The sequence below is a fragment of the Anser cygnoides genome, chromosome 6, assembly GCF_040182565.1.
Source record: "Anser cygnoides isolate HZ-2024a breed goose chromosome 6, Taihu_goose_T2T_genome, whole genome shotgun sequence".
Classification (NCBI taxonomy): Eukaryota; Metazoa; Chordata; class Aves; order Anseriformes; family Anatidae; genus Anser; species Anser cygnoides.
The window spans coordinates 19022139-19083189 of record NC_089878.1 but is presented as its reverse complement, the minus strand read 5'-3'; the positions used below and the strand labels follow the sequence as shown (position 1 = coordinate 19083189).

Genomic DNA, 61051 nt, shown 5'->3' with positions numbered 1-61051 from the left:
GCTGGCTTTGTGCGAGGCCTTCGGGCTCGCTCGGGGAGCTCTGGGGGTCATTTAGGAAAGATTTCCGCACCGCTCCTCCTAATAAGCCAAACGGCGCTTATTCGCCCAAACCGTTCTTGTTTTGTTTTCCTTTTCTTTTTTCTTTTTTTTTTTTTTTTTTTTTTTGCCGTTTCTGTTCCCCCGCGCTCTTTAATCTGGAGGTTGGGAAGCTCTGGAGGGACCAGGCTACTTCCAAACCTGCAGCGATATTGGCGAAAGCTCATTTCGCAGCACGTCTCATGCCTTCAACATTTATAAACACACATGGCTTTATCAAGATAATTGAGATGAAGTTCATTGTAAAAAATGCTTTGTTTAAAGAGCAACCATTAAAATGAAGGACCCGTAAATATTTACGAGCAGTTCGGTTAATTCAAGATTAAGGGGAGAGCCGAGAGACCTCGCGTTTAATGTTTTCTACCTCTCTCTCTCTCTCTCTAAAAAAAAAAAAAAAGGCAAAAAACATGTAGTGCCAGGAAAAGGTGTTGCATTACTTCCCATCTATTGTCGAGAAGATACCTATAATTCTTTTAAAACAGGAAGAACCGTGGTATAATAAAACCATTGAGATGGCTAGACGTCTGGACCTAATGAGTTTACGATATGCTATGGCGCTTTTCTTTGAAACCACCTTATTTTGATGTTTGTGTTTGTTAGAGGAAGAAAAAAGCCAAAAATGCAGACAAACTAGGTCTTAAAATCTTGGACTATAAATTTCAACACGTCAGCGTTGGGCCAAGGCAACAGTCTCAAAAAAGACACGAAGGTCACGAAACAGATTTTGCCAAGTCCACTGATTAGTGGAAATGTATTTTGTTGGATATTCTACCGTGCTGAATCCTACCGTCTTAGCACTTATATTTTCGACAATAACCGGTCTGTGTGTGTGTGATCTACAGTTAACAACACGTAAACTACATTATTGCCACTGAGCACTGTTAGGTTGGTTCTAGCAGAGGCTCTGCTAAGAACTTGTCACCAAGCCCACACCATTTCCTTTTAATATTTTATCTCAGGCACAATGACGTATTTTACCTAGTATATTTTCTTTTTTTTTTTTCATTTTCTTTTACTTACTTCTGATACTGTGTGTGCTTATTTCAAAATGGCAGAAAGAAAATGAAACGTCTCGAACGTCAACGCGCAGTTCCTCCATGTAAATCGCTTTTAGTGTCAAACTAAACAATAATTTAATCCCTACCCGTTGGTTGTGTTAATGTATGTTTGTACATATGCACAGTCGCGTGCACAGGCACACACATTTTCCCGAATAATTCACAGGCATGTGTGATGGAGCGGGGGTAAACAAAGATTCATCTTTACTTTCGTTTACATAAATCAATCTATAGATACATAAACGCACGGGCAAACAAAATAACATGTTCAAGACAAAAACGGAGAGCTCTGAAACTACCACACATGGAGTATTCATGGTGTAATATGTGGGGAAACATGATCGAAAACGCGATAGCAGCGGTCTTCAAAGCTCAGGCGTCTTTGCTGGCTGCCATGTGTAAACGAGGCGCATTCTTTGTATGTAGTTAATTATAGCACTGGCAAAAAATTAAAAGAGGGTCACCGAAATGTGCTGAGAAAACGACACTGGAAACTCCGACAGACACCACAACCACCACCACCCCCTCCCAAAAGAAGGGAAAAAAAATAAAGAGGAAGAAAAGCAAAACCAAAAAAGAAAGGAAAGGAAAAGCTGCTCGTGACCGAGATCGTCGAGAGGCGAACATAACACCGCGCCGATCTCTGGCGGCAGCGGCGCCCTCCTGGTTCTGGCGGACCCCCCTTGGCGGCGGGGCCGGGGGCCGCAGTGGGGCTGCCTGTCCCCGTCCCTGTCCCCGTCCCTGTCCCCCCTGTCCCCGTGTCCCTGTCCCTGTCCCTGTCCCTGTCCCTGTCCCTGTCCCTGTCCCTGTCCCTCCCTGTCCCCCTGTCCCTGTCCCCCTGTCCCCGTCCCTGTCCCCCTGTCCCCTGTCCCTGCCGCCGCACGCCGCCAGAGGGCGCCCGCGCTCCACCCTAGGCGCGGGGCCGCGCCCCGCCGCCCCGCACCGCTCCGCGCCCCGCGCAGCTCTGCGCGCCCCCCCAGCCGGGACCCCGCTTTCGCTGCCGGCTCCGCAGAGCCCCGCGGGGACGGTGCCGGGCATCCCGGCGGGACCCGCATGCGGGGGACGGCCGCGGAGCCTTGGCCGCAGCTCCGCGGGAGGCCGCGGAAGCAGCCGCTGCCCCCTGAGCCACGCAGGGCTCGGGCGGTGCTTTTGTGCCTCCCCCCTGCCCGGCCGCCCCCGCTCCGACCTCGGGGGGTAGCGCTGCGCTGCTCTCTCACTGCTCTTTCCCTCTAGCACCAAAAATCCGTGTGCCCCCCAACACCCGGGGCCTCTCAGGTCCCCCCCCAGCTGGTCTGTGGGGTTAAGGGGGGGTTGTGTCAGCGCAGAGCAGCCTCGGTGAGGAGAGCGTGTGGGCACCGCGCCGCTCTGGGCTCCAAAACCTAGGGCACGGGGGTCCCCGCGCCTCGGGCCTCGCTAGGCCGGGCGGAGGGCGTCACTGTGCCGTCGCTGGGCCCGGCACAGCCTCACCACGGCCGGTGGGCCTTTACCGGCCTCCGTAAGGCCCTGCTTATGTGCGGGGACCCGGGCCGGCCGCCGAGACAAAGAGAGCGGCACGGCGAGGGCCTCGGACACGGGGCGGGGGTGGGGGCGGCGGGGTGTGATGGGGAAGGAGCCTGCGATGTCTTTTATGTAACCACAAATACTTTTTGTCAATTCACACCAGACGGTCACACGTGGCTCTGGCGGGGCCCGTATTAGATTTCACCTCCATTTTTTCTTCTCTGTTCAAAGCAGGGCGGACTCGAGCTCCTGGGGGTGTCTGCCCTAAAAAAAGCTGGTTCCCGCTGCAGGAAGAGCAGTCAGCCAGAAGCGTTGGGAAGAGAGGACGGGGAAGACGGCGCTCCTCGGACCGGGGCAGCGGGGCCTGCGCAGCCTCCCGGGCCTCCTTCCCCGAGCCTCCAGCGCGGCGGAGGCCGAGGGCAGCGCTCAGCGCCCGGCCCCGCTCCCCCCGCGGGAGCCCGGAGCGAGCCCGGCGGGCAGCGCCTTCGCTCCTTCCTTCCCTCCTTCCTTCCTTCCTTCCTCCATCCCCGGGAGCAGGGCTCGCCTGTTTCGCTCGGACGGCGTCCCCGAGCGGAGCTGACCGCTCGCCCGCACGCCTTTCTTCCTCCCTCTCTCTGCCTCGGTAATGACGTCCTCCAAGGGTGAAATGATGGAAAGTATATTCATAGGCATGATTTCCATTAAGTATCAATTAACCTGCAGCCTCAGCCATGCGTGCACGGCGTCAAGGGTAAATGTGCATCTCATTTCCCAGCACTCCGCTCGCCTGCGAGGAAATGACCCGGAGGGCCCCTGCCCCTGCGAGCTGCCGCCCTCCCGCACCGGGACCCCCGGGCCGCCCTCGCAGCCTCCCGGCCTCCTGGCCGCGGCTCCCCCGGCGGCTCGGCCTCGGCGGGACGGGCGGCGGCGCCCCGGGCAGCGCGCCCGCGGTTATCGCGAGGCATCTGCGCGGAGCCTCGCCCCGCGCGGCGGGGGACCGGCGGCTCCTGGCGAGCGCGCACCGGCGGGGGGAGCGGGGGCGCCGCGGCTGGGGTGGATCCGGGCAGGGCCGGGCCGGGTTTTTTTCTTGCCTGAGGAGCGGCACATGTAAACTGAAGCCAAAAGTCCCCCCTGAGCTCATGAGCGTGTGCGTGCGTGTGTGTGTGTGTGTGTGTGCGTGCGCGGGCTGCTGTGTGCCTAATAGGAAATAGTAAAAGCAGTGAGGCAGGTCATTTTGGGAGCGATTATATTCCAGTCCTGGTCACCGCATACACGGAGAGCAGGAGAGGGGAGCGCACGGGCGAGCGGCGGCGGCGGCACCATGAGCGCGGCGTAGAGGCACCGGCGGCGGCGGCGGCGGCTGCGGCGCGGGGGAGCAGCGCCCCGTGCCCGCGCCCGCGCCCCCGCCGGCCGCTGCCCCCTCCCCGATGAGCTCCTACTTTGTCAACCCGCTCTACTCCAAGTACAAGGCGGCGGCGGCGGCGGCGGCGGCAGCGGCGGCGGCGGCGGCGGCGGGGGAGCCGCTCAGCCCCCCGTACTACGACTGCCACTTCTCGCCCGAGGTGAGCGGCCGCCACGCCGCCGCCGCCGCCGCCGCCGCCGCCGCCCTGCTCTACGGGAACGGCGGGGCCGCCGCCGGCTTCCCGCAGCCCGCGGCCGGCGGGGCGGGGGGCGGCGGCGGAGCGGCCGCGGACTTTTACCAGCCGGCCGGGGGGAGCCCCACGGCCGCCTACCAGCCACCTCCTCCTCCCCCTGCCGCGCCTCCGCCTCCTGCCCCCTGCAGCGGGGTTACCTGTCACGGGGAGCCCGCTAAATTTTACGGATACGATAACTTACAGAGACAGCAGATTTTTACGACACAGCAAGAGGCCGAGCTGGTACAATATCCTGACTGTAAATCGTCCAGTGCTAATATTGGCGAGGAACCAGACCACTTAAATCAGAGCTCGTCTCCTGCTCAAATGTTTCCCTGGATGAGACCACAAGGTTGGACGCAGTCAAAATTTGCTTCCATCTCACGTCTGAGTTCGAAACTTTTCTTTTCCTCCTCCCGCTTCTTTCCCCCTGCCTCCCGCTCGCTGCCTCTGCCTCCCTCTCTCCCTGCCTCTCTCTCCGCGACTCCTGTAACCGCGACGGCTCGTGATAATAAAATAAGACAGGGAGCAAACAGGAGCCTCCGGGAAGGCGGCTGCCACCCGAGAGCAGCCCGCAAAAGTCGCTTCCCTGGCACCCGGGCGCAGCTGACACGCACGGCAAGGCAGGGGGCTTAAGGGCGGGGGGCAGCTGCCAGATAGAAAAAAGATGCCCCCCCAAACTCGGCCCCGCCACCTCCGAAGGCGCCTGATGCATCTGCGTGGCTGGGCTTTGGGGGTCTATTTTTGTATATATATTTTTTCCTGCGCCCGTATGTATGGCTCTGGGCTCCTCCGGGTCCTCCGCGGTCTGCTTTTGCCCCGCGTCTCCGTGCCGCTTCTCTCGAGGGATTTGTGGAGGGGCCCGAGCTCTGGCTGCCCGGCCCGCTGCTGAACGCCGTGCTTTGAACGACAGCACCAACCCCCAAAATCCTGTGTTTTTGTTTTAAACAGCAGCGCCGGGTAGGAGGAGAGGAAGACAAACATACAGCCGATTCCAGACTCTAGAGCTGGAAAAGGAGTTCCTTTTTAACCCCTATCTGACCAGGAAGAGAAGGATCGAGGTGTCCCACGCACTAGGACTCACCGAGAGGCAGGTAAAGATCTGGTTTCAGAACAGAAGGATGAAATGGAAAAAGGAGAACAACAAGGACAAATTCCCCGCTTCCAGACAGGAGGGAAAGGAAGGGGAGGCCAAAAAGGAAGCACATGATCTGGAAGAAGACAGAGCAGAAGGCCAGACGAATTAAATTTTGCCCTAAAAGCCTTGGAGAAAGGCTATCGAAATAACGAGCGCCACAGCCCGAGACATCTCGGCCCCGTGTCCCCCTGGACGTGGTCCTGCGGGGGACGAGTGACCCCGTGTCCTCCGCCTGACGTCCCCCTGCTTCGGGTGCTTCGGTGCTTGCCGTTTTGTTGCGTTTTGGTCTTAACCGTTCCCGGAACAATCTCTAGATTTAACAGTTCATCTAGTCCTTTTTTTTTTTTTTTGAAATTTGATACAGAGTTTGTAGCAATACATTTCTAATGATATATATATATAAATATATATTATTTTTTGCAATATTAAAAGACGGTGATTGCGGGAATCGACATAAACTTCCAATGATAAATACCAATAAACGAGACATTTAACAATGCTTTATTAATCAAGACAAGTGCACTCGTACTATTTTAATTCTTATTCTTATCTAAAGTTGAATAAATTAAATAAATTTAATAAATTTGAATAAAAGATCTTAGAAATATATAAATCTTCTACTATCGATATTTGATTAAAATAAACCAAATTTATTCAAATATAAAATCGACCGGCTTGCTGACATCCTTTCTGTAATACACTCCTCCAACAAGCGCCGGAGACTCTGGGATAATCCCATCCGCCTTTCCCCTGCCTTTCTTCTCACACTGGAAATTTGGGAGGTGACGGAAATAGCCCCGTCCAGTTCAAGCTCTGCCTTGGCCCCCAGCCCCGGGCGGGGTCCCTGTGCACCCCCCTTCGCCACCAGCGTGTCGGGGATGCGGAGGTGCTGGGTCTGACGGACACGAGGACCACGACCCGCTCTCCTCCCGTGGGTGACCCCACGCTCCCTGTCGGCCCCGGGACCCCCCCGACGTGTGCTCCTGGGCCTTGCTTTCGTGCCGAGCAGCGCAGCCCTCGACCCCGCGGCGCCGTGCACGCGGCCAGCCCCGGGGGGGGGGGGGCGGCAGCGGGACCCCCCCGGGGCCCGGCCGGCTTCGAGGGGCTCCGCCGCGGCCCCCACCCGTGGGGGGCTCCCGGCCTGGCGAGGCCCGGTGAGGCCAAGCCGGGCCCAGCCTCCCCGACGGGGGGCGGGCGAGCAGGGAAGAGCAAAGTGTTTGTGGCCTTGCGTGGGGGTTTCTCGGGAGCTGGAACGGTTTGTGGACCCAAAGCAGGCGTAAATACAGAAAAAAAAAAGGGCATTCCCCCGACGTTGCGGCCCCGGGTGGGTGCATTTTGCTGCTGCCTCACGCGAGTGCGGGGAAGCCGAGCCCAGGCGCAGACCCTGCCGCCGCGCCCGGAGCGGTTTCCGCAGCCACGGGAGGAGAAATCCGCTCTGAGCAGCAAAGCGCTTTCATTTATCCCCCCCTTTCTTCCCTCCCCTCCCTCTTGCTCGCGGCGGGGTCGGGCAGATCGCGCTGTCTGACGGGGCGGCTGGGGGCAGCCTTTGGGGAACAGCGGGCGGCGGGGACAAACCCCACCAAGATTTCGGCGTCGCTTTTTCCCCGGCGCCTCGTGCCTCCAGAGAGCGATGGCTGCCTGGAGGGAAGCGCAGGAACGCGGTGCGACATGCGACAAACTCGGGCTATCTGCCCGAGAAGCAAGAGCGCTGCCCCCCGTCGGAGCAGGCACGAAGCCGGGGCCTCGCTCGGAGCCCGTCCTCCCCGGCCCTTCGCCCACCGCCCGCTCCCCCCGGGACACCGGCGGCCTCCCCGCCCCTGCAGGGTCCCCACACCACCGAAATGGCCGGGGCTATCTGGCCCGGGTTTGGGATTTATACAGCGGGGTTGGTTCATTTCGTTCCCCTTCGCCTCCCCGCTCTCCGCTGCCCAGCAAGGCACGCTTCAATTCCTGCGAAGCGCCAGCTCTAGAGAGAGGCAGAAGCAAGCGGAGTTATTGTTCTGGTTTTATTTTAATCGCGTAATTGGTTAAAGCTTGTAAACGCGTGGAAACTGCGGCAAAGCCGTGAAGTAAACATTTTGCTGCATGAATTTGCATAAGTGCGCCGGTACCCCTAGTGTCCGGGAAGGATGTGGGTCTGGCTGTAAGGAAGCCCAGCCGCCTGGCACTGCAGCAGGCTGCCCTTTCGCAATAATTCCCGCACCGGCGGCACCGGCACGTCGCCTCCCAGCCTCCGTCCTCCGCCGCCGTGGTGGTGGAGGCTCGGGGAGAGGCGGAACGGGGCCCTCCGCGTCCCCCCCTCCATTTCTCAGGCTAGCGTTTGCTCGGGAAAGAGCTGCTGCCGTGGTTGGTTTTAATTTCCAGACAAAGAGAACGAAATTAAAATATTCCTGACGAAGTTTCCGTTAGCGTTGCTTTCCCAGGGCCGACTGGGAACGCAGCCACGCAGCCACAAACTAACCCTGTTTTGTAAGGGCCTAGTGGTAACGGGGACTGTCCCTATCTTTTTTTTGCCAAAAAAAAAAAAAAAAGAGGGACTTTTTTATGTACTTATAAAGGTATTTCCCGCCCGTAGCCTGGCAGCCGAATCTCTCCCTCGTTTTTACTCGGAGTCCTGCTGAGAAGAAGAGAAGCGAGGCAGGAGCTGGCCTTGGCGGCCGGCAAACCCTCCGTGAAACAGGGGCCGTCGAGCTGCGGAGCCAGCAGCGGGCTTTGGGGAGGGATGAGCCGCAGACGTGCGGGTCGCGGCAGAGAAGGGCCGCCCGTGAGAGCCGCAGCGCGGTGGCCCGGCGCCCTGGGTGTGGGCAGGATTTGTCCCTTCCCACGCGGGGCAGCTCTCCGCGGCCGTGGGTGCTGCAGAGGCCCCGGGGAAAACGCCCGGTGCCTCGGCCAAGCGATGCGCGGTACGGGTGTGATTTTCACGGGCGTCTAATTCACTGAAGCAGCGTGTTAAAAAGACCACAAGTCGTTAGGAAGGTTTATTTTGGCTAGCTTTATTTTCCAGGCAGGTACGACCAACACGGAGGGCACCGACGGAGGGCTCTTGCTGTTCTCTGAAACAAAAACAAGCGAGAAACAAACACAATTTTCGTTCCCTGAGCCGAGCACTCCCGGTGGGCACGGGGCAATGTTTTAGCCTTTTCGGAGTGTTTTCTGAGAATTACATTTTCCCCTCTCGGTGTCTCCCCCTGGTCCGAGCGGCCCTGCGGAGGTTTTGCGGCGGAGGCAGCCCCGCACGAGGAGGCTGCGGGGAGTCCCCGCTCCATGACAGCGCCCGGCGCAACCTGGGGGACCCCCAAACTTCGCCGTGGGGACACGGCATCAGCTCGGCTCAGCCTAGCTCTAGGTCGGCGGCGACTTCGGCTTCAGTAGTGGGCGCTAAAGGAAACACGTTTTCTTTTGGGGCCCGGCTCCGCGGGGGGGCGGAAGGCGGGCTACGGCCCCCTTTCGTTGGGGCAAGAAGCGGGTCCACCGGGGGGGCAGTTAAGAGCCCCCCTCTTATCCCCCACCCCCGTGGGGCTCCGCGGACTGGCGGCTGCTGCGCGGAGGGCGAGCCTTGTCCCCGCTGCTCCGCGGAGCCCCGCGCCCCTGCCCGCGCCCGCGGGGCCCCGCCACCCCTCCGGGGGCGCGCAGGCCGCGGGCAGGCGGGACCGAGGAGGGGGAAAAAAAAAAGAAGTGCAGCGCGCAGGCGAAAGAAACATGGCGCTGGGAAGCAGTATGTGCAAAATCCGCAAGGAATTGCAGTAAATTCCTTTTTGTTTGAAGAAAATTTACAACTTGGTAATAGACCTTTTTATGACCTATTTGGGCTCGTCATTGGCTGCGGCTGGTCATGTGCAGGCAGCGAGCGCTTTCATGGCCTTTTCCTGATTTCCCTGGCGAATTTCCCCCTGCATTCTGCCTTCAGAGAGCCTCAGCCCCTCTTTTCCTAACCTTTGTCTACGCTGAGGTGTACGGCAGTCGCCGTGATGTTTGTGCACCGCTCCCCGCATCCCGCGGCCGGCCCCGCCGCCGCTGCCCCGACACCTCCCCGGCCCCGCGACGCCTCCTCGGCGGAGCCCCGCTTCGCCCGCCGCTCCGCGCCCCCGCCGCTGCCTCCGCCACTCGGATTGCTACGCGGGCGCAAAATGGATTACAGCGACCCTCCCGGGCTCCTCTGCAGGCGGGCAGAGCCGCGAACCGGTAAGCACTCGGCTCCCCGCGGGCTGGCCGCCGCCGCCGCTCCGCGCCCGCGCACGGCCCCGCACGGCGGGGGAAGCGGGGCACGGCGCCGAGCCCTGCCCCCGGCCCTGCGCCGTCACCTGTTCCTCGGAGCCCTTATTACTGCCGCTATTCTCATCAGCGGGGTGGCAGCTAGCGCCGTTACTGCTGCTGCTATCCCAAGCAGTCCCGGCCGGGCGGTGCGCGGTGGGGCGCGGAGCGAGCCGCGGCCCCGCGCAGGGCAGCGCAGGGCTGGCAGCAGGACGAGTCCTCCAGCGAGAGGCCCCGTGGCTCTGGCTGTGCTTCCCCTGCCGGGCTGGAGCCCTGCGCCCTGTTTGCGCGCCGGGGCTGCCCTTTGAGGAAGGGCGCTGGCGTAAGCTGGCAGCGGAACAGGTGCTTCCTGCCGCCCCGCCGGGAGCACGGCGCTGCTGCCCCGGCCGCCGCTTCCCCACCGCCAGCCCCGGGCGGCTGCAGCGGGGCGAGTGCGAGAAACCGCGGGGCTTGTGCCGCGGTGCGCACAGGAGATGGGATTTGTCCGCCTTGCCTGCAGACGCGTGCGGGTCCCGCACCGCCTTGCCTATCCGTGTGTGTGCACCCGCTGCCTGTGTGTGTGTCTGTACTTGGCTACACCTCTGTGGAACACACTCTGAATTATATTATTTTGAACGTGCCTTTATAAATTCTTTATTTTTTTTTAATTATTATTATATTGCATATCTCCGCTTTTAAAATGTTAATCCGCCGTAGAAAATCCGCTGCCCTGTATTTAGCGCTCACAGCGTTGGTCGATGACGGAAACGCACCATGCCATTGCACAGGAGGAATTTACCAAATCGCCATTTACCTCAAAGGCAGCCACTTATTTAACGGTAAAGCAAAATGCCTTGATTAAACCATACCCAAGGAGGGTGGAAAGGCGTGGAGCCTGTCCCTCATACATATTTTGAAGCCACGGGGGAAATTCTTCTTTAATCCACCCTCGAACACCTATTCGGCTTGCAAAAGCAGAGCCAGAGCCAGGCTAAGAGATGGGGTGCATTTCCCTCCTGCTCTCGCTGTCCGCGCTAGCTGACCGCCCCGCGCTGCTGCAGGATTTGGGGATTATTTGGGAGGAATCGTTTGCAACACAGCACCAGTCTTCGAGAGTAACTTGGAAAGTATGCATTGCGTTAGGTATCAGCCTCTGAATACCTCCTAGGTGACACAGTAATTATAGTTGCTTGATAATAAATCTCTCCAAAAATTTCGAAAAATCCTGTCCTTCAGCGCTTTTCAAATTATTCGTAGCCTGCGGGAAAACAAGAAAACAAAAGCAGGGTGTTCTAACGAATTCTGATGTGTGTGTGTGTCCACATGTTGACACATACGGATACACACATGCATTTATGATCCCACTAGTTTATGTGGGTGTTCGGCTTCTTTTTTCCCCTCCTAAACGGCTTCCTTCCTTCTGTCCTTTTCTCTCTTTTTTTTCCTTTTTTTTTTCCCTTTCATTCCTTTCATTAACATTAAAACACACATATGTATGTGTAAGCTCTTAAATACGCCTACGTATGTCTATTCCTAACAACGCCTTTATGCACATATCTATATATATACGGCATATATGAGGATCGCATTGTTATTTATATTTATATACATACCTATAGAGAGCCTGTATGTCTGTATATGTGCACTTGCGCTGAAAATTGTGGAATACAGTTTTCGCATTCAGATTTCTCACACCTGCTTCATTTTTCCACAGTGGTTAACAGAATTTATTACTCATCTCTCTCCTTTTTTTTTTTTTTTTTGAAAGGAAACAGACGATTCCTAACCTATACTTTACTGACGTAGGGGCTGTAAAAGAACAACAACAAAAAATAACAACCAGGAAATTGCAGCTCGCGCTCCCTGGCAATACCCAGGTATTGCTGGCGCCGACTGCCATTTCGGAAGTCAGGCTGGGGTCCCGCTTAGCCGCGGAAAGTTGCCTGGAGGAGAAGGGCAGCCTCGGCTCCCCGAGTCTGGCAGGGGGGTGCTGCAAGGGGGAAAGCGATGCGACATGTGGACCCGAGAAACCCAGTAAGACTGAGAAAAGAAATACACGTTGGTTTTGTGCTCTTAAGAACCGCTAATCCCACCGATTCGTTTATGTCCCAATAATGTTTCTCTTTTCCCAAACAAATATATTTCTCACGGGGTGTTTTATGAGCGCTGGGGGCAGAAAAAAAATCGGAACAAAGACAGTATTTCACCCCTTGGTTGGCAGGCAGCTGTTAAAGGTATTTACGGCTCTACTGCAGTGCGGCACTCAATGCTGCTGTAGCGCGAGGGGAAAAAACAGGAAGTGAAAGGGAAAGATGAGGCACAATAAACCTTGCAGCGAGGCTTTGGGGCCGGGCCGGGCGCGGAGGAAAGGTCCCTGCCAGAGACAAGAGGCAATAAAAGCGCATTCAGTGCCCGCGGGGGCTGCTCACACCCCGGAACCTCCGCGGATGCGCCTGGGGGAGGGGGCGGCAGGGGAGGGGGGCACGGTGGGATCTCCCCCACCCGTGCCCCTCCGGCCTCCCCTCGAGGAGCACACTGCGAGGCCGTGGGGGCCGTGGGGACGGCCGTCCCGTCCCAGCCGCCCCGCCGAGCGCCTCCAGGTGCGCCCCGAGGGGGCGGCCCCGACGCGCGGCGCCTCCGCGGTCCCTCGCGGAGCCCGGCGTGGCCACAGCGGGACGGGGGCGGCCGGAGGCTCTCGGGCCGCTCGGGGCTGCGCCAAGCTCCGCGGAAGGCCCCGCTGTGGAGGCCCGGCCGTGGGGTGGGCTCGCGTGGGACGCGTTAGGGACGCCCCGGCCCCGACGGCGCGGTCCAGGGTCACCTGCCCGCGGTGCCCGCCCTCGGGGCCGCCGGGCCTCGGCGCGGTGCTGCCGCCGGGGGCGCGGCAGGGCCCGGCGCCGCCACCAGCCATTTTGTCTCCCACGGCCTCTTCCAGGAGAAGGCGCTGTAGGACAAGCCTGGCCGCCTTCCCTGCCCGGGAGAGGGGCCCTCCGCCCCGCCGCCCCCCGCTGCCCGCCCCAGCCCCCGGCCCGCAGCCCCGGCCCACGCCCACGGGAGAGGCCCACCGGAGGGCCGGGGGCACCGCCGCTCTTTGGGGGCCCTCCCCCTTGAAGTCGCCCCTCTACCTCCGGCGACGCGGCCTCCGGCCCGTTCCGGGTCCTGCGCGCATCCTTGCGGCCCCTCCGCGCCCCCCGCGACGGGCAGCGACCCGGGGCTCACGGCGAGCGCCCCGCCGCCCTCCCGGCCCCCAGAGAGGGCTCCGATGTCAGGCAGCCACCGCATCCCCGCTCGCCCCTTCGGCCTTTTCGGTGCCCGCTGTGCCCCCCGAGCCTGGACGGCGGGTCCCCCTTCCTGCCCCTCACCTGCAGCCCCCGGGGCTCGCCTTCCCCCGCCGTGCCCGGACGTGACCCCGGCGGCCCCCCGGCTGCGCCTGCCCGAGCCCGCCGCTCCCACGGCCCCCGGGCTCCCCTCCCTGCCCCTCGCTCCTCGCCCTCTTCCCCCGCGGCCCCCGGGGAGCCGCCGCCGCTGCCCCCGTTTGATGTCGGGGCGCGGCCGCCGCCGCCCTGCCCGCTCCCGGGGCTCCGCTGCCGCCGGCTCTGCCCGCGGGGTGCTGAGGGCAAGCGGCCTTTGCATCCCCACATCCTGCTCGGCGAGGGTAGGGGCTTTGGGGTGACTGCAGGACGGTCGGGGGTGCGGTAAAAGCAGGCAGCGCTAATGGCGTCGGACGCTCTCAGGGTGCTCGGTCGGGCTTCAAAGGGAGAGCTGGAGCCTGTCATTTGGTCCTGGGGGTAGGATGCTGGTCGTGGCGGCTATCAGGTAGCATCAGGAGCGACGGCGCTTTACCCATGCGATTCAATTTCCCCAACCCTTTTATCGCAACAATTACCAGAGGTAAACCAATTATTATTGGGTTACTTCAGTCCACAGCTTATCCACCTCCAGATCATCAGCCCCGAAAATGAGAGCTGTCATAAAAGCCTAGAGAATGAACTGGCCAGAGCTTCAAAGCCAACTTTCACATCTGCATGTTAGAATAGGAAATGTGAAAATGCCCATAATTCCCCCTTCGAGATACCAGGGCTGGCATAATTCAGTTGCAGAAGCATTCATGTCGCCCCTAAGATCACAGGGAGCTCCATATCTCTCCCATCAGCCCCTCTCCATCCCACAGCCCTTTCCCAGCCCCAGCCCCGCATCTCCAGGACACTTTGGCCCCCAGCCATGTTCGGCCCGGGCCGCCGCTGCCTCCCCGTTTCCCAGGCCCCGATGTCTCGGAGCCGGTGGCCAAACCCCGGCCTTTTCCTCCATCCCCTGCGTGCCCGGGGTGCAGTCCCCACATTAGCGACTCAGAATGCAGCCCCCCGGGGGGCAGGACAGCTCCCACCCCAACCCCTTGCCGCCACTCAGAGCTCCTGGGCGAAGCTCCCCGGCGTCCCCCGGCCCCATAGGCCCTGGCCCGGCAGCAGCGGGCAGAGCAGGGCCGAGCCGTGCAGCCGTGGGGGGCGGGGGGGGGGGTGCCGGGTGGTGAAGCACGGACACAGAGCAAGGGGGGCAGCGGTAGGCAGAGCATCCCCGAGCCGTAACGAGGCAGCAGGGAGCCTCGGGACGCCTCCTGGTCTCTGGCAACAGGAGAATTGATCGGCTGTGACCCCAACAACATAAGGAGTAGGACGGGAGCTAAAGCTGCCCCTTTTCGGGAAATTCACGGGGATATGACCGGGGCTCGTCCCCGGCCCCGGCGGTGGGAAACGGCCGAGAGAGCGCAGACCAGGAGGGACGAGACTCCCGAGTCTGACAGGCAGCACCCAGCCGGGGACAACCGGGGCCATCAGGGGCCAAGTGGGGCCAGCAGGGGCCACCCGGGGCCACCGCCCCGCAGGGAGCTGGGGCTGACGCGCTCTGGGGCGCTGAGCCCCGCGGCAGGGGAGCGGGCGCCGCTGGCCGCAGCAGTCCGCGGGCGGCCACCGACGGGGCGGACAGGGCTCCCCGCCCTCTGGGGAGGGACAAGCCCCTCCTCGGAGGCACCAGCAGCTCCTAGCCACTGCGACTTCCTCGTCGCAGCCGTGATAGATGGGGAGCTGATGCCCGGGGTTCTTTATGCAAGGGCGACTGTGTGAGTGCCAGGGACATTTGACTTCCTGTGCTCAGGGTCCTTGAAATTCTCATTTGCTAACTCACACCCTGCTCCCTTCACACCAGAGCTGTTTTATTGTTTTATAACCCTCCTTAAACTTCCAGTCCTCAAAGATCTCATTGTGGCAGGCTTCACACTTTCTCTCTTCCCAAAGCCCAGTGCCCTCGCTGCTTGCGGCAGTTTGGTCGCTTGCAAACGCCCGTCGGGTGCCTGGCGAGCCCGCAGCCCTTGGCACCGCTCCCTCGAGCAAAGCGCAGGAGGTGAAAGAGTCAAAACCGTTTTCCAGGGGCTCCTGACCAAAATGTCGTAAAGGTCCGGGGAAGGCAGAGGGACCCCCCGGCACCCCGACCTAACTCCGCGCTTTGTCCCGTCGGTGTGCCTCCCTGTCCCCTAAGAGATGCGAAGGGATGCAGGGAAGGTCTTGAAGTGGTACCCACAGCGAAATGCGGCCGCTCCTCTCTCAAGAGCAATTTGGGAGCGCTCAGTCCCCTCTTGGCAGCTTTCCCTGCAAGATGCTCGTTAAAACGGCCGGCATAACGCCACGGAGCTGACCTTCCGCCCATCCCCGCTACCCTGAGCCAGTCCCGCTTTCCAGAGCAGATTCAGCGGACCTTTATTTAGCGAATAAAAGTTTAAAGCTGAAGGTTATTTATGGTTCCGCGGAGATAGGTCCTGAGTGGCTATTTAGAAGCACGTGATTCCAATAAACTTTGTTTTATGGCTTGAGAGTTGACAAGCCAAAATATAATTCCCACCATAAATTAGTTTAAGAGCATACAAGTGCAGATGCTTTCGTTCCTGGAAGCAGTAATCGGGGAAGTGTTAGCAGGGAGCCGTCTGCGGGAATGCGGCCGTGCAGGCACCCCCGCTCCCCGGTCCCCCCGGCCCCGGGGAGAGCGCGCAGTAAGTCCGCTACATACAGCCTTCCTTCGGCCCGGCGCGCTCCAGTCGCTCCGGTGTCTTTGTGCCTCTGGGAACTGGGCGAGCGAGCGAGGTCCAAACGCTGCTTCGCCCGGAAAGCCTTGCCCGAGCCTTGCGCTGGGCAAACGGACAGGTAGAGCTCGAGGGGCCGGGGCAGTGCTGGCATTAGCTGGCTGCGCCCTGGCTGAGGTTTCCGAGTGTGGTGAAACATCTCATTCGAAACTAACCTGGGGAAAAAAAAAAAAAAAAGATTAAAATAACAAACCAAAACAAAACCAAAAAAAAAAAAAAGAGAAAAGAAGGGGACAGAACAGTAAGGTAATGCTCAGAGCCGAACGGCCGATATTGTTCCACTGCCCTCGCCGTGCTATCCAGAGTGCACAAAACTAAAAATATATTAAAAACCAAAAACTGTCTTGGGAATCTCTGTCTAGTGAGCTGTTGATACCTAAGCTATTGCTCTGTGCGTAATACAACTCTCCCAGGCATGGTAGGAAAGCAATAGAAGAGGTGAAAAATCGCTTAGAGGAGAAAAAAAATCACAAAACAATATTGGCGTTTTACTTTTTAATATGCAATGCTTTTCAGGAGCATTAGACTGAATATGTGTTGTTTTCCTTAATGTGAGCTTTGAATGTATTTCTTAAAAGATGTGAAGGAAAGTTCAAGTCAAATTTGTCCTCCTACAATGCAAACAAAGACGCACGTCTCGAGTTTACCGTTTGGATAATTGTGTGATCTTAAAGGGCTACTCTTATCTCAGAGTAGTCCGAGATTTATTCCTATAAAACTGTCGTTCTTTTTGTTCTTAGCTTGCATACAATGCTGTATTGCATATTGTGACATTTTCTGGGTGATGTTTTGGCGAAGGTGATCTGAATATTTCATTTGTAAGTGACTGAATTGCCACAGAACAAAAAAAAGGCCTTTGTTATTCTTTTTTTTCCTTCAGTGAAAGAGGGAGGTCTGACTTTTCATCCCTTTAGAAATTATGTGGTACAAAATCTAGACTATGAATATTAAAAGTGAAAGATCACACCCCAGGCACAGGGAAAGCATGTATTCATAAAAACTGTCTGAATGCAATGTGGTCCTCATTCGGAAGGGGCTTCCACCCCATCACTCCGCTGCTCGCAGGATTTACCACCAGCTCCTCTCTGCCTTCATCTATCAAATGTGTTCTGTAACTGTTCTCAAGCAATATCACCCGTATGTGGAATACAACAGTAACAAACGTTTTTATTGCAACAGGTTCGGCAACATGGAAGGACAGCCACGGTAAGTAGCCTCTTATTTCTTGCAGAATTGGAGTTGGTTGGAAATGCTGTTTCTTCCCCCCGGACCGGAACAATTAAACGCGAGGTATCCCCGCTGAACGTTGCCGCAAGCAATCGAACAGAGAGGGCTGCGTCAGCGTGGGAAGGCTTTGGGGAAGGCTTTGGGGAAGGCTTTGGGGAAGGCTTTGGGAAGGCTTTGGGAAGGCTTTGGGAAGGCTTTTGGGGAGTCATCGTGCGCCACGGCGTCCCAGGCAGCCCCGGCTGGGGACAGGGCGTGGGGACAGGGGCTGGTGGCGCTGCCTCGGGGCCGCACAGGTGTCACCCCTTGGCCACCAGCAGTGCCGCCGTCCCCGCGGTGGCACCGCATAGCGCCTCCCCGGCGGGTCCCCAAGGCAGAGCCGGGCCCCGGAGCCCAGCGCCCGCTCCCCCTTCGTTTCTCCTCGGCTCCTTCGGCCTCGGTCGCAGCGCGGCCGGGGGGCACCGGCCGGCGGTGGCCATTCGTGCGCGGGGTGGCGATGCCGGAGGGCAGGGCAGGAGGGGAGAGGAGCGGAGCGGAGCGGGGCGAGCGCTCGCCTCCGCGCCTGCGGCGGCTCCGCGGGCGGGCAGCGTGCTGCAGGGTGGGCGGGGGGGTCTGGCTGCGTGAGGGGCTCGGGCTTCGGGCTGAGGCTGCCCTCAGAGAGGAAAAGCAAGGCTGCGGTGTCTGGGGATTCAGTACGTGCACGTCGCCCTCCCCGCTCCTGCAGATCGCGCTCTGACTGGGAGCGTGCACAGGAGCGGAGCCGCGTTTGGTCGCGTTTTTCCCCGTTTCCTCTCCCTGCTAGCGATAAATAATCTCTTTCACTACTTCGGGCCGGGCGTCTCGTTCTCGTTTTGCCTTGCGTTGCGATATTGGGTTTGGAGCCATTTAAATACGAAATAAACAATTGCCTCGAGCACTGCATTTTTAATTTTGTTCCGTAGGTAACTTTCCTCCTCCATAGCTAGCCCTGCGCTACGTAGATGCCCTTGGCGTTTTATTCCCGGGCCGGCCCTAAATGTATGGATTACTTGTTTTCTGCCAACCTACATTTAGCATACTGATTATGAACAGGCATACAAAAAGCCTGATAGATCAAAAGCATTTTGTATGGGCAGTTGAACAGGAGGTGAATATATAACGCTTTTGTTCATCAATAACTCTTTGGCTTTGACCTGTCTGAGCAAGTCGTGCAATAAGGTGAAACGCAGGTCACAGCGTCTAACAAATATGAAAATGTGTGGTATTAGGCAGAGCAGGGACTTGCTGCCTCCCCACCCCAGCGCTGCCCCCCGGGCAGCCCTCGGAGGGCTTGTCCGCTCCGGGGGGGCTGCCCCGAGAGCGAGCTGGCTTTGGGGGGCGGGTGCTGCCCGGCCCGCTCGGCAGGGCGGGGGATGCCCCCCCGGAGGGGGCACCCCCTCCCTTCAGGGAAAGGAGGGGAAACCGGGAAGAGCCGCTAAAATTGCTGGGAGGAGATTGAAACGATCGGGGGGGCGAGGGGGGAGGAATTAGGGACACGAAGTCGTTTCGAGTTGCACTTGCTGTGGAGATGATCCCACGGCAGTCGTAAGAAAGCAGAAGTTTAAAAATAGCATCCCCCAGATCGGGCAGCTGGGAGCTGCAGCCAGGCAAACAAACCGGTGCAGATCGCTCGGACAAACGTAACACCCCCAAATGTGCCCTCTGCAGCGGCTGGATGTATCACACCCGCACCATTATTTGTCCTTATGTTGCCCGTTTGAAATAGTCCAAGGAGAAGAGGTTGACCGCAGGACAGCAGAGAGGAGCTGGGTCAGACACAATTCATGAACTTTTGTACTCCTGTGTGCTGCTGTCGACAAAGTAAAAATAATGAAACTTGGTGATATGTTTGTAAATGATTTCGGCTGACCTCTCGCCCTGCCCTTCACCATAAACGCTACGGCGGGGAGAACCTGGGAGGGTGCGAGGCTGCGGCTCACACGCAGCCGCGGGATAATAGCTAGACCGGCATAATGGGACGAAGGTAAATTTGGAAATTCTCTGCTTCCCGAGAACAGCTCCCTCCAGCCTCTAATCTCGTCTTTTTCACAAATCGCTGTTTCTGTTGTCGTCTGTTTTACTTCTGTTTCGATTTTTTTTTTTTAATTCTATTTTTTTTTGGGGGGGGGGAGTTCTAATTAGGGAGAATCTGTTCAGATTCGTATTAGACTAAATAGATAAACACCTATTTTCTGTGTGATTTTAACTGTTATTATTCTAAATAGCGCAATTTGACTGGTAGCGTCCGTTTTCTGTAGCAAGGACGTAAACCGCAAGCATTTAAAGTGCTCAGCAGGTCCTTCTGAGAATTTGTTAGTCGAAATTCGTCGCTATAAATTGGTGCAGAGTCGTAAAGCTCTATTTCATCAATAATAACAACCGTGAATCTTTCCTGAAATCCCACCTTCCTGCAAACCCGTATTTCAGATCTCAATCCCAACAGAATAGTTTGCATTCCTCAGAAGACAGTAAGGAATAAGAGAATGGCAATGACCTGCTATATGGTAGATGAAAACAGAATGTTATTACGTTGTCTATATATACCCTGTAGAACCGAATTTGTGTGATATTCATATAGTCACAGATTCGATTCTAGGGGAATATATGGTCGATGCAAAAACTTCACCTTTCTGCAAATGGTTAGAAGTTTAGATACTGACGGAATCAAAAGACGTGTGCGTGTTGAACACGGAGAAATTCTAAAAGTTTTGCTGCCTCTCTCCTATTTACCAGATTTCAGAACGTCTCTTAAAATTTCACTTGTCGTTCAATCGTAACTCTCCCTGGCAGACTGTGAAGTTAAACAGTTAATCTCACAAGATGTAAAAAATGACTGAAAAAAAAAAGCCTACCAATCAGTGAATGAATCTTTAAAAAGATACTGATACATTAGCTAGACGTGCTAGACGTTAGAGAGTTAGCAAAATTTTCCTGTCAAGTGTCCAGATCTCACCAAAATATTTACGACACCAGCAAAAGCAGCACTCGACTCACTGGAATGTATTTCCTTGTGCTCCAGGAATGATACTGATGAATGAAGACTGAATTTATCTCGTTAAACCTGTGATATTTTTAACCTAATTAAATGCCATCTCCAGTCCATTTGACTGGACTTTGGTGTCTAAAAATGGACAGTTTCTTGTTATCTGTACGATTTCATATGCACATATGCCCAGACTTTTGTATAAGCATGTGCGAGCCTGTGTGCATGCACACGTATGCACACGTATATATCGAGGCTTGCACAGTGAATGAGAAGTTACTGATTGCCTAATTTTATTCAGCAGAACTAAATTCTGGTAACTTTTGGATGACCTCTGCAAGACAAAGACAGGACAGATCTATTGTACATCATATTACCCTCTTCTTTGATGCCTTTTCTTTTTCTTGCCTTCTTATCAGTTTCCTCCCTTTTAATCGCCCTGCAGCTCCTCGCTCTGCATTTCTTTCGATATTTTATTTTAAGGCACGTAACAAACCCTGGTGGAAATTCTGGCTGGTAAATCAGACGAGAGGGCAGCGGAGGTTAGGAAAGTCAGCCCAGACAAAAGGCTGCCTGTACCTGGGGGTCAGGGAGGCGGCGGCCGCTTGATGAATATTCCTAAAACTCCGGTATCTGATTTGGAGGGTGAAACCTGCCGGAGAGGGGTCACTTGCTTACACGTATATTATTTAGTTAAATTCGTGGAAATTATGAGCTGCACACAAATCCGGTGATCAGCTCCCTGCCTCCCCATTGGCCGGGCCAGTCACATGCACGCCTAACTTTATTCAGTTGACAGCAAGTAGGAGGGCTCTATGGAAGGAGAAAAAAAGACAACACGAGAAAAATTAGTATTTTCTACCTTCAGAAATTAATGGCCATGAGTTCGTATATGGTGAACTCTAAGTATGTGGATCCCAAATTTCCTCCTTGCGAGGAATATTTGCAGAACAGCTACCTAGCGGAGCAGGGGGCCGAGTATTACAGTGCCTCGCAGGGCTCCGATTTCCAGCATCAGGGGCTCTACCCACGGTCAAACTACAGCGAACAACCCTTTAGCTGTAGCAATGCCCAAGGCTCCGCCGTGCAGCCGCGGGGTCATGGACAGGAGCAATCCGGCCCACCGAGCCACTTCCCCGGTCAAGCAGAGCATTGTCCACCGCCTCCAATGTCCAACTCACGAGCCTGCGGCCAGCAGCCAGCCCTCAAAGCCCCAAACGGGTCAGCAGTTAAGCAGCCAGCAGTAGTTTATCCCTGGATGAAGAAAGTCCATGTTAACTCGGGTAAGGATCCTCTTCTTACTTTGCTCTTCTCCCCCGTTCCCGATTGTCCTCAGAAATGCTTTGGTCGAGTCCTTGCGAGACTCGTGGACGAGGATTTGAAGCCGAGGTAGCCAATTACACTCGTCATAAATTTTTATTGCCGAGGAAATAGGCCGGTGGCCGTGTGGGGCTTTGCCGAGCAGGAGAAAACTCGGCTGCAGGAGCCGGGCAGAGGCTCGCAGCCCACCTAGCTTGGGGCCGTGGCGCCCGCGCTGCGCACGGGGGAGAGCAGCACGTCCATTGTGAGCTCCTGGGCTGGAGCCAGCCCGGCCACATGCTCGCAGCTCGTGAGGTTTTGTTTTGTAAAAGTCGAACCGGAAAGTCAAGATTAGCTTTGTAAAGTTCTCCGTATTTTTTTCCCAGTGAACCCCAATTACAGCGGAGGGGAACCTAAGCGCTCCCGAACAGCTTACACCAGACAGCAAGTCCTAGAACTGGAAAAAGAATTTCATTTTAACAGGTACCTGACCAGGCGCCGCCGTATCGAGATAGCCCACACTTTGTGTCTCTCTGAGCGCCAGATCAAGATCTGGTTTCAGAACAGAAGAATGAAGTGGAAAAAAGACCACAAACTGCCCAACACTAAGGGCAGGTCTTCCTCCTCTGGTTCAAACCCACATTTACAGACTGTTCCCAAGGACCATCAGACTGACTTGACAACTTTATAGAAGAGGTGAAATTTTCCATTTCATCCTTCGATTCTGACCAGTACTGTACATAACTGACACTATCCAAGCAGAACCTGCATGTAGCAGCTAAGGACTCGAGAAACTGTCATCTTTCTTTAAGGTACTGTTGTACAAAGGAGACAAAATGACGCTACTTTGGACTTTATTTTATTTGCCTCTGCTAGCACAACCTTAAAAAAAAATAAGGAAAAAAAAAAGCATCATGCAGGCAGTGGGAATTGGGAAAATATTAAATGAGACCTTCTGTCCATAAAAAGTAATAAATCATTGAAAATGAAACTGTCCTGTGTTTCAGTTTTGAATTTGAAAGTGAAGGCTTGATGCTTTATTTTGGGATTTTTGCTTTTAATTGTCTTTTGATCCCATGCAATTTCGGGATGATGCATTTGGGCAAGTTGAGGACAGGAAATTTATAGGATAGTCTTTCATTTGAGCATAAAGACTAGTATTTGTGAACTTTTTGTGCTGCTTTACCTTTCTTGGTGTAATGAAAATACTTGCTCATTTCCATAACGTCTCAGAAGATGTGCATAGGAGTTAAGTGAAAACGGGTTATTTTATGCTCTGCTAGTGTTAGCGTATTTATTTATTTGTTACGTAGAAGAGTGACGATAAAAAGAAAAGAAAAAGAGTCAAACCAAAAATGGGAAAGGGGAGCTGAAATGCAGGATTTCTCCTTCCCAGTCTCATGAACACATGTATAATGTTTACTTGTCTTGAATGTACACAACTTTCTTGTCCCATTTTTTCGAATTTCCTTCTCTGTGACTAGGAAAAGCATCCCTGCTCCTTACCGTGTCCCCTCCAGGGCTAACAGGCTAGAAATCCGTTTCCAAAGCCTGCTCTGCTCAGCGCTGTCCTTTAAACCAGCGGTACCTCATTTAAAAACGAAAAATAAACTAAAAAGAAAACCCCGGAGTGAAAAATCAATGCGATTGCTGGGATTGTCCGAGCCATTCGAAGCTCAAAGCTAAACGCGTTCTTTCTGTCCAATTTTAAATTTATTTGCTGCCCAACAGAGGGACAGGCTGTGTGGGTTGTGTCTTTGTTTTGGGGGGGTTATTTTGGTCTGTTTTTTTGTGTGTTTGGTTGTTTAGTAGGTTTGTTTGTTTGGGGGCTTTCTTTTTTTTTATTTTATTTCCAAGAGTAGTGATTGTTTTTAAGCAAACTACGACGCATGAGTGAAATGATTGGAAACCTCAGCAAGTTAAACCGTGGGTAAGAGGGAAGGTTTGCATGGGAGCAGAGCTGGTCTGATACCCCAGTATTTGTCTACGGCTGCTGCTTGCATCGTGCCAAAGTTGTAGTGCGTTGAGCCTGCATTGTAACTACCAAACCCAGCCAAACCAGCTCCCTCAGCCACCTACACCACCGCTCCGGCGATTTTAAAGCTCAGCCCTTATCTCCTCTACCCTCAGGGCAGCCTGGGAGAGGGACCATATAATCGACATTTTAACTAGATGATTCCATTATTAAAGGGAAAAGGGAAAAGAAGGAAACCCAGGGCAAACGCTGAAGCTGCACTTCTGTAAAGGGAGCTCGAAACAGCAGCGCGTGAGTTAAGTGCCCATCTCGGGGCTGAGTGCTTCCCACTGAGGACTCGCTGCTTTCTGAGCTCACTCGGGAAAACACTGGCAAAAATGGGCTTGAATGAATTCGAAAATAAAGGGCGAGCTTTTCAAAATGAGGGTATTCGTCAGGATTAACTATGGCCAGCGGTTAATTTCTGCCCTTTTCTCATCCCTAGAAGTCCGCAAAGTGTCTTGTAAGACTTGGTCTTTTGTTTTAGAGCCTGGAGAAAACTCTTTGTTCTTTCTTAGGGTTAGCCCAGTTCTCAGACTTGCACATGGCAATACTTGAATATCTCCACGTCGTGATATTAAAGATGGATATTCCTGCATTATTCGCATCATTGTTTCTATGACAAAAAGCACAGAGTTCATACATAGTAAAGACGTCTTTTTTCTGACGCCTTCACGTTGAGAAGCTGAAAAGGTATTTTACTGAAGTTCGGCTAAATTGCAGGAACAGGTTCACCCAGAGGACAAATTTTCTATTCGATTAGTTGTATTTCAGCCGGGAAGAGTGACCTCTAAACCCTTAACCTTTTGGACCCAAACTGCTCTTCCCTTTCTCTGCCATGGAGAGCAGTGAGCAGCGGCGCTTGAGGAGGGAATTCCTTAGACGAGTTTTCAAGTTTTGTTACACCCAGTCCCTGCGGTAGGAGCCTTTCGTCTCCAGAATTGGCCAAAGCCCTCCCTTTGCTCTTGGTGTGCATCTAGGGAAAGAAAAAAATAAAATGGGGGGGGGGGGAGGGGGGGGAGAAGAGGGGGGGGAAAAAATCCCTCTCTGGCTGCCCTTCTTGAAAATACCCCCCTCTCGGACCCCCACTGCTTACTTAGAGCCTGTGATAAGTTGGCTCGGAGCAGGGCAAACACGTTACTCGCGAGAGAGATGCCAAGTTTGGCCTCTGTGGTACTATTCTGAAAAATAATGTCCTCGGATAAGCAAACCCTGGCTTTGTGCTTCTTATCGACCGAGATCGCTCCCCAAGTTAAAGGGCCCAATTCTGCTCCCAGCTTTCCTTCCCCCGCCCACTGAAGTCAAACAGGGATGTAGCTGCGGGCAGAATTTGTCTCATTGTCTTTTGAAATGTTAATATCTCCAGGATGAGTGTTGGGTTCAGCAGGCACAGCTCTTACAACCCTCTTTGCAAGTCCCCTTTGAGCAAGGCTGGGGCACTGTTAAGTTTACATAGTTGTAATTGCGTTGTAAGCCCCGAGAATATGTGAACTGGAGGCAGAAAGGACCAAAATAAATAAATAGTTTCCAGCTGCCCATGCTCTGAAGGGTCAGGAATGTGGGCACTAGCGACCAGGAGCACGCACTGGGCGTTATCTCCCGTGGAAAACGAACCTGAGATTTCATTTCCATTGTTTTTTAGCCCTTCCCCAGAGTTATTTTGTGCAGGAAGGGGGGCTGTTTGTTTTTGTTTTTCATGGATGAAACGTTGTGTATTGAAGCCTTTGTTAAACGATCGCATTGTCCAGCAATACTCATCTCTGTCAAAGTGTGATGCTTTTTATAGACTTTACCAATGTTTTGCTGCCATCGATTAAAGCGTTATTTATACTATTTGTCGCCTGTAGTTTTGATGTAAGCCCTCCATATACGTTTGAAATAATAAAAGGTGTAGAGAAATAGCTTCTGTTTTGTACCTTGAACAAACAGTCCTTACGAGGTGGGTCTCTTCTGTGGAAATGCTTGGCCCTCCCATCATTACAATGTTAAAAGATGGGTGACTCTGCATAGCATCCTTCCAAATGTCCCTTTGAACAGGTTTGCTGATTGCCCCAGCCGTAATGGTGTGACTCCAGGCCAAGCTGGAGTCTATATTTACATTTAGGCTGCTGTTAAAAGTGCCTGTCATCCATTTGCTACTGCTTTGCATTTAACAAGCCCTCCTAGAATGACTCCCGGATTTATGCATGTGTGGTAGGAAGCAAGGAGCCACACCTGAAGTCACCTCGATCCCCACACAGATGTGTGCCTTTTAGGTGAGTCCGGGAAGAAGCCAATTAAGAAAGAAATGGCAACCTGAAATTACATTGCAGCGAGCAGCTTTCTCTGAGCAGCAAGTTTCACTTTTTCAGCTGATGCAATAGAAAGATCACACGAAAACACAAACTTGGAGAGTCGAAACTTTCCCATGCACCTAAGGCAAACATCATTTTTTCCAGCCCTGCGTAAGCACCTCAGACAACAATACGTCCCTCTGACTAGGAGAAGTCGATGGCACTATTTTTGTCAGAAGTATTTGTCAGGGAGGACTTGTCCTCTCTTGGAGCGTGGTCAAGGCACGAGTCCAAAAATACAGTATCTTGTTCAGATGCTGAAAGGAGCGTAGTGCACAAAACAAGGCAAGTGCCCTCAATGCCTGAAGAGCGGGGGGGCGAGGGGGGGCTGTGTATTCACAAGCACACTCTCACTAAGTTTAAATGCTGAGACACATTTTGTGATTATACTTTCTCTGTCTGCTGTTTAATGGCTCCTCCTGTTACTACCGATACATCAATACAGTTCTGTATATTATATCACCACTAGTCGTTAAGGTAAGAATGAAGAGGAAAGGCAGAGTCAATAGCAAACACCCCTCACTGTACAGTACAGTAAATAGGGACCTCTCAATGCAGAGCCACACAGCCTCCAACGGCCATGTTTGTTAGCCCTTTCCCCTGATTTTTTTTTTTTTTTTTTTTTTTGCAAGCCTAGAGACCAAAATAATCTTGCTAGGAACAGTCATAACAGGCAGAATTTCAAAGTGCAAGGAAGATGATAAGAATAGATTTCTACAAGTCCTGACCACGTGATTTGCGAAATAATTAATTCAGCACGTCCCTTAAGAAACACGGAGTCGTCATTAATCTGCCAAGCAAAGGACTCTATCAGACTTGAAAACTGAAGAGATCCCAAGAATATAATATACAAAGGGTGCAGTCCCTCTCTCTGCACACCTAGCTCTTTGGTAGCTGCCGAAAAAGAGACGCCCGGTATGTAACCATTTTTTTTTTTGGTACTTTTATTCCTTCTTATTTAAGCCTTAATGAACTTAGCTGTCAAACGCGTGACAAATAGGGCACGCTGCTTCCTGATTTCCAGCTCGGCAGCGGCCGGGAGCCGGACCGGGCGCAAGCGGTGACCTTTGGTTCCCAGGGAGCGGGGGGAAGCGGAGCGCGGAGCGCCGCGGAGCGCCGGGAGGAGGCTGCCGCGGCCCCCGGCGGCGCCGGCGCTGGCCGCTGCCGCCTGCGCGGGGAGGCGCGGAGAGGCGCGGAGCGCCCCGCGGAACAGCGCGGCTGCCAGGGCATCCGCCGCCCGCTCCGAGCCGCGGGGAAAGGCCGCGGACTTCTTTTCAGCCGGGGTTGTAAATCTGGCCCCGCGTCCTGACAGCGGGGCTACCGCGGAGGCTGCGCACCCGCGAAGCCAGCCCCGGGTGCGCCGTGCCCCGCGCTCCGCCGCCGCCCCAAGGCCGGCCCCGCTCCGCTCCCGCGCCCCGCTCCGGCCGGCCCCGGCCCCTGTCTGTCGGCCCCCGGCCCCCGGAGCACGGCCGCGGCCGCCTGCCGGCTCCCAATCGATAGCCCGCGCTGAGGAGAATCGGAGGGCACGGTGTTATGGAAAGGCGCTCTCCACAAACTCTGTGAAATATGGACCACGAGCCTGAGGTTTCTCTATTAAATCCCAGAGTCAGCTGGAAATACTTTCTGCAAACAGGATATTCTTTATTATCCCTTGCTGGAGTAATTTCTAAAAAACCGTAGATCGTAGCTTTTTATTACTTCCGTTTCGGTGGCAGGACAGAGACAAAGTTTCCGATGTTATGAATTATACATTCAAACAATAACACATTAATTCAATTATTCAAAGATGACAAATGTTTATGTGCTTTGCTAGTGACTAAGGAACAGATTTGCTACTTCACCAGAACTCCTACGTTTTTATCAATGAAGTTTTATATTATCCTGCTGGTCCGGGAAAGAAACCAAACTCCACCAAGGCGCGCAGTAAAATGGACCCGACCATAAATCGAAGCCCTTTCATAAGAGCGTTTATTCCTGCATATAGCCCGGGCTATTTTATCAGTTTGACAATTGCCGGAGTTGTTGTTATAAATCATCATAAGTAATTCCTGAAAGGGTGCGAGGCTGCTGGGGGGCGGGCGGAGACTGTAAATCTTTCTGTTTTATTGCTCTATGAACATATGCTCCGATTGAAGAAGTCTTAGATCCTTTACTGGAGACAAATTCACGCAAAGCTGGAGTCCCACCAGCGCCGAGGATTAACATTTCCTTAATACTTTCTTAGTCCCCTCTGCGATGTCTTAATTCTGGTGGCGAGGGCGCTCCTTTCTTCCTGCCGGCCTCCATTTTTACCTTAAATTTCACATTTTTTAGCCCTAGCCTCCGAGCAGCCACCTCGCGGCCTCGGGACTTTTTCCAGGGCTTTCCGAGCTGCCCCCCGAGGAGGCATTTTCTTCCCCAGCCTCCTCGTGCTCTGGGCTCGACTGGAGCCCAACTTTCCCCTCTCTGTGGTGTGTGGGAAGAGAAAGACCTCGTCGTCATCCCAAATGCTCGAAGCCCTGCAGAAGAGCCTTCGGCCGTGTGTGTACACACGCGAGCGTGCACAGGGGCATGCGGGGCTCTGCGTGTGTACACACGGGCGCGGGGGCTCTGCGAAAGTACACAGACGCCGAAATATATGGCTGACGGAAAAGGATATAAAGAACCATTCCCTCTTACTTGAGGCGAGATTTAAGTGCATCATTTCGAAGAAATATAGGATTATAAATCCGAAGCCGTACACAATAATTTACATTGAACTTACGCTTCCATCACCGGACTCCAATCTTTTTATAACTGGTTTGCAAAGTCAGGAAAAGCAATGTAATTTAGATAAATGTTACAATGCACTTACGGATAGTATTGTAAGGTAATACGTTACTGTCACATCCCCGTGCTTTGGATGGTAATGAAATCATAGCAGATGTTAGATTAGGTGTGGTGTATTTATAGCTACTGATATGTTAGAAAATCAAACAGAGAAGCTAATATATATGTATTTTGCCGAACTGGAATTGTTGGGGAGCTTTGCGGGCACACATGACGGATATACTCCAGGGTTGCTCTGTGTCTCTACACACACACGGAGAGGGGAGGCAGGCTCAGGGCAGACACACACACGCACAAATGTCATGAGTTTTTTTTTTTTTTTTTTTTTCTTTCTCCCGACGCTTCTTTAGCCTCCAGACAGGGGTAGTCCCAGCAGCCCAGCATTTTTCCCGGGACGGAGAAGGAGAAACCCAAAAACCCGCGCTCGCCGGTCGGCCCGGGCGCCTTGCCGGCGGAGCAGCGTTGCTGCCGAGCTGCCCGGGGCTCAGGCGGTGGGGTGCAGCCGGTCCCCAGTTCCTCCTCTCGCTCCACTCCCTGGCCGTACCCGGCGGAGTTCACCTCTTCCCCGGCGCTCGGGCGGGCGCGGAGCGGCCCCGCCAGCCCCGCGGGGCGCGTAAGTGCGGGAGCCGGCCGGCGCGGTGCGGTGCGGAGCGGTGCGGAGCGGCCGGGGAGCGGGGCGCGGGGCGCGGGGGTGTCGCCGCCCCCGGTCCCGTCTGGGCAGCCCCGCTGCGAGGGGGTGAGGGGAGCGGGCCAGCCTCAGCCCCGGCGAGCTGCTCCCGCGATCACGTGGGCGAATGTGGCTGGATTTTAGGGCAGTGCCTATATTTCTGGTCAGAAAGGGGGTTCTCCTGCTCTTCCCCAAAATTCTTCCATGGCCGCACGATTTAAAAACAAAACAAAACGAGAGCCGGCCACTTGCCGCCTTTGATTCCAGAAGGCTGATGGCTAAAGGGTTGTGTGTTGATTTTTTTTTTTTTTCCCTAAACCCCAACAAATTCCGATTTCCACTCGCTCTCTTTTATTGGTAGTTGAGCCTGTGCCTGTTTTCGTTCTATCGGGAATTCTGGTGTGTGGAAATGTCTGTAAAACCGCAAGATCAGGCTTAGGACAGTATTGTCTGCAGACAAAGGGTGAAGGATATATTCTAAAAGCTGCAAGCACAGATCCTGAAAAGTGAGGAGCCCAGGTTTATGATAAATTGACACACAGGTAAGCAACTGCATGACAAAATGGGACCTTTAACCACAGGGGCTGCATTATCGCCTTTACTCAGGGACTGTCTGGAATTTGTTTGTAATCTCTGCCCACGACGGCTGCAAATGCATGAAGTAATCTCCACCTCCTTGTGCGTTTTAAGCTGTATCTCCTTTTTATTATGCCGTTTGAATAAAAAGCGAACTCCTTCCCAAAGGCTAGGAGAAAAATGTTTATCTCTCTCCTATCCCCCATTTTCGGTGGTTTCAGGAAGGGAATTACAAATAACCAAAAAAAAAAAAAAAAAAGAGGGGGAGACAACTTTGCTGGACGCTCCCATCGCCAAAGTAAGATTGAGCATCCCATTAATTCGTTGCCGTGGGTAGCCGGGCAGGGGGTAGCCGTGTGGATTTGCACAGTGCGATTTGAAATAGGCTCATAGGTAATGGAGCCCCTACGTGTGGTGTCTTAAATACTCCTGCCGAGCGCGTTCTCGTGCCTTCTCCCCTCTCCGTGCTCCTCGGGGCCGCTACTCGCCTCCCCCGGCGTGCTGGTGCTGCCGTTGCCGCAGCTCTCACGCCTCCGAGCCGCAAAGGCTGAGGAGGCTCGGTTGGATATTTATCTCCCGAGAAGTTTGTGGCCGTGCGCTGGGGCGGTGTGATCAATGCGGTGCCAGGAGGATGCCCGAGGCTGGCCCGGGGCGGCCGCGGGGCTGCAGCCGCTGCAAAGGGCCCCGCAGCCTCCTCGCGTGCACCCGCGGCTCAGCTCCCTCCTGGGCTGCTTTCGGCTCCCAGGAGCGGCCGTCTCTACCCCGGGGCCTGCCCGCAGCCCGGCCGAGCTCTCGGGCCGTGTGTTTTGTGGGGAACCCCCTGGAAAAGCTCGCTTTGTGGCGGCAAGCAGCGGCGGGGATCAGGCTGCGCCGGGTCCCGCCCGCCCCGAGCCACCCGGGCGAGTCCTCCTCGGGGGCCGCCGCAGCAGGGCGATGGGGCGAGGGGACAAAGTTGGGGGGGGGTCTCCTCTCTCTCTCTCTCTCTCTCCCTCTCTCTCTTTTTTCTCTGTTGCGTCTTGCTCTGCTCGATCAGAAGTTAAAGGCAGTGAACATTTTTCTTAGCTGTATGCCTCCAAGCTGCTGGCCTGCCAAGTTAGTCAGCTGAATCCAATTACTGCAAGCAGCATTTCATTTGGCTCGATGGAAGCACTCACTTATAACTTCACCTAAAATTTCAATAATACCTATATTGGGCCCACGCCTGAATAATTCTAAAGATTTCCCTGGGTTGAGCTCTGGCACCTTCTTCTCTGCAGTCGGCTCGGTCGGAGCAGAGCTCAAGCCCGGCGAGCCCGAGACTCCCCTCTTCGCAGCGCAAACTTTGCAGGTTCTCCTTCTGGCCGTGGAAATCTAGATATTTGCCCAACTTGTCGCCAAGTAAAGCATGTCCAGAGCTTGTGAGGCTGCTTCGAAAAGGGAAGAGAAGTCGATAATTAATTAGACGCAAGACGAAAACTTACCACGTTTAGCAACAGCGGGTAACAATGACTTGGTGTGCAGTGTTACGCTCCCTCCGCTCAGGGGCTAAGGTGCAACCCAACTTACGCTTTCTTTTCTTCCTGCACGCCGTAAAGTGCTATTTCTAATGATCTCTGTTAAAAAAAAAATAAAGCACTTAAAGTTGACGTACGCCCACGTGCATATATTATATAAGACGTTACCGGGACAGGCCCGGGCCAGGAACCTGAGCGAGCACCGTGTGTAATCATGAAGCTTCGCTTCCCTAACTCCAGTTTGCCAGCATAAATTAAGGTGATTTGGAAGGGGAATGCCGCATCCTACTGGGTTTGGGTAGAGAGAGAGAAGACTTGGTGGAAAGTTGTAATGTCTGTTGTGTTGTGAGGTATTGGAGGCGCTTCCGTTGGTTGTTCATTAAGTGGTGAGTTATTGCTATACAAGCCAAAGGTCATTTCAAAGGCTTATGGCTGCTAGATATCGTCTTTATAATGACCTGGGCTTCTTTGTGGGGGATTTTCTGGCATTCTTAAGTTCCTAAAGTCCTGACTCGACACATCACACGATGAGATGCAAAATGCGCGTTTCGAGCCACAAACGTTTGCGGCGTATTTTCAGCGCCGGGGTCTCTTCGCTTCTCTTTCTCTCTGTCTCAGCCGGTGGATGGGGAGCCGGGGGGTGTGGGGGGAGAAGGACCCGCGCCAGCCCCGCAGGAGCGGAGCCCTCAGCCGAGCGGGGGCTGCCCGCGGCTCCCGGGCGCTGCGGCCCCGGCTCGGACCCCGCCGGCTCCCCTCGGCCTCGCTGCGGTGGAGGCGGCGGCTCTCCGGGCGTATTTTGCTCGTTTCTTCGCTCCCCGCCTCTCCCAAAGCGTTATTAATAAATGAAGAGAAGCGTCTGCCCTTTGTCTGGTAAAAGATCTGACGTGGACTTAGAGACACGGTGAGGGGCTGCGGACAAGACGTGCATTTATTAACAAAGTCCTAAGGAAGAAAGTCCAAAACAAACCAGCTTCCGCTGAGAGTTCTCACTTTTGTTGCAGGTCCGTGCCCAAGGATTATCCCAAGGAACCTGAAGATCCTACACACACTGTTAAAGTCAAAATTCAAGAAAAAACATAAGTGTGGTGAGTTCTCTAAATTTCCTTTTCCGTCCGTATCCCGCTGTCCCCGGCCCGACGGCCCCTCCGGAGGGAGCAGAGCCGCCGGGGAGCGGGGCCGGGGCTGCAGGCTCCCGGGACTGTAGCTGCATGGAGGCCGAGGAGCAGCAGTCCCTGGGAAGCCCCTCTGGGACACGCAGTTCGCTGCCGGGCCCGGCTGGGGAGCAGCCACAGCCTGGGCCCAGCCCTGGGGAGAAGGGGGGCTCCCCGGGGAGGGGGGTCCGGACCTGCTTTAAGGCCCCGCCAGAGCCGGAGCCGGCCCTCCCCTGCCCTCGCTCCCCCGGCTCCCCGAAAGGCAGGGGCACCCCGCTCGGCTCGGCCGGCTCCCCGGCAGCCGGTGGATGCCCGTCCCGGCTGCAGCCCGGTTCCCTGCCCGCGGGCCGGCCGCGGCCGCCGGCGGCCCCAGAGCTCCCCTTATATACGGGGCTCCCTCCGGGCCGCCGGCCGGGAAATGTGCCGAGTGGGGAATTCTTTTGCCGGGCTCCCTCCTACGCGCAGGCTGCTTTGCACTTCTGAAAGTGCTGGGGCTTGGGAAGTGTTTTCCTTTTCATTCCTGGCCGGAGCGTTTACTGCCACAGCACTCGCGGTCATAAATTTTGCTACAAACCGCAATGACAGGTGCATTGATATGCACCCTGAGAGCTCCGGCTGCCTTAATAAACGCTCCACTGGCCGCTCTCGCCGCCTTTTATTTATTCGGTATCATATGAGATATTGATCCTCGGCAGAATTAAGTGTAGTGGAAGTTTTAGGAGAGAACTGCTTAATATGGAAGTGCCGGGGCGCAGCTGGCCGCGGGCCCTGCGCGGTCGTGCGCGGGTATCCGCGGGTGCGGAGTGCGGGGCTCGGGCGGCGGGTGCTGAGCCCCCACGGCGGGGGCACCCCAAAGGCGCTGAGACCAGCGGCGGGACAAAGAGCCCCATTATCATGTGTAACGCCGAGCGGTTCGGCTGAGGTTAACCTTTCTGGAGAGGAGGAAGGGAAATTCGAAACACAGACATGGATACTTTGCGGTTTCCTACCCTCAGTGCCTCCGAGCCCACCTCCCACGGCTCGGCCTCGCCATTTGGATGTCACCTTTTTTTCCTGGAGGCTGTTTCTGGCCAAACCACCAAGTGTCGAGCCCCTGCTTTGGTGCTCCCTACAAAAACATCACCCTGGGCCTTGCACTCGTGGAAAATCAAAACCTAGAAAGGTCTCTCTCTTCCTCTTTCTCTCCCTCTCTCTCTTTTTAAGATCTAAAGATGAGCCACCAAACAGTTGAGCATTGTCCATGTGATTTATGGCCCATAGCCTCCTTTTTAGGTTCAAGCAGAGTTCACAAGCAGTTGGTATTTCAGAAAAGAAATAAGGCTTTTAACAGCTTAACAGCAATATTCTTTCTTAAGATTCTGCGTATTCTTTTGGGAACTATATTTTACGAGGCACATAAAAGCATATGCTCAAGGCAGTGTTGTGCTAACAAAAGTCCTCAGTCCAGACTGCTCCCGAAAATGTAGATGATAGAAGTGGAAAATGAGCGACAGAGTTATTTTGCAGAGAAATACTTTCAAGGCTCGTCCAGATTATAGTAGTTTATTAAAACTCATCTGAATCCTCAGTCTTCGTTCCCTTAGACATCCTTTTACTAAAACTTTCCAGGAGAGGAAAATAGCTCCTTTCCCATTCCTATCAGCTTCCCAGATAATCCCACGCTTTTGTTCAGGGAAGAAAAGGACGGCGGCGGTTTGTGACCGGGGATAAACTGTCGAGAGCGGCTGCGGGCTGCAGCTCTCCCCGTACAGACGTATATGGCACTGAATTTTAGGGAATTTTTAGGTACTTGACTATACCAATTGCTACGGGAGAAAGAGTAGTGCTATTGTAGTGTTGCCTAAGTACAGGCTGGAGAATGGTAATTTTCAGACACTGTTCAAAATTTTCTAGCTACTTTTCTCTGGCATGTTAATAGGCTTGAACCCTGGAGAAATATAATAAACTCCTAAGGTACGTTGAGGTTCAGACTTATACAGTCAGCTGAAGTATGTGCTAATCTTTAAAATTACTAAAAATGTGAGACGCAAACCCAACCCGACAAGAAAAATACCGCGTAAAATTGAGAACAGGGAATACTGAAAAGCCGTAACCAGATTGCGGGCGAGTTTCTGTCCCGCAGCAAGAGAGAAGTCCCGGGTGCGACCAGGGGAAAGGCAGCGCCCTGCCCCAAAACTCAGACCTCCGGGGACCTCTCATCCCCGGGCATTTCCAGGCGGGGCGGCTTGATCGGGGGGCGGGGAGGGGAGCGCCATGAGTTTGCAGACCGGTAAAAGAAGAGATCATAGAATCAGCGTTTATAATGAAAACCATCCCTTAAAAAACATCCCCAGTGTCTCAGGTTCTTTCTGCTGGGGACAAATGAAAGGGACGAGAAACGTCGGGTGAGGGATTTTAATTCATCACGGAATTAAAATAGGGGAGCTGACCTGCGACATCCTTTATAGTGCAAAGCAAAGTTAGTGAATGGCGTCGGTTATACTTTAACTCCGGAGTAATCCGGGGCAAGAAGGAGGCCGGGTGTACAAAGGCGACGGGATTTTTCTGCCTTCGCCCGGCTGCAGCCCGGCTCAATCCATCATGTCAGCCGTGCGCGGCCGTGCGCACGCGTGCCGGCGGGCGGCCGTGGGGGATGCCCGCGGGATCTCTGCCCAAATGGGTCCGGGGAGGCTCTGGGGACAGCACCCACCCGTGGCCGGGCCCCTGACTTGGTTGCGGAGCAGGGTGTCCCTGGGCAGCGGAGCGGGGCTGGCCCCGCGGTGCTCTCTGGGAGCCTTTGCCAGATTCCCGAGGAAACGGCCCAAAGACCAAGCAAAACGTAACAAGCAAACAAACCAACAAGAACCCCAGGTCCCCAAAGACCCCCAGAAAGCTGTCTCTAGGAAGCCCCACCAACGCGCTCCTGCTCCTCTGCAGCACCATCCTTCTCGGGTGGCTCCTTCCCTGGGGTCCCCTGGGCCTTCCCTAGCACGCTCTGGTGACCCTGCTCCTTCCCTGGTGTCCCCTGCTTCCCCCCTGGTGACTCTGGTCCTTCTCTGGTGTCTTCTGCTTCTTCTCTGGTGTTCCCTGCTCCTTCCATGATGTTTCCTGCTCCTTCCATGATGTTTCCTGCTCCTTCCCTGATGTTCCCTGTTCTTCCATGGTGTCCCCTGCGCCTTCCCCGGTGTCTTCTGCTCCTTCCATGGTGTCCCCTGCACCGTGTCCCCTGATCCTATCCTGGTGTCATCTGTCCCCATGCCTGCTGTCCCCGCTCCCCCTGTCCCACCGAGGCCGGGGACTCGGGGATGCGGGACGTGCTGGGGCCATGCCGGCCTCTCCCAGCCGGGCGCCCACCACTGAAGGTCTCTTTTGTGTCCCCGCTGTCCCCCTCCCCAGGTGGCTCCCGCGGCGGCGAGTGGCCCAGGCCGACGACGTGAGGCGCGGGGAGGCAGTCAATGATATTTGAGCAGGGGCCGCGGGCCTTGGCGATCGCAGAGCGCAAGATGCAGAAAGCCGCCTACTACGACAACGCGGGGCTCTTCGGGGGCTACACGTACAGCAAGGCCGACGCCTACCCCTACGGCGCGGCCCACCAGCCCTACGGCCCGGCCGGCCTGGACGGCGAGTACCCCGCCTCCGCCTGCTCCGTCCAGGGCTCGGCGCCCGGCCGCGGCCCGGCGCACAAGGGCAGCGAGCTGAACGGCAGCTGCATGAGGACGGCGGGGGGCGGCCCCGGGGGCAGCCAGCCCCCGGGCATGGGAGAGCAGCAGCCCCCGGCGCTGCCACCCTCCTCCCCGCCCAACCCTCCAAGCGCGCCCCCTCCGAAAAAAGCCAAGGGGGGCCCCAACTCCTCGGGCTCCGCCACCGCCACCCTCAGCAAGCAGATATTCCCCTGGATGAAGGAGTCCCGGCAGAACTCCAAGCAGAAAAGCACCTGCCCCCCCTCAGGTAGCCGCCCCGCACCCGCCCCCCGTTTCCTGCCCGTCCCCCCCCACCCCGATGCCCGCCCCTGCCCCTGCCCCGGGGGCGCATCCTGGGAGCCGCCCCCCGCCTTCCTCCGGCTGCCGGCTCGGGGGTCCCGGCCCTGGGGGGGGGGGGGGCGGCCTTGGGGCTCCCGTCCCGCTCCCCCCGCAAGCCCAGGGGCGGCGAGAGCGGCCCCCGACGGGCCTGGACGGGCTCTGGAGGGAGGCAGCAGGGGGAGGGGGGGGGCGCCGTCGGGGGGTGGTGGCGGTGGGGGGAGTGTGTGCGGGGGGAGGCCGCCCCCGGGACCCCTGCGGAGCGGGAGGGGGCGGGGGGCTCCGGGGGACCCTAGCGGGCTTTCGGCGGGGACCAACGGCTCTCGGCGCCTCTTCCCCGCAGGAGAGAGCTGCGAGGACAAGAGCCCCCCCGGGCCGGCCTCCAAGCGGGTGCGCACAGCCTACACCAGCGCGCAGCTGGTGGAGCTGGAGAAGGAGTTCCACTTCAACCGCTACCTGTGCCGGCCGCGCCGGGTGGAGATGGCCAACCTGCTGAACCTGACCGAGCGGCAGATCAAGATCTGGTTCCAGAACCGCAGGATGAAGTACAAAAAGGACCAGAAAGCCAAAGGGATCATGCACTCCCCCGTGGGGCAGTCCCCGGACCGCAGCCCCCCCCTGAGCGGCCCGAACCACGTCGGCTACTCCAGCCAGCTCCCCGGCGTCAACAGCCTCAGCTACGACACCCCCTCGCCCACCTCCTTCGCCAAGTCCCAGCAGAGCATGTACGGGCTGGCCGCCTACACGGCGCCGCTGAGCAGCTGCCTGCCGCAGCAGAAGCGCTACGCGGGCGCGGAGTACGACCCGCACCCCCTGCAGAGCAGCGGCGGCTTCGCCAACCCCGGCCTGCAGGGCAGCCCCGTCTACGTCGGGGGTAACTTCGTGGACTCGATGCCGGCCTCGGGCCCCATGTTCAACCTGGGGCACCTGCAGCACCCCTCCTCCGCCAGCGTGGACTACAGCTGCGCCGCGCAGATCCCCGGCAGCCACCACCACGGACCTTGCGACCCCCACCCCACCTACACGGACCTCTCCTCTCACCACACGTCTCAGGGACGGATGCAGGAGGCGCCCAAGCTCACGCATCTGTAGCGGGCCGGGAGCGAGCGGAGCGGGCTCGCCTCTGATTACCTCACTTTTCGGACGTGACCGTGTTGCCGGTGCCAGCAGTATTAGCGGATTTGCCTCCCCTAAGAGCCACCACCCTCCTTCCCCGCAGCCCCGAGTAGGTCCGTGAGCAGGAGCCGTCCTTTTCTAGCTGTTCTAAGCATGACAGTGCAATATACTGCAAACCAAGGGACTAATAAGCTGGTAATGATGTACTTGAAGGTAAGTCTTAGAGATCCATTAGTGTTAGCAGCGCGTCATGCTGAGGTGTTGTAGACCAGTTGTGAGCGGTGGGAACTTGCCCGCGTGTGAGCTTATTTCAGATAAGTTAATTTATGAATTCTTCCGTAACGTGAGGATCGCAGCGGACTAAATGATATGTATTTATTATTTTAAGCGAGACATTTTTGTATCACTGATTATTTATCCTCGTCTTAATGTATTTATGTGGCTATTTGTAGAGTTTATTCACCAACGCTTCGGGAGATCGATCCAGGTCCGTGGTGACTTACATTTCACCTATTTAGTATCTTCGGTCTGAGCTAGTTGAGAGAGTAGTCTTGAACAGTTGTAACAGTGGCTGGTGTTTGTAGTTTATGTAAGGATTAATTAAGACAGCGACTTGTAAGTCATTAATAGAGTAAAACAAACCGTGGCGTCACACAAAGAGCCGTTACACTCGAAAAAAAAAAAAAAGTTAAAAAAAAAAAGCGCAGTATTTTTTTCAAGTATTTATTTCAGCCCGGCTGGCACCGCGGGGCCGCCTCCGCGCTGGGAGCGCAGCCGCGGGGAGGAGGCGGTCTACGAGGCTTGGCCATCTTGGGTCAGACCAAATCCTGCCTACGAAAACCTCGGTGAGGTTAGCATTTATTTATTGACTAGGGATCTGTCGCACACATTTTTCGGTGGGCTATTTTCTTTTTTTCTACTTTTGTTGTTGTTGTTGTTCATTACATTCTGGCTATCTGAAATAGGAAAGAAATTAGAAGCTTAACGCAAAACAAATATATTAGAAACCCTCTGATAGTGCTAATTTCATTAGGGTCTCCATAGCAATCCGTGCAGCAGCTGCCACCTCCTTTGTTATTTATACTGTTGTCTTTATACTAACCATAAATCAAATTTTTAGACATCTTTGGAAGCCTGAGCTTTTCCTCTTGTTTTTATCATAAAAATAAACTTTGAAAGAAAATTGACAATCAGATACATACAGCCGAAAGGGAGCTGCCAGGGTGGGGCGCGGACAGCGGCCCAGAGCCCAAGACAGCCCGGTCCCACAAAGGGGACAGCTAACACATGGGGAAGAATAAAAATATAAAAAAAAAAATTTAAAAAAAGGAGAGAAAATAAAAGAAAGGAAAAAAAAAAAAAGGAACGATGCTCTGAAACCTCGTGTTTTCTCCTCTTTAGTTACACGGCTGTGTTGAATCCCTCACTGGACTTACAGAGACACTTTCTGTAAAGGTTGGCATTAAAGTCTCTTCCTGACGGTACATGTCGCTCTGAGAAGTCTACTCTTATCTGTTTCTAAAAGTGTCGAGTTAAAGATTAATCAGATCTTCTGTATTCCCCACAAAACCATCTGACGCGTCACTTTCCAGTTTGACAAACACTGCAACTCCTACTCCATCCTCTAATGACAGGACCTGGAATTCCTATTGTGAGAAATATTTTAACTCCTCCAATTCTGGTCAACACAGACAAGTTTCTTTCTTTCTTTCTTTCTTTCTTTCTTTCTTTCTTTCTTTCTTTCTTTCTTTCTTTCTTTCTTTCTTTCTTTCTTTCTTTCTTTCTTTCTTTCTTTCTTTCTTTCTTCCTTTCTTTCCTTTCTTCCTTTCTTCCTTTCTTCCTTTCTTCCTTTCTTCCTTTCTTCCTTTCTTCCTTTTCCTTTCCTCCTTTCTTCTCTGTCTTCAGATATTTGTGTTTGGCTGGACAGTAATGATTCAAAATGTCACTTAGATTTTTATTTTCCCCTCTGTGCAATTTTAATGATGTTGTACTATGCTGAAAAAGTGTATCTTTTATTAAATTTCACTTTTACCCAAGCAAATTTGGATATATGTGTTGTAGATGTGTAAACAAAAGAGAACAGAATAAACTACTTTGGTCAGAGACATATTTTAACCATTTTGAGCCCTAAAATTGTTCTCTATGGAAGTCCTCACACGATCATTTCTTAGAAGCTCCATCCTGGAGTGATCAAAATATACAAATGACGTAAAAAATAAGGCTAGACACTACTCGTGAATTATACTTCTATGATATTCCATAAGTATATATATATGTTTGTATCTCCAAGCCTTCTGTAATTGATGTACCCACGACTGGAATTGTCCATGTATATTATTTTGTGTGTTCTTGAAAACACGACGTGTCTCTCATCATCTGCTTCCAGCTGCAAAATGGCAAGACGGTACCATATCTGCAGGGCCGTCCCTGGTGTAACCCAATGTGCTTTTCCCAAGTGTTTCCCACCTTCGTGCTCTGTAGGCTGTTCTTCAAACAGTGTCTGCTCTGACTTACACTATTAGTCCTTCATAAAATCCGTTAAGAGAGAAAAGGCCGTGTACAGATAGTCCTTCCCCAGACTGGAGGAAGATGGGGTTTCCAGAGACGCCGCCCGATTGCCAGCACCGTGCCGCCGAGGCGTGCTGGCCTCTCTTGTTCCTGTGTGGCGGCAGCAAGACGGGGTTTGCAGACTTGGTCTCCAGCGGGGGAGGAGGAGGAGCGTGTGCGAGGGGGAATCTTGTTGTAAATAAATTCACTTTCTTCTCCGTGACTCTGGCAGAGGCGTCTCGTTTGTAACACGATAGAAGTCCGTGATGATAACCTAATTATTAGAAGTAATGTTACTTTAGTGAGATCGCTGGCATTTTTACAATGTTTGTACAAGGATCAGCAATCTAGAGGAGAAAGACACTTTGGCACAAGCCAGACTTTTTCTTGGCCCATTATTTAAAACTCATAAATTATAAACGAGCCCCTTTCCCTCCACACTCAGGAGCAACTCAGCTCCTTTGCAACAGCGTCTGATGCGCTGAGCTCCAGCCACCCATTTAAAACACAACTCATTGGCCAAGGCCAGCCCTGGGGCTCATCCCAGCCTTGCCTTTCTTTGCAAATAGGAACCACAGCACCCCTTCCCCTTCCTTCCCCTCTCTATCCATCCTCTCCAGACCCAGGGGCAGGGTCACAGAGCTGCTCTGGCTGAGGGGCATTGGGGGGCACCAGGCTATGGTGAGGCCATGCCCCAATCGCAACAATGGGCTTTGGATCTTCATTTGATGATCTGGTCCATGCAGTAACCCCCTCTTGAGTGGGGCTGACACCAGTTGTGCGGGGCTGAAAAAGCAAAGCCGAATGTGCTCTGCTTTGTTAGTGAGAGCATTGTGGGCTCCCAGCCCTGGTTCCCCCAAGTGGCTGCCACCATGGGACCATACCTGAAGGATGGAGCCTGTTGGCACCACCAGGAAGACCCCCGACTTTGTGGGGGTCCAGCAGAGTCACTAGGGCTCCATTGCCAGGAGCAGACTGAAGGCAGGATGCACCTCAGGGGTCTTTGTGTGCCACCAGCCCCATGCAAGCCCTGTGAACCAGCCTGCAGGAAGGCCTGGGCACAGAAGGGGCTCCACTAGGGAAAAAAGCCAGAGAAAAGGGATGGAGCTGCTGGGCTGCTGCTGACGGGGTGCCTGGGTGGCAGCTGCCGGCTGGGGTGGCAGGGAAGGAGCCGCAGTCGTGCTGCCATCCATCCAGCTCCATGCCAGTGTGCAGCATGTGCCCAGTGGGACAGACACAGCATCAGCCCTACGGGGCCACATGCTGCCGCAGCCCCACAGGAAACAAAAGCCATGAGGCAGATGGGCAGCACAAAGGAGACGGTGCTGCTGGGCCAGCCAGCGGCTGGGTTGGCTGGTTGGGGCTCCCTTTCTAAAAGGTGGGAGATGGGCCCGGCCACTTTTGGGGGGCTAAGTGCCAGGCTGGCAGGCAGGCAGCAACCCCCATTGCCAGGTGAGGCAGGGCAGTGGGCATGCTGTGGGCCTCGTGGGGAGCACGACTGGTGGGGGAGGGAGCAGGGCGGCTCTGTTCAGGGCTCATCAATCACACCCTGTGCACTTTTCATCCAACAGCAGTTCCTCCTCCTTCAGCTCGGGCCTGAGCCAGCTGGGTCCCAACCAAAAGCCCGGCCAGCAGAGCCACAGCCCGGTCCCTGAGCTGGAGAGCCCTGGTGTAAAGTGGCTTCCAGCCGGCGGGAGTGTGACCGAGCCCCTTCGGTAACAAAGATGCCAAAAGGGAGCCTGCAGGCAGCGAGGTGTCTGTGCCTGCATGCCCAGGCCTCCGCTGATGCCCAGGGTCCCAGGAGCTCCCTGAGCTGTGCTGGGATGAGCCCAGAGAGGCTCAGCTGCAATGGCCATGAGCACAAAGCTGAAGGAAGTCAGCACGGGATCTGTGAAGGGGCACGATGGGGTGCTTCTGGGGAGAAATACTCCTGAATGTACAATTCCAGCATTTGTATTTGCTTTGCAGCAGCAGAAGCTTTGGGAGAGAGTAGATAACCCCACAGGAGTGAGGTGTGTAAGCTGGATCTGTGCTCCTGGGCCAGCTTTTAGGATACCTTGGGGCAAAAAGGGCTAGGCAGGGCAGCAGGATTGGCTGCAGACCCTTTGACACCTGTTTTTCACACTGCAGTGGGCTTACCTTGATGCCTATGAATGATCAATACCTGTAATTACTCCTTCCTACCAAATTCACAGCCACGGGATAAGAAACAGGGAATTACATGGCACAGGGGCCCATGGGGAAATCCCTCTTTTAGGGAAATCCTGGAGGAAGGAGGGTGAGACCTTCCTCTTCCATGTTTGTGCAAAGGATCCTTGTAGTTAATCCCTCGTTGTAGGAGAGCACAGGTCCCTGTCCCAACCTTGCTGAAGCTGCCCCGGGGTCAGGCAGGAAAGGAGAGCTTGTGGCACGCAAATACCAAGGGAAGAGGAAGACGCACCTTCCTCAGGAAGAGGTGCCTGCCTGCCTGGAAGGGCCGTGCGTTTGCTGGAGCTGTGCCTGGAGCTGTGTGGGAGAGGCAGGGCGATTTCCCTTCTGTGCCCTGGGGTCTCTCTACCTCCCTGCTTTTAGCCACACTCTACAAAATAAACTTCCCAGGGATTCTTCTTCCCTCATAGCCTTCCTCCAGGGGCCCTTTGAAGACCTGCCAGTGTAACAGGGCCACTGAATGTATTCCAAGTGCTTGGATGGCACACATCCCCGCGCACCCCTGGGCACTGCCTCCAGGAACCGGCTCTCACGGCTGGCAGGTTCCTGGCAGCAGAGAGGCCAGCAGAGGGATCTGTCAAATCTCTTGTGTGTTATTGTGGTGATAACTGTGGCAATATTGTGCCCCAGGCTGTTTCCATCACGCAACCTTGAGGTGGTGCCTTTGGCTGAGGGCTGTCACCATCTTCAGTGCATGTGGTGGCATAGGGGCTGGTTGGGTCCATCATTCTCCCAGAGGTTTCTGCTCCAGCAGCTCCCCTGGCTCACATCGTCACTGCACTGCTGAGACATCCCTAATGCTCCTGGGCACCCCCAAATTCCCTTTGATGGCCATCATGTTTCTCCCACTCTTCTTTTTAATCCAGTTTTCTTCCTCCTCCTTGAACGTGCAGAGACTCTTACCCAGTAGACCTCTTGCAAAACAACAACAACAAAAACCAGCTGCAGTCACTCAACTTCATATCATTGAGACTTAGCTATTTAATGCTGAACACTGTGAAATCTGGGAACGTAGAAAATTGCAACCCCCTCCTCAAAAGGCAGAGCAGCAACAGGAGACACTTGGCCTGTGTGTAGTGAATGGTTTCTGCTTTCCACATCCTTGAACACTCCTTCAAAAACAAACAGGTAACGAGTGAGAAACTTGGTAACAGGATCCAGCTGTGTGAATGGAAAGAACGTATGCTCTTGTTTTAGCATTTAAAACACAGCTTTAGGTGTAATTAAAGCAGTCATGTTCTGCAAACAGAGGAGCTGAGCAAGGCAGCAGCCCTCCTCCAGAGTCCATGCTGTCTGCCTCACTGTGGGTGGGGGTTTTTACAGCAGGGGGGACAGAGGAGGGCAGATGCTTTCCTAGTAGACATCCTTTCTTTGCTAAAGAGAAAGTCTGGTGTTTGCAGGCTTCTGTTCTGTCAGAAAAAGACATGTTCCAAACCTCTCTCCTTTCCATGGGTGTGCTGAGCAAGTTTGCATCACCAGAATTTAAACCCTCCCTCAAAACACAGGTTTCATGACCAGGTGTATTTGATTTGAACTGTTCTATGCTATACCTGTGTCCTGTGCATAGGGCAGCGTGGGTGATAATCCTGTTAGTAGTGCATCAGGGTAGCACAGCCCCTAACCATGAGTAAGGCTTCATCTAAAGAACACCTAATGGCAGGGCTCTGGGCTTACAGCAACGGCTGTTTGCGTGCTGAGCCTGGAGTAAGCTAAAGCAGCAATCTGTACAGCCAGCCTGTGCCCTTAAAGATGAGCTGGGTGTGCTGGGGTGAAAGCGGGGCTGTTAGAAGGCCCTGCTGCTGTTCAGAGCCCACATGCAGGGAAGTGCTCCCATGTCCTTGCCAGTCAGTGCCGGCTGGCCCCAGGGATGGGTCCCCCCAGGACCTCTACAGGGAAGAAGAGCGCAGCTGCCCTGCAGCTGTGCCACCAGTGGGGCATGGCGGTGGGGCTGCTGGGGCTGCGCTGCAGGGCCAAATCCCCAGGGATGAGAGCTGAGGCTGTCAGTGTAATGTCCTGATTGCATCTACCAATGCTCTTCCTTTGCTGCCACCAGCCCAGTCCTCTGAAATCCACAAAGGACCCAGTGGGGTTTTAAGTTCTCTGGGCCATCCTGGTTACCCTTGGGTGGCTGGCACCATCTCTGGCCCTCGCAAAATTTGTGTGCCACTTCCAGGCCACAGTGAGCAGCGCTTTGGCCAAGAGCTCATCAGACTCTTTGGACCATTGAATGGAAGGCATTGGATGATGGATGAAAACATTTTAGTTTCAGGCCTTTATTTGGGAATAAAATATTTTGGTGGCAAGGTGCAACCCTTGCATTTCCCAAGTGAGCCCACGGGCACCCCCTAAAACCTAGGAGGTGAAATTAAGTCGATGTTTAACTCAAAGCTGAGTAGTGCAGCCCTTCTTCGTCTTCCTTCCCTACCCAAGTGTGTCATCCAAGCCCAAGTGTGATCTGCCTCTTGCCTTCACTGCACTGACACACGACTGTCAGTTTCAGGAGTTGGATGAAACCCACCAGTATCCACATCGAGGTTTTAGGTAGTTCAGACTGGGCTGTCAGGCTTCCCTCTCAACCATACAGGGAAAGATGACCACTTTTGGAGTTCAGGGTTCCATCCTCCATGCTTCTTCCTGTTCCCTGCCGTTCAGGGAGAAGAAGACTAAGAGAAAGTGTTGGAGGGTTTGGCTGGGCAGTGCAACTCGCCGCACTCCTGTGCCTGCTGCGCTCCTTTCGCTTCCTGTGCCAGCTGCGAACACTCAGTGAAGAATGCCGAATCGCCAAGGGAAAAATGAAAGCCCATTAGCGTGGTGAGCCGGGGGATTCACTGCTGAGAGCCTGCAGAGCACTTATCTGATGGAGCGAGACCATTAAGTGCCGGGAGGTGCAGCACCCCCCGGGTGCGGACAGCGCGGGGGTGTCCGCGGGCCCGACATCCTGGGATAGCCCCGTCCTGGGACAGGGACAGGGGCAGGGGCAGGGGCAGGGACATGGGTAGGAGCCTGGGCGGCGGCAAGGCGCCGGCTCCCCTCGAAATCCCGGCTCCGCAGTGAGCGGCGGCTCCGGCGATCCGGCCGGTCCCGAGGTCCCGGCAGGGCTGGGGCCGGGGGCGCTGCCCGCCGGTTCCCGGCCCTGTGCCCCCCCCGTCACCCCCTGTCGCTGTCCCTCGGCCCGCAGGGTCAGGCCGGGCCGAGCTGCCCGCCCGAGCCCCGCGTCGGAAGCGGGCGGCCGGCAGCGGGCACGGGAGCCGGCGGCGCCCGGGACCCCCGGTGCGGGCTGCCCCCGGCGGGCTCCCATTGGCCGCGGGGCGGGACGTGCCGCCCGCTCCGGCCCTATATCAGGGCAATATTGCCCCGGCGGGGCGCGGGGCAGGTGCCGGAGCGGCGCTGCCCGCGCAGGCATGGACCTGGGGTACTTCCCACTCGGGCTGTGCCGCGGGGCCCCGGTGCCCCCCTGCCCGCGGCGGGGGCCCGGCTCCTTCCCCCCACCGGGCATCGCGCCCGGCTCCGCGCCGCCCGCCTGCGCGGGGTGCACTGCGGTCCCGGGCCCCGGCTACGAGAGACCACGCGGAGCTGGGACACCGGGCGAGGGCTGCGCGGACCCGCCGCGACCCGACGACCCCGGCATCCGCCGCCCGACCCCTCCGGAGCTCGGCCGCCCCCGTCCCCGCCCCGGCTCCCCGGCTCCCGGGGCGGCCCCCCGCACCTTCGAGTGGATGCGAGTGAAGCGGAGCCCGCCCGGGAGAAGTGAGTGGGGCCGCGGGGCGCGGGCGGGGGCCGCTCCCATCCCTGCTCCCCTCTGCCCCTCTCCTGCCCCGACCCTCGCCCCCCAGCCCCGATCCCTTCCCCCGCCCCCGCCCCGCTGAAGCGCGGTGTTTTTCGGCGTTGCAGGCGGCGCGGCGCCTCCCGCCTGCCCCCTGCGCACCAGCTTCAGCACCCGGCAGCTCACGGAGCTGGAGAAGGAGTTTCACTTCAGCCGCTACCTGTCGCGGGCCCGCCGCCTCGAGGTGGCCCGCTCGCTGCGCCTCCGCGACGCCCAGGTGAAGGTCTGGTTCCAGAACCGCCGCATGAAGCAGAAGAAGCGGGAGCGGGAGGCGCTGGCGGCCCCCCGGGCAGCCCCGGGGAGCCCCCCCTGAGTCCCGCCGGGACGTCGGGGCTGCGGCCGGCTCCTCCGTCCGGGCCGGCCCCGCTTGCACTGCCGCTTACCTGCGGCGTTACCGCGGAGCATCGGCAGGGAAAGTTGCTGCCGGCCCCAAGCGCCGCTGCTCGGCTCCGTCTTGGAGCGAGGGGACGAGAAAGGCGGACGGGAGCCGCCCCGCGGGGCCGCCGCGGCCGGGCCGGGGGGCGGGCAGGACCTGAGCCCCCGGCCGGGCCCAGCCGGCGGCCGTCGGGGAGCGGCGGGGAGCACCGGGGGCCCCGAGCTGCCGCCCTCTCTCTCCTGCGTTTATCTCGTGGGAAGGGAGCTGCGCGGGGCGGCGGCACGGCGGGTGGGCGCGCACGGCTTCGGGCAGGGCTCCTGCAGGAGCAGGACGGGCAGGGCAGTGCGGGGAGGGCTTCCCCTCACGGCGACGGGAGGGATGCTCGCCGGTACCAAGCGTGGCGCGGAGCCCCCTTAGGACAAGTGCCCTTATCTCCTTCCCCGGGGCCCACGGTGGCAGGGCCCGGCCGGTGCCCTCCCGCGGCTCAGCTCCGGGCACCTCTGGGGTGGGCGGGCAGGGTCGGGGCGGGACGGGACGGGATGGGACGGGTCGGGACGGGACGGGACGGGAGGGCGCAGGGCCTCCTACAGCTCCCCGAGCCCAGCTCCCGGCCGCCCGCCTCCCCCGGGCTCGGTTGTCGCGTACGGGTGAAGAACTGCACCGCGTTAAGTCCGTATGCAAAAGGGATTAAAGCGCAGAAGGAGCGCGGGGATTCCTGTGTCTTCCTCTCGGAGCAGCGGTTCAGAAAGTGACAGCCACTGGTTGCTCCACAGAAGCGCAAAATTCACCAGGGATCCTCGCTTCCCCGGATTTCACCTTTCCCAGAGGTAAAGCAGCGGTATCCAAGAGGATAGAGCGGCTGAACCCGGACCCTTCTCCAGCACCTGGCCGGTGGCTGGGCGAGCATCGTGGCGGTGCACAGAGGGATGCCTCTGGATTCACGGGACAAAATAATTTCGGACGACTCTCCCTCTGCTTTGGACTTCATCTGGCTGTGGGACTTCGGGATGAAGAACAAGTCGTGGGGAGAGGGATCCAGGGGGGCCTGGGAGCACGGGGTCCCCAGCCGGGAGCCAGCCCCAGCCTCCCACAGCTGCGGGGCCTCGTGTTGTGCCTACACACCGTGTCCCCGCTGTACTTGGAAAGTACAATAAAGCTGGCGGCTGGCGGCTGTGCATGCACGCAGGGACTTTTTTGTTTTGTATACAGGGTCACAGCTCCTTCCAAGTAGCTGATGCACTTCACAGGTTACCACGGAAAAATTCCCAAGGCAGAGCTGCTCGTATGAAACCCGCAGCAACCAAAAGAAATGGTGTGCAGTTCCCTGTTGCAGCAGTGACACCAAACAACCTTTTACACGGCAGGATGATCATTCATTAAAAATAGGAACTAATATTTCTGCCAGCTATTTTTTTTTTTTTTTATAAGAAGCTACTCAAAGCAGAACAAAGCAAGATGTGGTACAATTCATGGAAATTCACATCAATCCCTTTTTTTTTTTTCAATCTGATCATTAGAAGCAAGTCAGCTCCAAAACAACTATTTTCAGCTGCTTTTAAGGTACACTTTACACCATATCTACTGTTAGTATTCTGTTTCTAAAAAAAAAATACTCATATACATGCAGCCAGAATAAGCTGTCTTCTCAGAGCACATGGCTCACATGCAAACTTCAGAAAACAGCTGTGTTTTCAGTTGCCTCCAAATTCGTCATATGCCCGTGGGGTTGCTGGTTTGTCAGCCTTTTATTTTCTTAATGGTTTTGACATTTGTGCTAGTCAACTTCAGGCCAGAGGAAACTTTTCCACACTGGTGGCATGCTCCTACACTACCAAACTAGAAAGAAAGATTCTTATTGATTTCAGTGGTTCTCGACCAGGCCATTAGACCACACTAAGTCTTTTACAAAGAATGTTTTCAGGCCATATATTTTCCCAACTAAAGAAATACATGTGCCAGCCTCATAGCAGTGCACAGTTCTGTATCAGTCAAAATGACACAGCCTGAATATATAGAGATTTACTTGCAAATTAAGATGAAACCTTACAACTCTTTTATGGCTGTCTGAATAAATTTGCTGGTATGAACACAAACATTCTGTTTAAAAAACTGGTACTTAGTATTAAGTGTAATTTCTGCTCACACAACAGGGACAGTTTAATGATATCTCTCTTCCTCACAACCAGTTTTTACTGTGGAAGATATTACTCCTTTGCACTGTTCTGTCAGCAAGATACCCAGAGGAAGGAGATAATGCAAGTCATGTGCCAATTCCTGAATAATTAAATAAAAATGCCTCCGATATACATGGGTGCACACATGAGACAAATAAATGATAGATAAGGTCTAAGATTCACTCATTTAATATCCCAAGAGTTGTGTCTCACACATGTTCAGTTTGATGCCTAACAGTTGGAAACAGGTTTTAGGTTATGGAGATAGAGGTAAGAGCATGGGCTGTAATTCTCACCACAGTCAGAACAAAATCCTCCAGACTTGCCTCAGTAAATACCCACCACCATATAATTTATCACAAACTACGAAAATATTATTTGCTGGCCTTATTTTCCCCCAAACATCATTAGAAACCACAAAAAGACCATTCTATTTCAGTCTTATATTAATTTTTGCCTACTGACTATTGCTCAAAGGGCCACAGGCTACCAAGGGGATATGAACAATAAAATTTTGTTTATGCATTCCCATTTTGCTTGAAACAGAACAAAAAAAATTGATTTGGAAGGCTTCCAAGGAGAAAGAAAATAAAAAAGTTGTTAAGTTACTGTTCATAGGCAGTATATGCGAATGTATAGATTTGATATCCTTTGGCCAGGTAAGTGATAACAGAACATCGCACATCTTTGAAAGCTGAGCTCAGGCAAGAAGCCAGGCAGGCTTTGGTATCTGGCTGCCCATGCAGAATAGAAAAAGTATATGGTCACGTGCCAACACAGCACAGGGAACACTTTGCTGAGGGTCAGACCAACTACTCTGGTTTATGGTATCAGCTGCATATACAAGTTTATTTTGAGCATCAAAGAACACAACAGTAAGCCAGAAAACAAAAAAAATATGCAACCCAATCACCACATTTTAATCTCCTTTTAAAAGTGTGCCATTTCCTCTGTTGGTAAAACCTGGAACAGTGGCTTACACATAAAACAGTACAGATTATTAACAGAGTAAACCAGACTATTACCTCTTTTAAGAAAAATCTTTGCAGGCAAAGTTACAAAATGGAAAGACCTCCTTGTAGTTCCAGCCATTTGTCTCTAACAGCTAATAAATCATACTTATGATATGTCCTGTACTGCTCCATAAGCCTAAATTCCGGTAAATCCTGAGAACGGCTGCAAATCCCTGATGACCTAGGAGACAGAGGTATGGAGAGTAACCTCAAGTAAGATGTGATTGTTACCAGTTTAGCATTAATAGGTGACTGAAGTTTAGGGGAAACTCCTTCTCTTGGTGATATATGGCTACATACTTCTATATGTGACTCGCTCAAACTCAAGCATAATTTTTTACTGCTTTTCCTAATGTCACTGAACACTAATGTCCTCTAGGAGCCTTTGGCCAGGAAAAGGAATCCCCCTGAAAGAAAGAGAGAGGTGAAGCAAGTCAGTAACCACTGTGTTATCTAATCATAATGACATCTGTTAGTCAAAACCACCCCCCAACATACCCCTATAAAGGGGCCCCATACTAATTCTGGGCAATATCTAGGAAAATACACTTCCTAAAGCCAGTGTTCTATTGTATTTTATTTTTATCAAAAAATAGTTGCTGTTTTGAGCCAGAAGAGCAAAGTAACCCTCGGCTGGGCAAAATTTGAATCTTCTGTGACCTATATTTACACCTGTGTAGAGTGCTAAAATCTTGGATAGAGATACAGCCCTCAGAGCTATTTGTGAACAGGATAAGATTTCCTCTGCACTGAAAAAATTAGGCCATGGGCCCACAAAAGAGCTTTCCATAAACATTTTTTTTTCTTGTGTTCTCGTTTTTGCAAATGACAACAGCCCCTGGTGATAAACAGATTGAAAAACAACTGTGTAAGTAAACAAATACATGAACTAATATATCAATCTATCAGACTTTCCACCACCTGGAAAACAAGTCTTTTAATTACCCTTCATCAGAGAGCATAATGTTGCAAACAATAAAATAAATTTCTTTTTTTTTTTTTTCTGGAGACCAGGGCATTTTTAGCCAGGATGGCATACTATACCTTATGAAAATACTAAGACAACTGTACTCAAATTGTCTGGTCCCTGGCCTTACAGTGAGACCCCCATCCCATCAGAAAACGGGGATACACCGCACTGGGGTGCTCACACCCCTGCCCAGCTCTGCGGAGAGCAAAAGCCTTTGCAATGGATTGATCGGTGCTGCTCTGGCTGTGCATAAAATTACAGCTGGGTGAGAATTCAGTGGATCAGGAGAGCTGCTTCTGCTCGGCAAAAGGAGCCATTCATTTTGCCTCTACAGCCTATGAAAGATGTCTGTGTCCCAGTAATATGATTTTTGTGACATTAGTATAGGAGTAGAACCTGAGAGCTAAGGCTTCCCAGTCATTACTCTTCATCTTGACTGTTGTGAGACACTAAATCTGCATTCCTAATGTCCCTTTTTATGTTCCTTTAACAAGTAAACTAGATTAAAGACAATAAAGTTTAGAGTGGTACTTGAAAATAGATAAAAATCTCACTAAATTTTTTAATGGCTACTGAAGATCAGATTTTGCCCAGTTACTGTTCAGATAATGGACACAGCTTTTATTCCTGGCACTCACTCATATCAAATCCGTATGTTAAGCATAGATATTGGAATAACTATTTTTAAAACCCACACATTTATGGATTTATAAATTATACCATTTATGTATGGAGACATTTTCTCCAACACCTGAGCACATCAAATCCAAAGACAATTATCCAACAGTGTTAAAAGCCTGTCAATAAACCCCATCTATCTATTTAATAATTCATCTGAGTAAATGTGTGGTAAGTGATGTCAATGGGTTATCGCACCTATTTCCTCATGCTGGAGAAACTAGACCCCAACACATGTGCATACAATGTGGTGATGCTCTACAGTAAGTCCAAGATTTTGTAAAATTTTATAATTGTAACCAGCACTGCAACTTTCACTTTAATGTGACCAGGCAGCCAGTTCAAACAAAAAAAAAAGGTACAGGACTGTTGAACACCCTTAATGTCACGTCTCACTCAAGAAATGGACCACCTGGTGCTTCTGGTTGCTTTTCAGAAATAGTACCAAATCAAATTGATTTGGTAATATGATTTGAGACTTTACACGTGTGAATTGTTATAGCAAGAGAGACATGAGAAAAGGATCATCACAACTCTGGGGCTAATCATAAATGTGAAAACAGAAACAAAAATACCCTGTCTGTATGTTGTCAGTATCATCCACAGTGCTGCTGCGTCATCTGTGATCTCACCTACCCCAGAGGTAGATGGTTGTGCTTTCAAAAGCGAACTGGAAGAGCACAGCTCTGCCCTGTTCTTCTGAAGATTTTTCCTAAATATAAAGTCTGTTGGATTTAATAAAAAGGTGATGGTATGTCTGGATTTTGTCAGCAGTGGTCAGATCCAGGCTGGGACATCCACATCTGCAGTCACCACCAGCCTGCAATTCATTTCCTAAATCCCATCATATAAGAAGTGGAGAAGAGCGAAGCACAAATGAACCCAGAACTGAAACTGCCTACTTCTACAGTCATGATAACCCGAGACTGCACACTTGGGGCTGCATCAAAATGTGCTCTGCTTTTAAGATGGTGCACCAGCCCTGCGGAGAGGGGGTCCCCCCATCCACATAACCTGAACTGTCTTTCAGGGAAGAGGCCCTGTGACCAAGCCAGTGATCAGAGCTCTGGAAGACTTTTTTCTTCATTGTCTCTGAAAGCAAATATCTACTTTAGAATGACTACAGGGCATTTGCTAGCTCATAGACAAATGCAGATGGCGATACACCATGCTGGGTGGGGACCTAGTACTGAACTAGCCAAATGTTACGGTTATATAAAAAAATAAATAAATAAAAAATCTATCCAGTTTTAAAGACCATTTGTTCTTTACCTAGGTTTTACTGTGGGAAAATTGATGCACAGGGCTATGGCATTTGTTCTGCAGCCTGGACAAGCCCAAAGTGAATACCACCACCCTAATGATAGTAACGGGGTCCTTATAGGAGAAACTGTGAAAGTGTTCTGACTTTCCACCATGCATAGCTCTGATTTTTGAATATCATGAGGCTCCACTTGGAGATGGGCTCAGGGAGCTTGAGACAGGAGTGGAAGCTCTGGCGTGACATACTGACTGTGCATCTTGATAGCACTGCCAGAGGAAGGAAGAAATATCTGAAATGTCATTCTGTTCCTCTGCACATAACATCATGATGATGACAACTTTGTAGTTGAGCCTCCTAGAGGAAGACTGCATGGTCAGCATTATAATTGATACCCCACGCTGCAGAGAGATCATCACTCACGCATTCTCATGCTGTTTCCAGACTACAGCTATGCTGATAGTGCAGGCTGACTGACCATCTGACCCATCAGTGTAAGTCTCCTGCACCAGAGCTGAGATATATTGGCAAGCCCAGGTATTCATTTTACTAAACAAATTTAATTTTGAGCATCTGACTAAGAAGACTTCAGATTCTAACAACATTAGCCTTGTAACTTTTGCCAGCCTTTGGGGAATTAAGAGGAGATAATGAATTGGGGATGTCACACTTACATGTGGCTGGTAGCTGGACTGGAGTTTAGCTAGCCTCTGCTTTTTGCACGTTTGTGGAAACTGAATCTGGCACATGTGGCTCAAAACGCTTCTGAATGAGACATTCCATTTTCATGTCCCAGTGTTAAAAAAGCTTCAAAGTGCATATTCTTTGCAAAACATTCTGAAATCACTGCTGCACTGCTAAGTGAGCAATGTTTGCTCACACAGCATACACTTTTTATTTCTCTGCTTGTCTCAAAAAGGACCAAAGGAGATGCCTGGTGCTTTTCTCACATCCTTCTACTGGTGCCAGAAAAAGAATCTATCTGATCTCTGGAGGTATCCAGCCTCACCAGCTCATACCCACAATTAGACGACCATATGTTTTTAATGTGTATACATTCAAGTCATTTCAGTCATCATCGTTTTTTTCTTTACCACTGTTGTACCCTGGGGAGAAACGATGACAAGTAAGAACTTCTACAGCCATAATGAAGGTAAGGCAAAGCTTTTCTTATTCCCTTTATGGAAAAAGACAGTGTCTGTAAGTGGAGTAGATTCAACTTCTGAAGTTTCTGTTACATCATATGTAGTGAATCAATTTTCAGCCTCCCTCAGAAATACACCAGGACGCTCCTGTATGGCCAGGCTACATGTTTAAACTGGAAGTGTTGAAAAAAAATCTAGAGAAAAGCTTCTTATTTATGAGGCATACAGGGGGAATGATTCAGAAAAATAAAAATTCACTTCCCTGTAAGCTTTTTAAAGAAAAGGAGATTTCACATCTAGAGGCAAACAGGTTAATAAAATATGACTCAGCTCTGTAGCATTTTTCTGTAAAAACAGAAAGGTCCGTACAAACAACAGATTGCTCTCTGAGGACTGAGTAATTGGGCCAAGTTCTCAACTCTTCTGCTGCAGTGAGTCATACAGTGCCTCCTGCATGAGAAGCTGTGAGCTGTGTCCCATCCTGACTCAGCAGTGAGAGTGCTCACATGAGATCAGAGGTGTTTGTTTCCCTGCTCCAGTGTGTTGCTTTGTACAGAGCCCTCAGCCAGGAAACCTCCTCACTAGAGCACTCCCCAGGGCTACGCAGGTAGAGTGGGATGGTTAGGACTCCTGGAATCTCACAGCAAACTCTCATCTCTGATGTTATAAATTTGTCAGAGTTTTCTTTTGCAAGAGAGTTGTACACATAGGACTGATGATTTTTTTTTTTTTTTTTGTAGGTGGGTCTTGCTTTCTGTCTTCTATTTCTAAGATCTTTTGAAGGGGTTTTGGTTTTATCCCAGTGTGAAACAGCGACACATTTCTAATCTCAAAAATCTTTTGGGAGAAGGAAACCATTTCCTGCCCAGCTCTACAATTAATCACAGTACATCCCTCTTATAGTGTGCTACGGATAAATAATTCATTATAGCTGCCTCTTCCCTCCATGCAGGGGAGGCTGTTGTGATCATTTCTACAGGAAAAAGAAGAAAGTTGATTCTTTCTATGCTAGCCTCCAGAGAAAGATTCAGATCCTCTCACAAGGAGCTTTGATGAATTAATAAACCTCCTCAGAATTTACCACACTTGTCCAGAAACTGAGCTCAATTACAGCCCTTTAGTTTTCCAGATAACATCTTTAGAGTTTGAGAAGACTTGCCTAACAAGTGCCTACAGTCAAACTGTGAACAATTATTCTGACTTTCATTGGCTAGACGGTTCAGGATTTTGCTGCAGTATGAGCTATACAAATATGAGGATGAACCTTTAGAGCCATTGCTACCACCAGCTGGAGCCGTGATTGCTACTTTGACGTTCCTGCAGTTTTGGTGATGCAACCATGATCCATGCTTAAATATACATATATTTTGTGTCTGATCAATTAGGGATTAAAAAAAAATGGTCAAGAATGGAAGCAGTCTGTTATCACAGGTTCGACCCAAGGCAGCCAAAGGTAGAGTCAGCATGGCAGGGAAGGTGGAGGAAAGCAGCGCTGACCACGTGAGGGCATGTGCAGGGAAAGTCCAGCTGAAGCTGCTGTCTCCCTGCTGGGAGCTCCTGCTTGCAGACCTCTCTTATTGGAGTTCTTGTTTAAGAGCCCAAACCTAGTCCCATATAACACCAGCTATGTGGATCTATTGCTCTAAATCCACCACTTGCATGGAGAAATGTGCTCCATGTGCTGCTGAGGCCCTACCAAGGCCCTGTGTACACTGATGGGCCCGACAAGCCCCACCTGGGGCCCTCACCACACCCTGCCCAATGGCCCAGGACACCTATTTAAAGCTCAGACAAGGGCAACATCCCTCTTTACCTAGGTAAAGCTTATGCTTGGCTGTGCCCTCATCTATGGGTTGACGTCCCTGTCCCCATGGAAGTGACTGATGCCCTGGGCTGGGCCTGCTGTAGAGGCTCTGCCCTGCCAACCCTTGCTGTGCCCTGACACCACCTGCGGGCAGCCCCCAAATGGAGGCTCAGGTAAAGCTGGGAAGATCAAGACCTAACTTCAAGATCTATCTGTTTCTCAGCACAGGGAAAATTTCCTCAGCAGCTGCTGTGAATGACAGCAATGTGCAGAAGCCTGGGGGCTGATGATGCCTCCAGTAAGGAAAAAAGTGACGTGAGGATTTCTGCACAACTGCTTTGATGCTTGCTCAGTGCAGCTGTGAGGATGACAGATGTGCTAAAATAGACTTGGCACCCCTGAAAATCTGACCCCGCTGAATAAAAGAAGGCAAGAAAGGAGGTGAGAAAGGGAGGAGAAAATGATTCATCTAATGGCTTTCATACGCAGTTTGAGATCCCGTTTGCTTTCAGAAATGCTATTTTTGTACATCTTAAAACTCTACGAAAACTTTGTCCTCATGTGGGTTGCTGGAAATGCATCAGCATTAATTGATTTGTCAATTAAGTATGCGGTGTCTTCCATAAGTGCAAAGTGGTTAGTGTTAATACTCTGACTACTGAATTTTTATAGAAGTATGTTCTTAGAAGTTGTACCTTATTCTATTTGCACAACTATTAGACCAAAATTTATATTTGCCTGGTGATAAAAACAAGGGAATACTGTGACCAACATGCAGCTAATATTCATAATGTGAAGTCTATTGTAAAATACAGCTGAACTTTCACAGGAACACCTTTATTCCCTGCTTAGTCATGAATGCTACTACAAGACATGCATGTCAGCTTCCCAAACAAATACACAGAAGATGTGGAGATCAAAGCTAGGCCTCAGGTTTGCCTTTGTGCTCCCACATAGAGCAATACCTCCTTTACCCCTGTGAGTAAGATCTCAGGACGTTGTGTGACTGAAAAACGTGGAATTTGACTTGTACTTGGGTGATTTTGGCACCACTCCTCATACTGAAAAACAGTGGATTGTGCGAAACAATTGACAGGCAGATACTTGCATTAAAAGTATACCGAATACCCTGTGAGATCTATTTGATCACGTTAGTCTGGATCCATCTGTTTCTGTTTCTCCGTATGCTCTGCCAGGCTGCTTAGTGCATGGAGAACCTCTGGCATGAAGTTGTGCTAGAAACACCCTCCTGCTGCTGCCTGGCACTGGATGTGTTGGCAGGGAGGACATGCTTGAGTCTTCCTTCATTGCAGAGATTCCCAGCAGCCATAATAGCTTTTTAAAGACACTGACAGGCAGCATAATTCAGAGCAGCCCGCAGGATGCCCTAAGTTACACCAGAGGGGCAGCCTGGCAGCAGGCCAGGCGAGGAGAAGGCATTTCAGTACTGGTTTGTTTGCTGCCTCTAAATGAGACGAATCCCTCACTACCACTTGGCCTATTCTCAAACACCAGCCGTACCACACAAGCAGTCTGTTTCAGAGATTTCACTCACCAGTGAAATTTCTGCACAATTCTCTTTCAGAAAGAACCATTCTTAATTGAATCTACGACTGTCAGCACTCCTCCTGTGTTTTGGAAAGGCCTGAGTTGTTAGAGACCTGCTCCATGGAAATGGAGAGCAGCGGTTTGGGCAGAGCTCCCCAGTTGTGTGCTGAGAAAGTGCTCTGAAGGGGTCTGTCAAGCAGCATGTGGCCTGAGGCGGTTGTCTTGGGATGAAGAAAGGTCGCTCAGCAGTATCCACCACCACCTCTACAGTGCTCTGAAGAGGAATGCTTGCTGTTGGTGTTTGGCACACAATACCATTGTGTCCATGTTCAGTCGGACTTACCCTATGATGTGTTTCATGAACTTGGGAACCGCACACGTGAAACTGAGCAGAACTCAAGTCTGGAGAAACTCAAACTCCTGCCCTCTCTGGGGATTTGCTCAATCTTATGTCCCATCATGCAGCTGCCAGCTACACTTTAAGTTGTATGGCCAGCAATAGTGGATGTGTTAAAATCTAAACACCTTAAAGCAAAAGACCAAAGTCTTTCATTGTTATCTCCCAATTCCTCCTGCAAAAATATTCCTAACAACTCAATGCCATCTGCAAAGCTGATATTTACAACTGCAGCTATTGGTATGTGCTATTGATAGTGGTGCTGTGCATTTTATTAAATATTAACACGGAACAGAAAAGCAATGCAAATTAAATATGTGTGTTACAAATTGCCCAAATAATATTAAAGAAACTAATAAGAACAGTCTTGGGATTTTCTAGGTAGTAGATTAATCTTTATTCAAATTTAATCAATTTTAAATTGAGCATATATATCCATATATATGACCTAGTCCTGCTTCCCTGGTGGACAGTTCAACCCTAGCAATTAGCAATTTACCTGGTAAAGGCAGCCTATGTGGAGAGGTGAGCTATGAGAAAACTGTGCTTCATTTTCTGGGCACGCCTATGTAAGGTGAGACCCTTAGTAAGGGGTAATGGTTCTGCTATAGCTGCTCCATTTGAGCTTCCGGAATAAAAAGCCCCATGGATAGTCTAATTCTGCCCTTTGCTTTCCCTTGAAATTCTATCTTAAAATGCATTCTTCTCTCAGTATCGAAATGAGAGGGACTAGCTCCTTGGGATCTGCTGTTATGCCTTTAAAATCTGTGAAAGCTGGGAAGCTTTCCATGGTATGAAGCAAGAATTACCAGAAAGAAGCTTGTGAATCATGTGGCCAGCTGAAGAAACAATTTGCATGCAGGCCCTGCAGGAAGCCAGGCTCAGCAGGAGCGATTCCCTTCCTCAAAGGGCAAGGGGGAGGAGAGAGGCGTGTTGAATAGAGAGGTAAATGTGGTGATGGAATCAGCTTCATTTCTAACACCTATCATCACTAGATATCTCCCTGGTGCATTTCCTATAATACTCTGCATTCACGGTCCTTTCAGTGGGAGCAGGGAGGAGGACAGTTAATACAGAAACAAGAAACACCACCCCGATCTTCAGTCCCAGGGAAGGAAGCCTGAACACTTCTGTCCTGCCACACTTTGAAGGCACGGAGCATGCTCCATTCACAGCAGTTTTCTTCCTATTTTGGCTACTTGTTTGGATTTGTTGGTGTATTTTTCTTGATATATATTTGTCAATACCTGCTGGATTCTTTCTGTAATTCTCTTCTACGAGTTAGTTTGCATCATCCATCTCCATTTCTGGAGATGAGCTGTTTGTACCAAACTGAGCTCTACAGAGAAACCTTCCTTTCTGGTTAGGTGCTAACTTGCATTTGGCCTAGCTCATACCTCGTTCACACTCAGTCTTACCAGGGCAACTTTTGCACCATCTTGTTTTTGGCCTTCTCAGTACTGATAGTACTTAATTTAAGCTTAATTTAGACTTGTAATTTCTTAATACAAGCCATTCAACTTCTCAAGGCTGCTCAGTTTCTGTAATTTTGGTGCTATTCAATTTACAACTTTAACTAGAAATGTGGCTTTCATCAACATTTTAAAATAATCAGTCCTCTTTCATATCATTGATTTCAATCTTCAGTCCGTTGTCCCTGTATATTTGCTTCAGTCCATGTCCCAGTATATTTTCTTCTGCTTTTGTTACTGCTCTAATAGCACTCTTCCACTCCCATGTGAAGTGGAATTTATTTTTAGTAACAATGTTGAGTAATTAAATACTAATTGTCAGAGAATTTCAAGTACTTTGCAAACATTAATACCGTCCTGTATTCGTTTCACAGATATCTTCTGGTATGTAACAGCAAACAAGACTTAAAATCTTACCCTACCTAGACTGAAACATATCATTGTGTTATCTGTCCTTTCCAGTACAATAAGTCTATTTGATAAAATGAGGTATTCTTAAAGTATAACTAAGTCTTTCACATCTCCATTACCTTCTCTGCAACCTGCATATTGGATTCATGATTTAATGTTACAGCATTTTTCTAAACTTTGGATAGTCTTTATATCCAAAGACTAAGAAAGACTTCTATCCAATTAAGACTAAGAAATTAATGGTGCCTTAAAGGCAAGATGTACATCTCAAAATGCAAAGTTTGTCTTGCATATGGAATCTTAACTTGGGATGAAGAAAAGGCAGCTATACCCTTAACTGAGTTCCTTTAGTTATAACTTAATGTCCACAAGACAATTCAGGAAGCATTTTCATCCAGTACGTTGAAAAGAACATATTTGGTATGATCCATAAAGAAAGCACTTGTGATTGTTGGAACAGCCTTCTGTCAAATTCAGATTGTTTTATGCTCATGTTGCCTCTCCTCTTTGCTCATTTGTTTTAAAGGTCAAAAAATTAACGGTCCAACTGATACACACTCCAGGGATGTACAGCCATATCTAACATCTTTGTTCTTGTTCATTTCAGGGAAGAATTCTAACTTGCAATTAGTGTGGCATGTTCAGGCAGTTAGAGGTTAACCTTTTTTCTACTTTCAGGCTCTAAACCATATTTAGTCATTTCCGTTATCTCCAGAGAACTATTGGGATTAAATCCTCATGTGTGTTGTAGCTCCATAAAACTTGAGTGCCAGAGGAACTGAAGATGGATTGAGTTGCCTTTCTTGGCAGATCGTAGGGCTGGTTACAGCATTCCCAGTAGCTCTTTCTACACTGAATTTAAAAACGAAAAACACTGTGATCCTTTCATCCAAAAAATGTGGAATAGCCTGAACTCACACCTTTCAGCTCCTTAGATGTTGCCTCTACATGTCATGTGAAGCAAGCTAGCTAAGCTGACTTTCCATGAATAGTAGAGAGTGCCTGTGACTGGGGACTTGTCTGATCCAGAGCATGTTTAAAGGTCCTTTGATGTTGTTCTACTGGTCCAGTGTACCCTTGCCCTCACTCCTCTCCATAGGATCATAATCAAAGCTGTGTACACATAATATATCACAAAGAGCTGCAAAGCATCTGCAATTATCCTTCCATGTATTTTTCTACTAGTACAAATCTGAAATGTCTGCGATATTTCAGAATTAAGCCATGTTTATACTGCTGAAGGATTTGGCATCTGCCATGAGTTAAACAACAAATGTCATTGCTCCCCAAGCATACGCTTTACTACTGTTTACTGGATAGAGATGTGGGCAATAGTCAACCCAAGAATCCACCACAATACTCAGAATTAGGATAAATATTCTCATCTATCATGATATTGGCCAGCATTTCTTGCTACCATTTGACAGATTGCAGTTGTGTTTTCACTCCCCTTGTGATTATATTTCCAAGTGAAGAGAATTATTACACCGCGGCTAAGTATGCAGTTGTGTCTCAGATAACATTTCAATTGGATGCGAATTCGAAGAAATTTTTCCTCAGACTGGATTAACTAAGGAGATCAAGACATAAGTCCCAAAACACCACTTTGCTCGTATGTCTTTCTAAGTTTCTATCCTCTACCCACTAAACACTTTAAGGAAAATTCTATTTCAATGATGTACAATGACAATACTCAGAAAAGGCAGTTGAGTCATAGTGAGACAAGTAGAGCTTCTTTTGTTGGTATTTGTATAACTGAAAATGCTTATCACAATACACAAAGATGTC

At 52.4% G+C, this 61051-nt stretch overlaps 4 protein-coding genes and 1 long non-coding RNA gene across 15 annotated transcripts; 4 read left to right on the top strand and 1 right to left on the bottom strand.

Moving 5' to 3' along the window:
• The first annotated feature begins 3663 nt into the window (after positions 1-3663).
• On the top strand, positions 3664-5904 carry LOC106029841 (homeobox protein Hox-D8). 4 transcript variants are annotated; one of them, XM_066999258.1, is made up of 4 exons: positions 3664-4195; positions 4472-4619; positions 5219-5361; positions 5436-5904. In XM_066999258.1, exons 1-4 carry the CDS (start codon positions 4061-4063, stop codon positions 5475-5477), a joined length of 468 nt encoding a protein of 155 aa, XP_066855359.1. In that variant the 5' UTR covers positions 3664-4060; the 3' UTR covers positions 5478-5904. The 4 variants fall into 4 exon arrangements, with proteins under 4 accessions (XP_066855359.1, XP_066855357.1, XP_047917251.2 ...); XM_066999257.1 differs by having other exon boundaries at positions 3735-4195; positions 5219-5904; XM_066999256.1 differs by having other exon boundaries at positions 3696-4619; positions 5222-5904.
• Positions 5905-9081: 3177 nt separating this feature from the next.
• HOXD4 (homeobox D4) lies at positions 9082-22274 on the top strand. 2 transcript variants are annotated; one of them, XM_066999259.1, is made up of 3 exons: positions 9082-9587; positions 16939-16965; positions 21670-22274. In XM_066999259.1, the coding sequence occupies exons 1-3, from the start codon at positions 9374-9376 to the stop codon at positions 21972-21974; spliced, it is 546 nt and encodes a 181-aa protein (XP_066855360.1). In that variant the 5' UTR covers positions 9082-9373; the 3' UTR covers positions 21975-22274. The 2 variants fall into 2 exon arrangements, with proteins under 2 accessions (XP_066855360.1, XP_013026633.1); XM_013171179.3 differs by lacking the exons at positions 9082-9587; positions 16939-16965 and adding an exon at positions 19593-21267.
• Positions 9451-40206, top strand: HOXD3 (homeobox D3). 7 transcript variants are annotated; one of them, XM_066999253.1, is made up of 5 exons: positions 9480-9587; positions 16939-16965; positions 32176-32259; positions 35701-36252; positions 36664-40206. In XM_066999253.1, the coding sequence occupies exons 4-5, from the start codon at positions 35760-35762 to the stop codon at positions 37410-37412; spliced, it is 1242 nt and encodes a 413-aa protein (XP_066855354.1). In that variant the 5' UTR covers positions 9480-9587; positions 16939-16965; positions 32176-32259; positions 35701-35759; the 3' UTR covers positions 37413-40206. The 7 variants fall into 7 exon arrangements, with proteins under 7 accessions (XP_066855351.1, XP_066855354.1, XP_066855350.1 ...); XM_066999250.1 differs by lacking the exon at positions 16939-16965 and having other exon boundaries at positions 9451-9587; XM_066999249.1 differs by lacking the exons at positions 9480-9587; positions 16939-16965 and adding an exon at positions 26274-26545.
• LOC125182514 (uncharacterized) lies at positions 30676-31577 on the bottom strand. The gene is made up of 2 exons (XR_007162471.2): positions 31366-31577; positions 30676-31273 (listed from the first exon to the last, which is right to left on the bottom strand). It is a non-coding gene; the product is annotated as an uncharacterized lncRNA (long non-coding RNA).
• A 5386-nt stretch (positions 40207-45592) lies between the features above and the next one.
• On the top strand, positions 45593-48483 carry LOC125182527 (homeobox protein Hox-D1). Its single transcript, XM_048061602.2, has 2 exons — positions 45593-45938; positions 46083-48483. Exons 1-2 carry the CDS (start codon positions 45593-45595, stop codon positions 46325-46327), a joined length of 591 nt encoding a protein of 196 aa, XP_047917559.2. The 3' UTR covers positions 46328-48483.
• Positions 48484-61051: the final 12568 nt, after the last annotated feature.

Bases quoted from the DNA above. Each gene is read 5' to 3' on its own strand.
- HOXD3 (XM_066999250.1), top strand. From the start codon at position 35,760: ATGATATTTGAGCAGGGGCCGCGGGCCTTGGCGATCGCAGAGCGCAAG. The intron at 36,253-36,663 runs GTAGCCGCCCCG...TCTTCCCCGCAG, and splicing joins AAGCACCTGCCCCCCCTCAG to GAGAGAGCTGCGAGGACAAG.
- HOXD4 (XM_013171179.3), top strand. From the start codon at position 20,859: ATGGCCATGAGTTCGTATATGGTGAACTCTAAGTATGTGGATCCCAAA. The intron at 21,268-21,669 runs GTAAGGATCCTC...TTTTTTTCCCAG, and splicing joins GAAAGTCCATGTTAACTCGG to TGAACCCCAATTACAGCGGA.
- LOC106029841 (XM_048061294.2), top strand. From the start codon at position 4,061: ATGAGCTCCTACTTTGTCAACCCGCTCTACTCCAAGTACAAGGCGGCG. The intron at 4,620-5,218 runs GTTGGACGCAGT...TGTTTTAAACAG, and splicing joins TCCCTGGATGAGACCACAAG to CAGCGCCGGGTAGGAGGAGA.
- LOC125182527 (XM_048061602.2), top strand. From the start codon at position 45,593: ATGGACCTGGGGTACTTCCCACTCGGGCTGTGCCGCGGGGCCCCGGTG. The intron at 45,939-46,082 runs GTGAGTGGGGCC...TCGGCGTTGCAG, and splicing joins GCGGAGCCCGCCCGGGAGAA to GCGGCGCGGCGCCTCCCGCC.